The sequence below is a fragment of the Phyllostomus discolor genome, chromosome 2, assembly GCF_004126475.2.
Source record: "Phyllostomus discolor isolate MPI-MPIP mPhyDis1 chromosome 2, mPhyDis1.pri.v3, whole genome shotgun sequence".
In the NCBI taxonomy this organism is placed as follows: Eukaryota; Metazoa; Chordata; class Mammalia; order Chiroptera; family Phyllostomidae; genus Phyllostomus; species Phyllostomus discolor.
Genome location: NC_040904.2, coordinates 121,600,445 through 121,672,533, shown reverse-complemented (window position 1 = coordinate 121,672,533; position 72,089 = coordinate 121,600,445). Strand labels below are relative to the sequence as shown.

Sequence of the window (72,089 nt, the reverse complement as noted above, 5' to 3'; positions counted from 1 at the left end):
TATCTTATAATTTTCTGAGTACAGGTCTTTTTATATCCTTGGTTAGATTTATTTCTAGGTATTTTATTCGTTTTGAAGCAATCAGGAATAGAATTTTTGTCTTTATTTCCCTTTCTGATAGTTTGTTATTGGCACATAAAAATGCAACTGATTTCTGGGTATTAATTTTGTGTCTAGCTACTTTGCTGAATTTGTTTATCATTTCTAGTAGTTTCCTGGTGGAATCTTTAGGGTTCTCCATGTACAGTATCATGTCATCTGCAAATAAAGACAGTTTGCTTCTTCATTTCCAATTTTGATGCCTTTTATTTCTTCTTTTTGTCTGATGGCTATGACTAGGTCTTCCTGTACTATGTTGAATAAGAGAGGTGAAAGCAAACATCCTTGTCTTGTTCCCAATCTTAAGGGGAACGTTTGTACATTTTTCATGTTAAGTATGTCTCTGGCAGTGGATTTGTTACATATGGCCCTTATTATGTTTAGATATGTTCCATCTAGTCCCACTTTGTTCACTGTATTTTTTTAAATCATAAATGGGTGCTGGATTTTATTAAATGCTTTTCTGCATCTATTGATATGATCAAATCTTGATTACATTGTATGGTCTGTTGATGTATTGCTGTATTCAGTTTGCAATATTTTGTTGAGGATTTTAGCAAATATGTGCATCAGGGAGATTAGCCTATGATTTTCTTTCTTTTTAGAGTCTTTGTCTGGTTTTGGAATTAGGATAATGTTGGCCTTATAATATGAGCTTGGGAGTCCTCTCTCCTCTTGTGTTTTCTGAAATACTTTGAGAAGGAGAAGTGTTCATTCTTCTTGGAATGTTTGATGAAATTCACCTGTGAAGCCATCCAGTCCAGGGCTTTTGTTTTTTGGGAGATTTTTAACTACTGCCTCGATTTCACTAGGTGTAATCTGTCTATTCAGATTCTCTGATTCTTCCTGATTTAGTTTTGGAAAATTTAATGTTTCTAGAAATGTATCCATTTCATCCAGGTTGTACAATTGTTGGCATATGGTTGTTTGTAATATTTTCTTACAATCCTTTGTATATCTTTAGTGTTAGTTGTTACTTCTCCTCTTTCATTTCTAATTTTCTTTATTTAGGTTCTCTCTCTTTTTCTCTCTCTCTCAATGAGTCTGGTCAATCTTGTTTATCTTTTCCAAGAACCAGTTCTTAGATTCACTGATCTTTTATGTTGATTTTTTTAGACTCTATTTCATTTATTTCTGCTCTGATCTTTTTTGACTTTCTTCCTTCTACTCACTTTGGGCTTTGTTTGTTGGTCTTTTTCAAGTTCCTTTAAGTGTAAAGTTAGATTGTTTATTTAAGCTTTTTTCTTGTTTCTTGAAATAGGCCTGTAATGCTATGGATTTCCCTCTTAGGATTGCTTTCCCTGTGTCCCATAGATTTTGTGTTGTTGTGTTGTCATTTTCATTTGTTTCAAGTTACCTTTTGATTTCTTCCTTGATTTAATGTTTGACCCATTTATTGTTTAATAACATGTTATTAGTTTCCATCTCTTTGTGTGCTTTCAGTATTCTTCTTGTGATTGTTTTCTACTTTCATAGCAGTGTGGTCAGAGAAAATGATTTATATGATTTCAATCTTCATAAATTTTTTGAGACTTGTTTTGTGTCCTAACATGTGGTCTATCCTAGAAAGTATTTCATATGCACTTGAAAAGTATGTGTATTCTGCTGCTTTTGGGTGAAGTTTTCTGAAGATATCAATTAAATCCATTTGATTTACTGTGTTGTTTAAGGCTACTGTCTACTTGTTGATTTTCTGTCTGGAAGATCTGTCCATTGAAGTCAATGGGTTGTTAAAATTCCCTCTTTTGACTATATTTCTGTTGATCCCTCCCTTTATGTACATCAAGATATGCTTTACATATTTAGATGCTCCTAGGTGGGGTGTATAAATGTTTACTAGGGGCATATACTCTTGTTGAATTGTTCTCTTTACCATTATGTAGTGTCCTTCTTTGTCTCTTACTATAACCTTGGTTTTAAAGTCTATTTTGTTGAATATTAGTGGTGCTACCCCAGATTTTTCTCTTTCATTTTGCATGAAATACTGTTTCTCATCCCTTTACTTTTAGTCTGTGCATATCTTTAGATCTGAAGTGGGTCTCTTGGAGACAGGATATATATGGGTCTTGTTTCTTATCCATTCAGCTACCCTATGTGTTTTGTTTGGAGCATTTAAACCATTACATTTAAGGTGATTATTGATAGGTATATATTTATTGCCGTTTTTATTTTTAAACTATTTTCCTCTGTATTTTTTCCTTTTTCTTTTGCTTCTTTTCTTCTTAAAGCAAGCCATTTAACATTTGTTGCGATACTGGTTTTGTGTTCGCAAACTCCTTTAGCTTTTTCTGTTTTGGAAAGTGCTTTATTTCTCCTTCAGTTTTAAATGATAGCCTTGCTGGGTAAAGTAGCCTAGGTTATAAGTCCTTGCTTTTCATCTCCTTGAATATTTCACGCCAATCCCTCCTGGCCTGAAATATTTCTGTTGAGAAATCAGTTGACAGTCTAATTGGAGGTCCCTTGTAGGTAACTAACTGCTTTTTTCTTGTGGCTTGTAAGATTCTCTCTTTGTCTTTAAGCTTTGTCATTGTAATTATGATGTGTCTTAGGGTAGGTCTCTTTGGATCCTTCTTGTTCGGGACTCTCTGTGCTTCCTGAACTTGTGTGTCTTTTCTCTTCACCAGACTAGGGAAGTTTTGGGTCATTATTTCTTTAAATAGGTTCTCATTTCCTTGCTCACTCTCTTCTGGTAGTCCCATGATGAAGTTATTATTATACTTCATGTTGTTCAAAAGTTTTCTTAAGCTCTCCTCATTTTTCAAATTTTTTTTCTATTTTTACTCCACTTCATGCTGAATATTGTTGAATATTAATTGACTATACAGACATGGGTTTATTTCTGGGCTCTCTATTCTGTTCCTTTGATCTATGTGTGTGTTATTATGCCAGTACCAGCTGTTTTGATTACAGTGGCCTTGTAATATAGTTTGATATCAGGGATTGTGATCCCTCCTAGTTTGTTTTTCTTTCTCAAAATTGCTATGGGTTTTCAGGATCATTTATGGTTCCATATAAATTTTTGAAATGTTTGTTCTATACCTGTGAAATATGTCATTGGTATTTTAATAGGGATTGCATTGAATCTATAAATTGCTTTGGGTAGTATGGACATGTTGATGATGTTAATTCTTCCAATCCATGAACATGGTATATGTTTCCATTTGTTTGTGTCTTCCTTAATTTCTTTCTTCAGTGCTGTGTAGTTGTCTAGTACAGGTCTTTTACCTCCTTGGTTAGGTTTATTGCTAAATACTTCATTTTTCTTGTTTCTTTGGCAAACAGGATTTCCCCCTAATTTCTGTTTCTGATGTTTCATTGTTGGTGTACAAAAATGCCTTTGAATTCTGAATATTGACTTTGTATCCCACTGTTTTGCCAAAGTCACTTACTTATTAGGTTGAGTAGTTTTTTTTTGGAGGAGTCTATAGGGCTTTTCATGTACACTTTCATGTCACCTGCAAACAATGACAGTTTTTTGTCCTCCTTTCCAATTTGGATGCCTTTTATTTCTTTTTCTTGTCTTAGCTATGGCTAGAATTTCCAATATTATGTTGAATTAAGTGGTGAAAGCAGACACCTTTGTCTTGTACTGGCAATTTCCATTGCTGGGATTGTACCCTAAGAATCCTGAAACACCAATTCAAAAGAACCTATGCACCCTAATGTTCATAGCAGCATTATTTACAATAACCAAGTGTTGGAAACAGCTTACATGCCCATCAATAAATGAGTGGATCAAAAAACGGTGGTACGCCCTGGCTGGCGTAGCTCAGTGGATTGAGCCCGGGCTGGGAACCAAAGTGTCCCAGGTTCGATTCCCAGCCAGGGTGCATTCCTGGGTTGCAGGCCAGAACCCCCAGCAACCGCACATTGATGTTTCTCTCTCTCTCTCTCTCTCTCTCTCTCTCTCTATCTCCCTCCCTTCCCTCTCTAAAAATAAATAAATAAAATCTTTAAAACTAAACAAAACAAAACAAAAAAACTGTGGTACATTTACATAATGGACTACTACACAACAGAAAGAAAAAAGGATCTCCTACCTTTTGTGGCAGCATAGATGGAACTGAAGAATACTACACTAAGTGAAATAAGACAGGCAGTGAAAGATAAATACCATATGATCTCACCTATTTGTGGAATCTATTCAACAAAACAAACAAGTAAGCAAAATATGGGCAGAGGCATTGAAATAAAGGACAAACTGACAGTAACCAGAGGGGAAGGGGAAGGAGAATAACAGGGAAAGAAGGGAAAGAGTTGTCAAGGAACATATATAAAGTTACCCACAGACAAAGCCAAAGGGGGTAGGATTGAGGGGGGAAGAGGGGTACATGGGGTAAGGGAGGGTGATTGGGGGAAAGTGAAGACAACTGTGCTTGAATGACAGTAAAAAATAAATTAAATTAAAAAAATAAAATTCTCTTTTCTTTTTGCTACTCTGCTTCAGTATTTTTTCCTTTTCTTCCAAATCACTTATTCTATCCTCTGCTTCATCTAACCTATTATTTATTTCTTCCAGTGTATTATTTATTTCAGACATTGCATTCTTTATTTCTGACTGGTCCTTTTTTTATGGTTTCTCTGTCTTTTTTCATGTTTTGAGTATCCCTATAATAATTACTGTATCTGGTCATAAATATCTGGTATTTATAGATATCTATCTATATTTGATAAATTGCTTGCCTCCATTCCATTTATATCTTCTTCTGGAGAATTTTCCGGTTCTTTCTTTTGGAGTCTGTTTCTTTGTCTTCCCATTTTGGCTGCTTCTTAGTATCTATTTCTATGTATTAGGTAGATCTGTACAGACTCTGGTGCAGACATATGTGAGATTTTCCCTGTGCCTGGCTCTGGTCAACCTGCTTGGAGCTATCAGCGATCCACAGCTTGTGGCTCCCTCTGCTGGGCCTGGGTGTGTGCAGAAAGAACCAGGCTGCACAGCATGATTGGCTTTTATCAGCAATGGGCCTGTGGGAAGGTCAGCTAAAGTCTCAGAGTTCCCAGAGATCTTCCTTTGCCTGAAGGCTTTCTGTTAGGCTTTGTTACCAAAATAGCCGACAGCTGTATTCAGTAGCCTGGCAGAAGCTACACTGGGTGGGGCAAGACTGATACCTGTGGGTGGGGTTATTGCATCCGCTCAGGCTGATGCCACTTGGAGGCCAGTGTCTGCCTAAGAAAGATGGCTCATGCAGTCTGGGGGAAAGACTCAGCACCGGAGTCCTGGCTGCTGACCCTTCAGTTCTCTCCCCAGAGTCACCAACCCCTGACTCTCCTTACATGTCTCTAGTCCTCTCTGCTCTCCCTCTGCTGGATCCCAGGGTAAGTGGCTGCAAACAAGATTTTTGTCCATTGGCCCTTTAAGAGGCTTTCTGAGTCCCTAGCCATATCTCCCTGGTGGACAGAAACCCTGCTGATTTTCACAGCTGGATGTTATTTGTGTTCCTTTAGTGCTCTAGGCTAGGAAGCCCAGCTTTGGTTTTATGCCTCACACTTCTCAGTGGGAATCCTGACCGTCCTTCCCTGGCCACTGAAATATCCCTCCGGAACTTCAGCTGCTGTCCATGGGAGTCCAGCCAGCCATCTCACTCCTCCTCACTTCCTTCCAGTCTCAATGTGGTCATGTGGTTTCTTCCATCTGTTCTTGGTTATATGGCTTTTCTCCAGCTAGTGTTCAGTTGGGTATTCAGCATCATTTTTCTTTACTTTGGTTGTAATTCCAGTTTGGTCCTGAGAGGAGGTTAGTGTAGCTTCTACCTACTCCTCTGCCATCTTGTGTTCTATTAGTTGTAATTTTGATGTCCCATCTTAAACTCTCTTAACTACTGGAGCTTTAAATTAAGTTTTGAAATGGGATATGTGGGTTCTCCAACTTTTTTTTTCAAGATTATTTTGGCTATTCGTTAGTCCCTTGCATTTCTCTATGCATTCTAGGATCATCTTCCTAGTGATCAATTTCTACAAAAAAAAGGCCTCTGGAGTTTTGATAAAGATCATGTCAAATCTGTAGATCAATTTGTATAATATTGCCATCTTGACAATGCTAAGTCACCCGAGCCATTAATATGGAAAGGTTTTTCTTTCACTTAGCTCTCCTTTAAGTTCTTTCAACAATGTTTTGTAGTTTTCAGTGTACAGTCTTACACTATTCTGTAAATTTATTCCTAAAGATATTATTCTTTTTATACTATTGTACATGGAATTGTTTTCTTAATTTCATTTGCATTTGATTGTTAGTATGCAAAAATATACTTTATATTTGTGTACTTATACATCAGCATATACATTTTTTGAAATTAAAACATTAATATGTGGTTTAACAAAAGATAAACAAAACTGGTTATTTGTAGAAAGATATTGTTTTAATCACTGAAAATGCTAAAGGATTATGTAATTTTACTGGTTAACCTAGTCTCCTCTCTGAGAGAAAACACTACGTTGTTCAATAGAACACAACAGAACACAGCTAATGACTCTTGATGGAAAATAACTCCATTCAATATTGGTACGTCAAAGAGTAAAAACGACTCCCCAAATCAGTAACCATGGCAATAGAAGAGAGCACTAACTTTTGTTCCCTTGATATTTACTTAGAGTGATCTCACAAACAAAAAGGTATTTGTTTTCTTACAAAAATACTGTCTCTGTCAGTATTGGATTTGCATCTGTCGTAATCAATTAGCACCCAAGTCCCAGGATCTCTGTGCCCAGCATTTCTCTTTCTATTGTTCATATTTTGAGACACCCTGAGAATGAATAGGGCATCTTTACTCTCTCTTCAACCACATCAAAAATACCACAACTCTGCTTTTTGGGAACTATCAAGAGAATCGTCAGTTATCAGTCAAGCAGACAAGGCTCTTGTGGTGCAGAACTTCTTGTGGACATTATTATCTAGTTTTCTTAACTACTGAGATAGGCAGGTCCATCTCTTGCAGTAAGAACACACATTTCATTTTTTCCAAAGACCTCTCGACATTAGCAAATCTAATGAACACTTGGCACCTATGCAATGCTCCCCTTGACTTTTAGAGCTTACACAGAAAGTACTGAGACTGAAACTGCTGGAGACACTGGTCTTCAAGCTTCTGTACATGGAATTAAAGGAAAGCAGACCAGATGAAATAAAATGGGCTATCTGGGCCACATTCATTTTCCCACTGACAGGATGATTTGTCTTCAAGGGTATTAGGCCTCATCAGACCTCTAAGAAAAACCTGAGTGAAATGAGCCAACATTTATTTAAGACAATCTGTTTTTATTCTTCTAATGTGCATTGTTATCATCTAAATAATCTAGATATTCCTGGGATGATTATAAATAGTCAGCCTTCAAGTACATTTTGTAAAAATGGTATTAATAGCTGTTGAGTGACTGTGCTCCATGCATTGTTTCAGTGCTTTTTATACCTGATCCTCAGTTTAATGAAATTTGACAACAATGAAAAAAATCACTTTACCTCCCAGACTAATTTAATGAATCTGTGTTCATTAAATAGACATTTAAAACAGCATTCATATATACATATTCCAATATTTTTTCTTAACATTGTTTTAGGCTTTTCCAAAATTACCATAGAGTCATCAAAAACAAACATCAGAGTTTTTCCCTGATTTTTTCACTGAAAGACGAGAGAAGAAAACTTTGTATCTGTCATCTAAAATCTATTAGTAACGACTTTGGCTAAGCCTTGAAACTAAGATGACACAGATTTATTACACAAGAATGAGCTGACACTGGCTTCCTGCCAGGAACAGTATGCACAGATAGAGAGAATTGCTTTTCTGAATATAGTTACAGAATACACAATATTTACCTCTATAGCAATCTAAGACTTATGAAGCTGGTAGTGAATGCTGCATATTAAAAGAAAGAACTTAGGTTTTGGGGAGTCAGTGGAAGTGCTGGTTACTTGGTGTGGTGTCTCTTTATCTGGCTTATCTGAATGTACTGAAACAGAGAGAAGGTTCTCTCTTACCTCTGGCAGAGGTGGGCTTAAGTATGGAGCACAGGTAAATCCTTAATCCTCTTGCAATACCTTCAGGAACAGAAATACTGAAATGTTAAAAATGAAAGAGCCCTTAGAAATGATACATCCACAGCCCTGATTTTACAAACGAGAAAACTGAGGCAAAGATGAAACGTGAGCCTGCTTAAAGCTTCTAGACCTTGCGTCATCCCTTTTCTCCTGTGGATCATTTAAACATGATGCCCAGAAGTTTTACTGGTGGGACTAGAACTTGGGTCCTCTGCAGTTGATTTGAAACAAATGCAAAAATAATTTTTCTTAGTTGTATGATGACAAAATAGCAGAGGATTATTGACAGTAAGAATTAGTATATTCCATTCTCAGGACAACTGACCATCTGTATCATGGCCCTCTAAGGAATTTCAGGTACATCCAAATGAACTGTCATTCATCCCAAATGCAATTTCCATCCCTGGACAGTCTACTAAGGCAAGGCACCCTGTGCTTCACAACCAGCTTCAGGGTTTGCCACCTACAAAGGCTAGACATAGACTCATCTGCTTTTAACAATACCACTTAGCTCAAGTACAGACCTCTCAGGTAGGAGGCATCTACACCCAAAAGATAAAATGAAATTAAGGTGAAAAGAACTTTCCTACTATGTAAACTGTGATCTATATCTATATATTGGAGATTTATGGCAGATAATTTATCTCTTAAATATTCTTAGAGTAGAAAACTATGCTAAACTATAATATATTTACATATGTATTATATGTATTATATGTAAATATATTTTGAGCTGGGTGATGGGGAAATTCAGAGGTGTTGGGCAACTATACAAACTTCCAGCTGTAAGATGACTACGTTTCAGTATCTAATGAACAGTACAGTGACAAAGTGATGCCCGTAGTTAACAATACTATATTATATACTTGACTTGTTGTAAGAGAGTAGATCTTAGGTGTACTCACCACCAAAAAAAAAAAAAAGAAAGAAAGAAAGAAAGAAATGGAAATTATGTGAAGAAATGGAGGTGTTAGCTAACTGCTATGGTAGTAATCACTTTGCAGTATGTAAGTATACCAAATCAACACATTGTGCACCTTAAACTTACACAAAGTTTCTGCCAATTATATCTCAATAAAGCTGGAAAAAATTAAAAAGAAAAGTTGCATTTCTTTTTCAATAGTAAACAAGTTTATACTTCAGCCTGTTTATATTAACAAGAAGAGTGGCGATTGCGCTAAATGATGTCTTTCTAGGAACAAAATTAACTTTTGAACTATTACTAGAGCAATTAAGTTCAAGCTTCCTTGTCTAAAAAAAACAACTGATGTCCTTTCTAAGATACCTTAAATATTGAAAACCCCATTTACCAAAAGTCTACGTTAGATAAGAGATTTAAAATATTTTAGTCTTGCAGTTCTTGGAGTAAAAGCAAATTTCCAAGAAATAGATCTTATTTTATTTATTATTTTATTCCTCATTGAAACAATGAATTTCAATAGCATATGCAATGATTATTTTCTGGAAATTGGTATATAAATACATAGCACTTGGATTAGAGGTTGCACGGAAAATGGCGTTTCCAATTTCTCTCATTATATGATTCAATTAAATTGAATGGAAAACTCATTCTGTTATTACTGTTCTACACTTACTGAATATTTTTACTGATAGTGAGTACTAATACAGGCTCCAATAAGAAGAATGTGTTCACTCGAAATGTGAATGTTTGCTCCTCAGGTTTGACTATGAGATGATGTTTTAATGCTGCCACCTTCTGGAGGTTCCAGTCTCCACAGTATGGACTAGCTGATTTTATTTAAAACTCGAGTTATTGGAAAATCCAATGCTGCTACATTTGTTTCTCCAAGTGTGTTTCTGGAGGGGGAGTGGGGAATCTCTGAGTTTCTGGGATGGGAAGGGAAGGGAAGGGAAGGGGGAGGGAAGGGGAGGGAAGGGAAGGGAAGGGGAGGGAAGGGAAGGGGAGGGAAGGAAAATCATAAAGGGTTGATTATACAATAGAAGGCATCATTTCTGTTCTGTTTTATAAATGACTGTAGAAGGTAACGAACAGAACCCATCTTGATGTAAAAACACCATTCTGTCTTTCCCCTTCCCTTCCATTTAAATCAGATATAGGGTCAGAGCCAACAAAATCATTCCCAGGTCCACCTGACCTGTCTCTGCTTCTGTTTCTATGCACAGTAGCTGGAACAAGTTGCCACCACTCATCTGTCACAAAGGGGAACATGCTCTATACCTAAATGCCCTTGGACTCCCAGCATGAGGGCAACCTGATATTCACAGGGTTGGAGAATCGATCTCCTACCCATTTCTCAGGGTGTTAAAATTGCCTGGTAGGGTTCTGTTGTCAAAATTATCATCATTACCATCATCATCATCATGGTCATCATCAGTGGTGCTTCCCCTTTTTCCCTCTGTGCAGGTTTCAGAGCTAATTTTAGGAGCACTCACAGGGTAAAACGCTCTATGGCCCGCCCCAGTGGTCTATTCTGACCAGCTCCCTCTTCTGTTTGGCTTCTTCTAACAAAGGACACATTCTCAGAGGCCCAGCCCATAGTCACCAATCCACCTCATAAAGCCTCGGCAATTACTGAGATCCTCTACCAAGGTAAGTACTGGGTGGAAATCCCATCATAAAAGGTTGCAGAAGATAGAATTTATGCTGGATATAAATAGTGAAATGCTTCTTGATCAATCAAGCCATGGTTCTCAAGGTTCATAACCCCAATGGTCTGTATTTCATGGGAAAAATATGTGGGATGGGCAGTTTATCTCTGTCCTCATTTCATCTCCTCAGGCAATCTAGGAGATTGCCTCGCGCCCTTTCCAGCCACACACACACACACACACACACACACACACACACACACTTTTCTCTTCTGATTTAAATCCAAATGCCTGTGACCTGTCACACAATGGAGGTTTTTAATGGGAAACTGAAAATTTTGAAGAAGGGAGAAACCTGAAGTATAAAATATTTATGAAAGTTTAATAGGCTGCATTAGCAGGAACAGAGGCTGGAAGCAAAGTCCGGTAAATGCCTTTTCCTTCTAACTAGCATTCACTGCACCTGTTTAGAGGGATCGTTCTGTGCTAGTTAGTTTGCTGGACAAAGGGATAATGTGGGCAGTGTCCCTGCCTCCCAGCCACTCATTCTCCAATGAAGGTATGCAAACTCTAGACTCTTCATTGTTTCTCTCAACACACATTTACTGCCTAATATTCTTATTTGCTAAATAAGAACTAATGTAAGGACCTGAATTTTCAAGGCAGGCTTTTTTTTTTCTCTAGAAAAGAAGACAGATGAAAGAGGACATTGAAAGGAAGAATCTGTAGGCCTAAAATGCTAAGTTGAGAAAAGATAAAAGGGTGATAAACCTTGGTGACTAGAAAATAGGGGTGCCTGTAATGAAAACAAAGAAGTTAGCAGAGCTAGTCTGATGAAGAAGATGACACATTCACTTTGAAACACAATGAGTTAATGTGACTGGAAGACATAGTGTAATTGATCAGCAGACATTTAGACATGAAGGGTCAGACTACAGATATTTGATGTGATCCAAAACTGTCCATGAGATGTGCTGGCTCTGGGGCCTCTCAGGAGATGCAGGTCAAGGTCAGTTGCCACCTGTGCCCTGTCCAGGGCCAACCAGTATGACCTGAAAAGCAGTCTTCAGATAGTTGTTACTTGTGCTAGACTTGGAGGTGTCCAGGAGAGGCCAAACTGTGAACCATAGCCAGCTGCCACTGCTGCCATGCCTGGGGCCACTTAATAAGAGGTACAGGGCATACTAAGGCCAGATGCTGCTTCCTTTAGAGATTTTAAAGTCCATAGAATGAGCCAAGACAGGTCATTTTTATGGAAAAACCAATGAAAAGGGCTTCAGTGGGACTGTAAATTTAGTGGGTGGGGTCTCAGGGAATCAGCAGCACAGGTTGAACAGGGTTAGCCAAGTTGATGGAGTCTCAGATGTGACCATCTGTCAGTTCTGTGGGGTGGGGGCAGGAGCTCATCAAAGGAACAATGGCCTCTGCCAGCACTTCTGTCTGGGAGAAAGCTGTTTCACCAGCCTTTGTCCTAATGCCTGATGATTCAGTTTCTCCCTGTATGTCCCTGGAGCCTTTTGAGCTGCAGCCCCAGAACTGGAGCTCAGAGTGAGTGAGTCTGAGTCAGTCTGTGCATAGGCCCTTTGAGAAGAACACCTGGGACTCCAGAAGCCCTCCTCCATCTCACTCAGCCACAATCTCCACTGGTTTTCACCAGAATTTGTGGTCACCTTTTTTCCTGGCACTAGAATGCTGGACTCAGGGGTCTAGTGTGGGGAAGGACCCCTTGCTCCTCAAGGGGAACCTTTATAGCTGAGATATCTTCCTGGTTTTTAACTGCCACACATGGGTAAGGGGCCAGTGAGTTCCTAGTCTCTGCCCCTCCTACTAGTCTCAATGTGGCTTCTTTGGCATACCCATAGTTTTAGGAATTCTTCTATTCAACTAGACTTCAGGCAGTTCTTAATGATGATTGTTTTGATGTGGCTTGGGAGGAGCAAGTACTGCATTTCCCTGCTCCACTATCTTGACCAGAAGCCTAGAATTTATTTTGGAGAAACTTATTCTGGTAGCAATATAAAGGAAGAACCCAAGAGCAGAGGTTCTAGAGCAGTGAGTCAAGTTCAAAGGCTGCTGTCCTGGGAGGTGGTCTGATAATGAAACAGGATAAGAAGTTGGGGTCAATTTTGAGAACAAATTTGAGATACCACAGACATAATAGGAAGAAGTTGTATAAGGAAGGTGAAAAATGAAAGAGATTAGGAGATTTGGGGGGGGGAGAAGAAAATGAGTTCAATTTGTAATATATTAGATTTAAAATGCCTGGAGGTATCCTTAGGGATGAAGAAATACAGAAATGGGACTGTAACTCAAGTTAGAAGTAAAGCTTGAGATACTAATTTTGGCATTGTAGGTATATGGGAGTAATTGTAACCATCTGATGTAGGTCAGATCACTCAGAGGAAGTGAAGAAAACAAGAAGAGAAATACAGACATTTCTAGGTAATAAATTAGGAGAGGGATCAACAAAGAGTTTACCGACCTAGCCTTGAGGAGGCAAATTGAGAAGAAAAGGGGAGAGGTTAAAGCCATAGAACTGTCTCAAACTGATAAAATATAACATAGAGAAAAAGCTAGGCATACCCTAGTTAGAGATGGCGTGACCAGAAGGTGAGCTCTTTAAGGCAATGGGCAGGTGGGCTGCCACCTTGCAGACACATGCACACACGCACAGAATCTAGCCACACAGATTCCTTACTGGACCCCCTGGGGGCATGGGCTTCCATCAGATATTGGCTAGTTTATCACAGCCGTGAATGTGGCCTTCAAGACTCATGACCAAAGATGCACTAGTCACAGTCCTCTAAATTGAGCTCATGCCCAACACGATGCAAGAGTCAGAAGACAGTTTCCAAGTCAGTGTTGAGAATGACGGGGAAGGTGGCAGGGGACTGCCTTCAGCTTTCTACATGCCAACCTTCATTTTACCTATGCCACAAGGCTGGTTCTTAAAATCTTTTTTGAAACACCAGTTGACAGGATCCTTCCCTCCAAATTGCACAGTATTTATTGTTATAATTCTCTATTTACTCCTGTTGCTTGCTGGTGATGCTCTGTTCCCTCTGTTGTTATTAATGCTTTGTGCCTTACTCTAATTCACCAACCAGAATATAAGCCTGTTCCACTCAGTATCTGGCATATGCACATATGTGAACTTAGATATGCGTTGAAATGAATGATTTCCTAGACATTTGGAGGAAGCTTAGACATTTGTAAACCTTAGACAATTCATCCTAGAGTCCCTAACCTCCCAGTGGGGTTTCAGGCTGAGCATGACAGAATCCCAAAGCCAGAAAAGCAATTCAAGAATGTCCTGTGCTTGGAAAATTAGAATATAGTACTTGCCTTAATTCTGGGGACATTATTGACTCAGTCACCTGTCTCATATCACAGCCTAATCAGTACTCAAAAGCTGTAAGTTTATTAGCAAAATTGGGAGACTAAGTCACTTTTTAAGTTGAGACCAAGTAAAAGAAGTCATAGAAAGGAAAGGAAGGAGGAGAGGCTATGAAGAAGAGACCATTCTCAGACCACCACACACACAGCACTGCACATGAATGGTCTAAACTGTGGCTGTCATCTTTGGCCTGGATTCTTGGAGTTATTTCTACCAGGGCTGTTGGTGGGCATTGTATAAACAGGAGGGTGGCTCAAAGCTGCACAGTTCTGCTGCTTTAGTAACAGCATCTAATGTGGGGCAACAAGTCCTGCCCAGCTAAAGCAATCCTTATTCAACTGTTTCACTAAAACAGGTATACATTTGGGGTCCTTTCAAATAACTTAGTGTGGCAAACTTCTGTTTCATCTTAGCTCTAGAAAATGTAGAGTAGAAAGAAACAGACATTTAATTAAATACAGGTAATTCAATTCAAGCAGAGAGAGTAAGGCTGATAGACACTAAAACATTCTCTATATTGCAGACAAAGCTATTACTGGATAATGTGGCTCATCCCAGTGAAAGACTGGGCTTCCTATGACTGACCCCAGAATAAGGGAGCTGTGTCCCCCCTGTCCTAAGCACACCCAGGAAAAACCTGCAGCATGCAGGAGCCCTGCAGAGTGTGCTGTCCTGCCCAGGAGCCAAGCGTCAAGGGGAAGACAAGCAAGGGCTAGGCCACTGCTCCCCACCTCTGCCACCTATTAAAACAAGAGTGGGTGCTGAGAGGCTTTTACTAAGGCAGTTCCTCCACGAGGAATGCAACATCTGCCACATCATGAGGGAGAAGGGCCCTCACCATAACATATAATACACAGGTTTTCTAAGTAAAACATGAGTTATTCTACAAGTGTACAGTATAACATCTATGTTTAACCAGCCTCTCTGATTTTGTGTCACAGAAGATGGAAGGAGGGTCAGGTTCTAAGATGTCAAATGACCAAGCTTTCAGGGGTCGTTCTGAATCAATGGATTTCTTTGAACAGACAGTCATCTTTCACTCATGAGCCCTTCAAAAAACCATCTAAAGAAAAAGGCAGGATTTGAGTTATGATAAGCACCTTAGAAACCTCAGTGTGCAATGGAGAGTGGTGGCACCCCGACTTAGTGACCCCCACTGGGAGGGGGTCAGTTAGGACAGAAGAGCTGAGTGCTGGTCTTGGCTCTGTATGTGTGTGAGTGAGTGTGGTGGGCAGGCTCCTAACCTTGGCAGCCAGTGGGTCTCACATTTGAGTGCACTTATAAGTCACCTGGAGAGTTTATTAAAAATGCCAATTCCTGAACTCCACCCCAGGGATTCTGACAGATCAAGAACCTGATTTTTTTTAAAAGATTTTATTTATTTATTTTTAGAGAGGGAAGGGAGGCAGATAGAGAGAGAGAGAGAGCAACATCAATGTGTGGTTGCTGGGGGTCATGGCCTGCAACCCAGTCATGTACCCTGACTGGGAATCGAACCTGTGACACTTTGATTCACAGCCTGTGCTCAATCCACTGAGCTACGCCAGCCAGGGCAAGAACCTGATTTCTAAATAAGTGCTCCCTGTGTGATTATGATGTGGATGGTGTGGGGGCCATAATTTGAAGGAAAAAACTGCCATTGGTTTCTCGTGGGTTAATTTAAAATGTGTCCCTCCTAGGACCTCAGCGTGGATGAAAGGAGGCAGTCTATGTAAAATCAAGTAGCAAGCTGCGTACTGCACAACTACAAGATCATTCTGGGAGTAAAACTTCTTTACTCCACATAAACCTCCTGTGTCTACTCACATGATCTACATTCTTCACTGGATGTGCAAAGTACATGGATAGTTTTTGTGATTTTTATATCACGCTCTGCATTCTCATTTTTATGAGTTTTGTGTTTCTTCTTCATTTTTCCCCAATGTCAAATGTTTCTTTGAGTTGGGGGTTCTATGTGGTATTTGTCAGTGACATCTTAATCCAGTTGCATTCCTCTTGCAACAGATTCTCTTTGGGGCCCTGCTCTGTCAATCTCTTCATGAAAAGCATCACTCTCAGGCACAAGCTGTCAGTAGCAGAAGTTTGTAACTGGTTTGGGACATCGCAGCCACACAGGATCCCCACTGAAACTTTACTCAGGCTCCAGGACTTGTCCTAGCTTTGGCCTGTGGTACTTGTACTCCTGGCCTCACTGCCTCTGCAGTCACTACCCTGTCACTGCCTCTGACCTTTGGTTGACACCATCATTATCAGTCTTCCCACCTGGGGTAAGAGCCATACCTACAGGCTGGTCTTCTGGAAGGCACTTCCCCTAGGGGCTGGCTGTGGAGCAGGATTTCTATCAGACTTCCCAAACCACAACATTCTGTCTGCTCGCACATGTCAGCTGGGGAACAGGCTAAAATAAATGTTTGTTGAATGGACAGACCACTGAATAAGTAAGTGATATGAATAGAAGGGGAGGATCACTGATGTGATACCTAATTCCCGAGCTATGTGGGCTCAGGGTGGTGATGAAGGCTGCCTAAGAATACCTCCCCAAAAGGTGCCCTTGACCCTAACACAAAGTAGAAATGGCCCTGGTGGCTTCTTACACTGGAACTTGGGAAGACCATGTGATATTACTGTGCTTTAAGTAATTGCTATTTTCCCGTTTTAAAATATAAATGCACAGATTCTTCTTTTAATAGCACTCTTCTCTGCTACTTTGTGGCTGGGATGCCTGTGAGCTGGTTAGTTGGTGCCAACACACAGACAGGCATAATGGTTCCATATCCCTGGAGTTTGGAGGGAGTTTTAGCCAAGATAACTGTGACATCCTCATAAATTAATGGGATATCTGCGGCTTGTGCATCTTGGAACAAAAGTGTTATTGTGGAATGTGTCCAAACTGCTCACGTGTTGTGGGAATTCATTCACATCCTCTTCACACCTTTCTTGAGGACTGACTGTATGCAGGGGTCTAGCCAAGCAGGGGAGCAGGCGACCAAGAGTGAACAAGATGTCCTCACTTTTACAAGATTTTTGTCTCACAAGAAAAGCAGACAAGTCCACAGACAAATGTAATGACCTGTAACATGAGGCTCTGTCTTGGCATGTTCATTCTGACTGGAAGAAAAGGACTCACAGTATCCTGACATTGGAGAATGATTTAGAAACTTCACATACACTGGACACCTACTAGAACACTCCCACAGAAGGAGGTGTACTTCTGATTCATAGTGAACAGGAAAAGGCAGATGGAGCTGCTAACAGGAGCTGGAATACTCCATGGGTGTGGGGTCCATCTCCCATGGCTGCCATGCAGAGAGCTGGGCAATGGGAAGGGAGGATGGTTCAAATGGGCTGGACCTCAGGGGCTAAAGGGACTTAAAACTAAAAAGCAAGGCTTGGTGTAAAACTGTTTGGAAGAGGATGTTGAGACAGCCCATTCTTAAGTTCCTACCTTCAAGAGAGGGGATGTGCGAATGAGCTATGAAGGTGCTTCTATAAAGGACTGCCTGAAGGGTGAGGGCATCTTGCACTGAGGTAACCAACCTCTTCACTGCTTTTTCTGGGGTCCATACAGTCTGGAATCATCTGGTGCTGCAAAGACAAATCCTGACTTCAGAGCAAACTGCTGGGAAATCCCTCTCCTCTTTGATTCAAACTCCATGTAGTATTCCATGGAAACTTACCATGTTCTACCAAGTAGCTGATTTTTTAATAAGTGAATTCATTTTCTACTGTAGCATTCTCTGCCCTTCATTCACCATATGTCCTTTTGAGGATACATTAATAGGTCCCTTCTAAGACATTCACAAGTTTTGAAGTGGGATAAGTGTGTACAAAGTTGCTTCGCTGCCAAGAGGACTATTCTGTTCCCCACCCACACCAGTGCCAATAAAGATATTCTCTGCTTCTCAGAGTATAAGCTTTTATGCTGCTTGGACACAGCACTAAAATCAACTTTTTAAGAACACAATTGTGCTCACTTAAAGGACAATGCCAGTAATAGTGATTTACTGTTGGAAAGTCCAGTCTCCATATTTTCCACCTGCCAGTTGGATTCTGGAATACAGTTATGATAGTAAATGATTTAACATACTGGCTACTAGTAGCTAAGTTAGGAAAAAAAATCTCCATTTAAAGCAAATGATTATTTTAACCCACTTGAGAGAGTTGTGTAAGTATATTAAATATTCTTACAACTCTTTTCTACTGGAAAAATATCCAAAGGGAAAACCACAGTCAGGCTATCATTTATGGAAGAAAGGAAAATTAACTTCCTGTTGTTGCACTAAACTTAGACCTTTGTCAAGCCTTAAATGTGAAATTCCACCATTTCTCTCAGTCTCTTAACCTCCTTCCCTTTCTCCTCCTTTCTTCTTCTTTTATTTCTCAAACACATTTTGCTAACTAAGCTTTAAAACTTGTATTCAGTAATATTTATTCCATTCAGTTTTATCCTCTGCTGTAGCTAGGGTATTGTTCCCTTTTGGAGCATCCTAAACATCATCACTGACTTCATCACCACTACTCCAGCCATCCCAGCTCCCACGCAGGTCACACTTCACTGACAGTTGCTTCTTGTTCTTACTCTGAGTTGTTTAGAAGGATATATAAAGGGATTTATTGCTTGTTTTCTTAGGCTACATATGATGTTAATCTCTCTGAAAAAGATGGGTATTTTTAAAAAATAACAACGACACTGCCAGACCCGATTTTGAATGCGTCTGCCTTATGCTTGTTCCGGAACTATATGTTTTAAGCATACAAGCTAATTGAACAGAATGGTATTTTAAAATAAGTGAGTTCTTAATCACAATTCTGAGAAACTGAAACACCTTAATTATTGCTCATTTTAATATTTAGGGGTATGTATAATACATGGTAGATCATCACTTGCTTTAAATGCAATTTGTCAAACTTAGCTACCAGTAACCAATATATTAAATTGCTTATTATCATAACTATTCCAGAATCCAACTGACAGGTAGAAAGAATAATAATAGTTCACCATTCCAGTAACTACCACCATTATCATCTTCAAACAACCACTTCCATAGCACTTCAGAGCCTCTAAAAAAGTTTTATATGCTTACTCTGGTTTGGATCCCCAAACACCCTGTGAAACAGGTACAATTATTTCCATTTCATGGAGGAGGAAGCTGAGGTGCAGTAAGATAAAGGCATTTCTATGGAACAAATAGTGAGTGGAAGAACTGAGATTTGAAACTGAGCCTTTCTGTGCTTCCTCACATGTACATGTGCTTTCTCACATTTCTGTGTAATGTTGAGATATAGATGTGGATACAGATATAGACACAGATATAGAGATAATATCAAGAACTTTGCCCTGAGACTTCCTGAATGTGAATTCCAGCCCTGCCATTTGCCACCCAGGTAACCTTGGACCTCTTTGTGCCCCCCACCCCAGTCACCTGTCAAGTAGAACTAACTCTACATCACAGGGTCATTATAAGAATAAAATAGTTAGCACATGTGAAGCATATAGAACAGCATAGAAAGCACCACATGGTAGCCCTACTATGACTATGGCCTGCTGCTTCTCAAAACCCTATTTCTGCTAGTGAGTGTTCAGCATAAAAGTCAGGGGCCACACCAGAATCATATGATAGGGTGTCCACATCTAAATTAGCAGGGAAAAAAGAAAACTCAGCAGGTATTCTGGATATCATTTTTCCTTAGCTCTCTCCAAAATGCTACCTAGGCTAGAAGCAGCAGTGGTCTGAGACTCAAATGTTTAAGATGCTGGTGAAGATATGTTGTTACTTGCTCATGGAAATAGTGGATGGAAAGAGCATCCATTGTGGCAGGCACTTATCTCTTGTGAGGTTAAGAAGTTCTCTGTCTCTCCTGGTCTCATCATTAGCCAGTAGAATAAAGAGCCACAGTGGCTTACATTTCCATTTCAGTCTTCCCACAAAGAACAGTTACATCTGATAAGGCCAGATGCTAACATATTTCAAAGCTCCCATTACATAATTCAAAGAGAGTTTAGGAGCTTTTTATTTATTTCTCCTTAAATTACCCATAACATAACTCTTTGAAATATTTAAACTCTTTTCTCCATTTGGCAGGGAGAATGTTGATGGAAAGCTCTCTGCATGCCTGAAAGGGGCATGAAGGATGCTTGGGCCAAAGGAAGGCCTGGTGGGGCGGGGGTGGCCTCCCCATAGAACCTTCAAAGGCTTTCATTCTGCATGCTCTACTTTCTGGAACTTGGAATATTTTCCTTTTGAGATCAAGTTTTTACCAACTGGGATTTCTTTTTTTCTAACATTACTCTCAAGGAATAGCCTTTAACAAAACACAGGCAAACATGTGAGGACATGGAAGTGTCCTCCCATAGCAAATGAAAAGTCACTCATTAGTAAACCCCAGGGTGCTACTGTCTAGGCACTCGTGCAGCTGCCACCAGTTCTGAGAGGAGAATGATTCATTACCATAGTTACTACTGCCAGAAATATTACCTTCTGCAATCAGCACACACAAAGATCCTTTAAAGAGAGTGTAAAAATTAGAGCACTGTAAACAATTAGTGGAAATTGTCAGCAGGCACAGAGGCTGAATATACACAATGCTGCTTTCAGAGCATAAAAACAGAGGGGATGCACCACTGCCACACCAGCAAATCTTACTAATGGCAAGAAAGGGACTTTCATGTCCAGAGAGTGAGTTAAAGGCCCCGCCAACAAACATTTCTGCACAAATTTGTTATCGGTTGCATGGACAATGTTAGTAAAATGACTCTGATTGGTAATATTTGCATGATCAAGTTCTGGTTCATTAAACCCACAGTCAGTTTTTTTTTTCATTAATAAACTTTACTTTTTAGATCAGTTTTAAGTTCAAAGCAAAACTAAGCAGAAAGTACAGAGAGTTCTAATATACCCCTGCCAGCACAGATGCACAGCCTCCCCCACTCTCAACACCCCTCATCGGAGTGATACATTTGTACAACCTATGAACCTACATTGACACATTATAATCGCCAAAGCCATGGTTTACATTAGGGTCACTCTTGGTGGTGTACATTCTATGGGTTGGAGCAAAAGTTTATTGACATCTATGCACCATTATAGTAGTATACAGAGTATTTTCACTGCCCTAAAACTCCTCTGCATTCCACCTATTCATCCCTTCCTACCTTCCCCTTCCCCCCATCACTATCAACATAGTTTTTCCTTTTCCAGCATGTCATATGGTTGGAATCATGCAATCATGTGTCCTTTTCAAATTGGCTTCTTTTACTTGGTAATATGCATTTAAGTTTTCTCCTCATCTTTTCATGGCTTGATAGCTCTTCTCTTCCCATCATTGAATAATATTTTATTGTCTGGCTATACCATTTCATGTATCCATTCACATATCAAAGGATATCTTGGTTGCTTCCAAGTTTTGATGATTTTAAATAAAGCTTCTATAAACATTCATGTGCAGGTCTTTGTGTGGACATAAGTTTTCAACTTCTTTAGGTAAATTCCAAGGAGCTCAATTACTGGAAAGAGTATGTTTAGTTTTATAAGAAACCACCAACCTATCTTCCAAAGCAGCTGTACCATATGGTACATTCCCCCCAGCAATGAATGAAAGTTCCCCAGAGTCAGTTTTTGAAATGTCTTAGAAATGAAGTGCATTAAAGTAATATGTTATTACATCCAGTTCTCTTACTTTCTAGTAACAAAATATGGATAAAGAAGTTCAAAGAAAGGACATTTTGTTATTAAATGACAGCAGTTTCCGTTTCAAATGTAGTAGATTTTTTCTCGTCTTAAAATAGGAAAATAGATTATCTCTCATCAAAAAACTTTGACTGAGAGGACGAGTCATTTCTGTCCATATTTTACTCTATTCAAAGAATGTCAATACCTTGAGGAAATCCGTGATTTCATAAACTCTAGCCCAAACTCAAGAAAATCCCAAAGCACCCTCTGCACTGCTGAAATGACTGTAGTGAAAACTCGATCATTCAAAATCCTTGAACTTCTCTCATGGTCATTTGAACATATAATGGACTTCAGTTTACCTTCTGTAACATAATTTCTTCATAAAAAGCTTGTTAAATCAATTGTCAGTATAAACAAGATAATAGCCTAATTATAGAAAAAAAGTACTTTTACATTTTGCAACATAATTAGCAAAGTCAATTAAAATGTACTATATTTCACTTACCCCAGTTCTAACTTCACATTTATCAGTGATTATTTAATTAATTGGTCTCTACCATTAGGCTGCCAGCTTCATTTGGGGAGGAACCATGTCCTTTTTGATTGGTCACCACTAGTTTCCCAGTACTGTACCTAAAATAGAATCTAGCACATAATATATGCTCAGGGAATAAATGAGTCCCCTTACAAAGTTTTGTGATGCTGGGAACCATCATTAAAATAGTTGTTTTTACCTAAAACCACAACAAATACAGCAATTCTATCTACTAAGTTCTCTGTGTGGTTGGACATGTCTCTATAAAAGAGACTAAATAAGTCTCATACTATTGAATTACCCTGTTAACAATGAGAAATTTGTTGGACAAATAACCTGTAATTCAGTCGTAACTGACCACATCATTATGGGGAATGGCCTTAGGGGCATTAACAAAGGTCTTTAAAGTGACCAGAACCTGATCTTGTCCAAGATGTAAAATCACTAATTAATGGAACCAGCACCAAGACTGTCTCATTGGCCCAGCACAGTGTGATCTGATTTCAGGAAGACACAGCTCATGTTTACTGGTGAGTACAGGGAGCCTTAGATGAAGAGCTTACCAGTGATTGGTAATGGTGATGCCAAACTTTCACTGCTCTTTTAAGAGTAAAGGTGATATCATCTTCAGTATTTGTGGTGCTTCTTTAAACTTTATTTTTTATGGTTTTCGATTTATTTATTAGAAAAGCTATTTATTTGTTTATTTACTTGTTTATTTATTTTAGAGAAAGGGGAAGGGAGAAAGAGAAGGAGAGAAGCAATGACATGAGAGAAACATCAACTGGCTGCCTCTCCACAACACCTGATCAACGATCTTTTGCTTTGTGGAACGACGCTCAACCAACTGAAACATACTGGTCAAGACACTTCTCTACTATTTTTGTAACTTCCTCTGAATCTATAATTACTTCAAAATAAAGTTCTTTAAAAAAAAGAAAAATCAAAATAAAATAAAGTGATCTATATTTTATGTTTATCATCTTTTAAGAAAGAATAACATTTTATTAATACTTTAGTAGTCACTAGTCAGGCCTCAAGTGGATGTGATTTACTAAATACACATGTATATGTATTCTATATATACATACATACATAGAAATATAGAGAGATGTAGATGCAATATAATCTTCACATCAGCAAGGATTTTTTGTTTATATTGTCTGTGATTTGATCCCAAGCCAAGAAAAGTGAGAGCACATAGAAGACTATCTATACAAAGTCTTCAAATATCTACATAGCCTTCAAATACACATATGAATGAATATGAAAGTCCTCTCTCTCATCCTCCAAATTCAAAGAGTTGTTGATCTTCTTTGCAAGTTTTCTTTTTCTGCAGACAGGAGCTCCCTGTCCACGAAGTCTCTAACAGTGTTTCATAGTTCCGTGTATTCACAGGCTTCACTATGCTCAGTGATTGCTTACCAGATTCTTGGGCTTCTCCAATTGATTCTGGTCTAGGGACCTGGCCTGGCTTTGTGGGCTACTCCTGCTTTACCCCAAAATTTGTGTCCCTAAACACAGCTTGGAATGAGCCCTTGCTTTTTCTTTGCTCCACTTTGGTGTACATCTTTTAACCTCCAAACAGTAATTGTAAACTACATAACTGATTCCTGGTCACTTCAATTATTATAGCATCCTTCTGAACTATTCCTTGGTGCCAGTGGTTGATATTCAATTATAGAAACAAAGGCAGTGACTGGGTAATGCCCATTGCACACCAAGGCTGGGTCAACAAAAGCAAGACTGGCCAAAGACTGGACTAGCTAAATTGATGGGTTTGCTAATGTAGTAGCTCCCAAACAGGTTTCATGTGAAGGGACTGATATAGCAGAGAATAAACCCTGTTTTTTTATTCTTTTTTTAAAGAATTATAGCCCTGGCTGGTGTGGCTCAGTGGATTGAGCACCAGCCTGAGAACCAAAGGGTCACCAATTCTATTCCCAGTCAGGGCACATGCCTGGGTTGCAGGCCAGGGTCCCAGTGGGGAGCATCTGAGAGGCAACCACACGTGTTCCCCAATGGAAACCCTCCCTCTCTTTCTCTTCCTCCCTCCTTTCCCCCCTCTCTAAAAATAAATAAATAAAATCTTAAAAAAAAAGAATTACATACATTCCTGAGATTAACAGAGCCTGACTACTATCACGGGTTTGCCTGGATTCTGGAGCAGAGAGGTTGAGAAGTGGTATAGGAATTTCAAGAGGTAACTTTACAGACACAGGCTGATGGAGGTGCTTGTTTTCCAGGAGCTGCCTTGTCTCCCACAAATTGAAGCTGTCAGGGCTTGGCTGGTGTGAACGCCCAATAAGGACACTCATTTTTTTGCCTTGATAGAGAATCCAGAATTCTCTATCTCTGCCCAGGGAAGAAACTGAGAACAAATACGTTTTCCAGTCCTACTCTTTGATGATGGGGTGAGAGTGCTGGCTTGTAGTCCATCACAGATAGGTTAAAATCTCTGCTCTGCTACTTACTACCTGCATCACTTTAGAAAACTTCCATCACTTCTCTGTGTTTCAGCTCCTGTAGCTATAAGATGGCAAAAGTCATCCCCTACTTAATTAGGTTGTGTGACAAGAATGGTTGCCAGTATGTGGAGACTGTGGCAGGCACAGGGCAATCCTGGTGATCCCGCTCCAGCTGTTCTCCCATGACATGTTATAAGGTGTTGTCCTATGACATCTCCTGTAAGATGTTATGATCATCTCAACTGGATGCACCAGCCCTGCCTGGGCTGCTTCTACTCACTGTATGCTCACCTTGAACAGGTCTTAGCACTTTGATCCATCTCCAATGGCTGACCCAACTCTCTAGTAGAAAGTGCCAAGTTATGAAATTATAAACTATATGCAATAATGTGAGATGCATACAAGATTTCATGCAGATTCAGTAGAGAACACCCAGCACCCAAAAACACAGTAGAAACAATCAAATTCCCCATTCTTTTCTTTCACACAAAGACTTTTATTAAAATATTTTATTTATTTATTTTTAGGGAGAAGGGAAAGGAAGGAGAGAGGGAGAGAAACATCAATGTGTGGTTGCTCTCAGGTACCCTCTACTGGGGGCACAACTTGGCTCACAACCCAGGTATGTGCCCTGACTGGGAATCAAGCCAGTGACCCTTTGGTTCCCCAGTCCAGTGCTCAATCCACTGAGCCACACCAGCCAGAGCTCAAATTCTCCATTCTTTCTTCAAAAGTTTCCCTTAACTGTAATCAACCTCATACCTTCTCCTTCTCTTTCTGAAACACAGATTCTGAAGATCTCGGGAAGGAAGGAAGACAATGCAATCCCAATGTGAGAAATGACAAGTTTCACTCATAGTTTTTTAGGGGGTATTCACATTTGTACAGCAAAGGGTTCAGGGCTGCTTACCCAGGCCTATGACTTTAAGTCCTCATTCTTTTCTGTTCTTCACATGTTTCCCCTAGGCTTTAGGCAGACAGCTGTTTTTTCCATCCCCCTCTGCATTGGTGCATTTTAAGGAGAATATTGGAAATGCCCAGATGAACTCCTTCCATCAGTCATCTATAAAGTGAACCAGAGTGTTAGGCCTTTGACTTCCTTTGAGTAATTGAATAAATAGCATGGTCCTCTTGGCTTACCTGCCTGACCATACTCCATAGGCCTGGATCACATAGAACACTTCACTGTGTAGTGGTAGGAGGTGGACCATAAGATTTACTGTCGCAGACCTTGACTTGTGGGGTCTATGGAATTGTAGTTGAAACAAAAGAAATTCACATGGACTACCAAGTCCTGTGGAGAAAAAGGGTGGGAAGCTTCTCTCTCAAGGGGAACAAAAGCCTTGGCCCTTGCTTGAAAGAGCTTTTATTGTCTTTCTGGGCATAGTACTTGAAGGTCCTCATTTTACTATGCACAGGTTTGCTTTAGGTGGTTACCTTTTACAGAAAACAAAGGAGAGGATGCTGCTAATCACATCACAGAAGAGGGATATTTGCAAATGAAAAGGGAAAAGTGGTTGAACTGGTTACACTTGTCCTTGGAAGGTTTAGCATGGATTTTAGGAAGTTACTTTGCAGTAAATGTTTGCTGCCTCAATTCAGGGTAAGGGAGTTTTAGCAAAAGAAAGTCTCATAGCAGTTTAGGTACAGTGCAGGCCTGATTCCCCATGGGAGAACCTATCTGTGGGTGTGGGTTCTGTGCCTCTCCAAGTGGGAGCTGGGCCCATGCCATGTAGAATGGTCTCCTATAGTTTACCATCCTACTACTCAGAGTTTGAATCTTGGGTTCCCCTACTTACTAGTGTGCAAGTTACTTAACCTCTCTGAGCCTCAGCTTCCCCATCTATAAAACATGAATAACATGACATTCCTCAAAGGATTATAGTTAGGATCCAGTGCCTGACATAATATACATTCCTGACAGAGTGAATATTTGTTCCTGATTTGGCTGACCTGGGTTTGGGGCTCCCATACCCTGGGATTGGCTTCATTAGAGAGTTGGCTGAAAAGGTCTATGTGCTTTCCTCAGAGGCCAGTTCTGCCACCACTGCAGCCATTCCTTCCTGCCTGCACCATGGGATTTCATTCTCATTATCATGTCCTCTGCCCCCTCAGGAGACATTTGGCAATGCCTGAAGACATTTTTGTTTATCACAACACAGGGGGAGGGATGTGACCTACATCTGGTGGGTGAGGACAGGGGTGCTGCTAAACATTGTCTAATGAAGAGGACAGCCCTCCCAACAAATAATCATCTAGCCCAAATGTTAATAGTACTGAGGCTCAAAACCCTGAAACAGACCCTGTAACCAGAATGTTTGTGCTCACAGATAAAACGGCATTCTTCATTAAGTGGGACATAAAAAGTATGCTTGTGGACAAGAAAACAAGAATTGTTATCAGAAGATTAACTTATCAGATGATTTTCTTGCATCTTAAATATTCCTATAATATTGGTTGGGAAACAAAGAGAAAGAAATTATTTATTCTAGTGTGGCACAAAATTCAGCTGGCACTTTAAGCAAGATAACCAACACTTGGAGACTCAATGAACTTCAAACGCTCTTCATTCGGCTAATGGCCAATTTTTCCACAGCCAGTGCACTTTGCAAATGCATGAGATAGAATAATACTAAGAGAATCAATATTTGGAGGGGATAAGAAAACCCATCCATATGGAAATACTTCAAGTAGGGTTTGTATATACAATTAATTTTTACTTCGTTGTTCATTAACCTAGAAAATGACAGCAGTTGCCATGGCTGATTAGGTCAGTTGGGGTAAAAAGAACTTCTGGTTTGACTGGTTTTTCCTCTTAAAAAATGTTTTCTACAGAAACTATTTTGACCTGCCAAGTCATTAAAAACTGCCAAAACCATTCTGTATGTAAAACAGAACCAAAGCAGAACAGTAGGTCAGAGGGGAAAAGTAATACTTAGAATATGTTTCCCATTATAGGGCAGACGGTCTCCACACAACAACAAAATGATGACATTTATGATGAAGTAAAGTAGGTGAACATCAGAAGACATTTTTAAATTGAAGTGGAAAAAAGACTCCAACATATAACACAAAGGCTAATCAGGGAAAGATATTTAAAAGTCCTGTTCATTTGAAGCCAAGGAGTAGCTTAGATCCCAAAATCCTATTAAAGAGTGATTTATACCTCACATTTCTTGTTAGCTGACCATGGGAAACACAATAGCCACTTAGTCACTGTGAGCACAGTGGGGATGATTTACTCATGATTTACATACAATATTCTTGCAGGCAAATTATGACATTCACAATTCTCAACATTTTATTATGTTTTTTTCAGAGGGACCCATTGAATAATGGTATGGATTTCTTTCAGATATGGTAGTTATAGCAATTATCATTGTTTCTGCCTCTAACCACTGGATATTAGTAATCTCATCAATTATCCTTTTTAATATTAACATTCCAATCAAGATGAGGAAACATGAAAATCTAACCTTTAATCTTGAAGATAGTTATATAGTATTGTAACAGGGTACAGCCAAGAGGGGGGCCCCAAATAGAGATTTGGACTGGGGTCCAGAACTTAAGGTGTCCAGGAAATATTAGGATGTCCTCACCCCTTCCCCCAACAGGTGTCAGTTGGGGAAAGGGACACATGGAGCAGGAACATGCAGGGCTGTTTTGCATAGCAACAGCTTTGCAGCTAACCTCTGACATGATCATTAAACATATCTATAACTTTTAACTGGTTGCATAGATATGTTAAATAGCTGTGGCCATGCCTTCAGCCAGGGGGATGGAAGTGACTTCCACCCAAGATGTAACTAAGGGGCAGCTCCCCGTGGTTATAGCTTCCCCTGGTTACAGCACCTGCATGAGAGCTTGGAGAAGATTGGCTCCATGACATGGGGCCATACCTGCCCAGACTCACTATGGCAGCCCAGTAAAGCTGGAAAGATATGAGAGTGCTGGCAAGTGTAGCCGATTGTGGGAAGAGTTGGAAATGGGGCTGTGGAGGAAGATTGGTACAGGGGTTTAAACCCAGACGCAGCAGCCACTGGAAGGAGAACCACACGGTTTTGGCAGAGTGAAGGCCCCTTTGCAGCTTTGCAAAGGAGAACCATGGGGCTTGATCCTGGCTGACAATACAACTGATGGTGTCAGGAGCCTGAATCTAGTTCTTCTCCTGGTACCCCAAATTAGGGCAGAGGGAGAAAGAAGGACTGTGTGCATCTCTGGGTATCCTAAAGGACTTTGATATTTTAATGAAAACATTGGGTCACTAATTTAAGTCTGTATAGCTTTAAATATACATTTCCTTTCCTTTTCACAAATCTCTGGCATTGAAAGATGTCTTTCCTCTGGCAGCAGACAATGCAAACCCACCGTGTGTTCTGTAACAATATGAAGCTGGGCTTAGTTCCTTGATAGAAAATGCCAAAGTCATGAAACTATAAACTACATTATTTATGAAAGAGAAATGTGCCTTGGCAAAAAATATATTTAAGACAGAATTTTATATTAGGTGCAGATTATTTGATCTGCCCATTCTACCCTGTCTAGTCTTGTTGTCTTATTGTAATAATGGTTGTTTATTCATTAATGTATTTATGCTGCCTTCCACGGAGGCTTTGGGGAAGCACACATATACATACAACACATACAGAGCAGGTGAGGTGAGAAAGCTGAAGTAAGAAAGTGAGGTGAGAAAAAGAAGCAAGTCAGGGAGAGATTAGGACACAGAATACTCACCATCCAGTGCTATAGAGTTCCCAGTGTGGGCTACAGTTTTGGTGTCAGGCTTCTTAGCAGCCAAAGCAAAAAGTACACCCTAATTATTACAAGGTTCACAGAAAAAAAAGAGTTGTTCCATGTTTCTTGACTGAAATCTGAGAGAAAATTCCCAATTGTGCCTTGTGAGGGCAATTTCTTGAGGAATTTGTTAAATAATAGTAACATTCTTGTTTTCTATTTCATTGCTTTTTGCACTTACTTGTATTGTTTTCAAAATATGTTAATAGAACACAATTTTGAAAAACCACTGCCCTAGAGACATTCATATATGTGCACAAGGAAGCATGCATAAAAGCATCTGTTATAGCATCGCTGTATAGAAACAAAATAAATGTTCATCATTAAGAGGATAAATACATTTTGATATATCCATATATGAAAATATAATGTAGCAGTTGAAATGAATCAATTATATCTACATTATTAACAGCTAAATCACAAAAACATTGAATTTTTTTAATGTTACAGGTCTCATTGTCACCACTGCAATAAAGTTACTGTGATGGGGCCCTGGCTGGCGTAGCCAGTGAATTGAGTGTGGACTTTGAACCAAAGCATCTCAGGTTCAATTCCCAGTCAGGGCACATGCCTGGGTTGCAGGCCATGTCCCCAGTGGGGGTCACATGAGAGGCAACCTCACACTGATGTTTCTCTCTCTCTCTTTCTTGCTCCCTTCCCCTCCCTAAAAATAAATAAATAAAATCTTTAAAAATACAATAAAAAGCCAAAATCTCTTTTAAAAAGTTACTGTGATGGAAGCAAAACCTGTGTCTCAATGTAGCCACATTAACAATTTCTGGACACATGTACAAAAACAGTGCCCATTTTCATCTAGAATGAGGCTAAAAGCATTGAATTTTTTAAAAAGCAAGTGGGAATATGATACATATAGTATGATTTAATTGATATAAGTTTAAATAGCCTTGAATAATACTATGGAATGTCTACATATAGTTAATAATTAACAAAAACCTCTAAACATCGATGGAAAAGACACAGAACAGCTTCAGGATAGCAATTCCCTTCAGGGTGGTAGAGAGGAAGACAGTGGCCATGGCACTGGGTGAACTTCATGAGAGGATGCAGGGTGGCAGGGAGCTTCCTCTCTATCTATAAGACTTTCTTTAAACCAAAATATGAAACAAACATGGCAAGCCAATTAACAATCTAATGTTTGTTGTGGATACCTGGTTATCTATTATATTCTTCTCTGAACTATTCTGTGTATTAAAATCTTTAATATTTAAACATAAAAATTTAAAATAATGACAGAGAAGCTTGAGGATGGAGTTTGAAGGATCTAGAATGCTGTGCCTAGGACTCTGAACCCTTTAGGCATTATAGTGTTTAAGCAGAAGGCAGCCTTTGTCAGAGCTGTGCTCTGGCGGGGTTACTCACCAGATGCATAGAATTGATAGGAAGGAGAAGCTCTAGAGGCAAAGAGATCTGCTTGGAAGTTTTTTGCAAAATGCCTGTTAAAAAAGATATGGTGCAACCTACCATATTAGTTAGGGAACATATGCATTGCTGCTTGAAGTATACATGATTAGCCCTTGGACAACATGGAGGTAAGAGGCACTGACCAGCCCCCCATGAAATTAATTCCCCCAAAACTTAGTTACTAATAGTCTACTGTTGACTGGAAGCCTAACAATAACATAAACAGTTAACACATATTTTGTACACTATATGTATTATATATAGTGTAGCACTTAATTTATTGTATTCTTACAATAAATTAAGCTAGAAAAAAAGAAAATGTTTTTAAGAAAACCATAAGGAAGGGAAAATACATTTTTAGTGTTTATTAAAAAAATAGGTTCATAAGTGGACCTGTGCAATTCAAACCCACGTTCTTTCAGGGTCAACAGTAAATCCCACTCTCTTGTCTTCTTATGACACATTTAACTTCATCTCTATATTCTGAAGTCAGATTCTCAAAGTTGTCCCAGAGGGATTACTGGAAGATGCACTGTTCCACTTCACCACCATGCTCAATGTTTCTTGGCTCAGCTATAGATCTGTGGTAGACAAGATTTTGGTAATTGTAGGGAATGAACAAGAAAAATTGAAACTGAGGGTGGGGAAAGGATCCAGAATCAAGAAACATTGCTACTGTTAAGAAAACCCTATGGGGAGCAACATAAAATTAAAACTGAAAGCAGATTTTGTGTGAATCACATGCCAAGTCACTGGTGGCCCAGCTATTTTAAATACTGGCTTGGTTGCATGTGATTAAGAAGTATATCAAATCCAAGGAGGCATATATCTCACAGTCCCTCACTTGTTCCTCCTTGTTTGAGGATCAATCCAAAGCATGACATTAAATTTCTCCGAAGACTAAATTTGCCTGCACGGGAAGCTGTGGACTGTGTCTACTTCTAGTCTATGGTCTGTGTCTACCCCAAATGTGTGCCTTGAAGAATAAGTCAGAAATTTCCCATGGACCATATAGTGTTGCTGATAGAGAACACTTTACATCCTGGCCATAACTCGGTCTGCAGTGGGTTCACTTCTAATATTTCTGCTTTCTTCCCTTACACTCCAGGGCTGGCTACCAAATCCTGACAGACTCAACCAAGTGTTTGTGCTATCTAACCTCAGGGCCCTCCTCACAACCCTTTTTATTCAAACTTCTCTGTTTCTTCTTAGTCCCTGCAGGGCTGTTTCAGACTGCCAGTCTCCCTCAGTTCCTCCCTCACTCTGGTCCTGGTAGGAGAAGCCTTCCCTTTTTTTCCTTTACTAAGAATGTATGAGCCCTCCTGGTCCTAAAGCCATGCTTTAGTTTGCACTGACTTCCCTTGCCACACCTGCATTAATCTCCTCATCTTCTTCCCCCTCAAGGGACATTTGGTTTGAGTATGGTTCCAGCAGTCTTTAGGACTGGAACAGTGTTCCAGGTCAGGCTCTGTAAAATCCCACCAGCTACAATAGTTGGCTCAAAAGCGATCATATTTCCTGAGGCCGGCCAATTGGAATGATTCAAATCCCTGGCCTGAGTGATTAGTTCACGGAGGAGCTTAAGACCCAAATCCATGTGTTCTTTATAGTAGTTCCTGAACAACAATAAAATAATAATAATAAAAAAGACCCAAACCCATGCTCTAGTTCTGGAGCATGACTTCCAGGAGGAAACCTTCATTTCTGCACTTCATACCTGATAACTGGAGCCAACCTAACTGAGAGAGGAAAAGCAACCAAGTTCTGATGGCATTGTTTGAACTCCTAGTTGAGTCCTGACCCTGGACATTTCACTGCATGAACCAGTGGCTTTCCTTTTTGGTTCAAATCCATTTGAGCAGGCTTTCTGCCACCTGCTGTGGACAAGTCCCAGTGCCCTCTTCCATTCCCTGCAGTTCTTCAGCAGGCTCCCCAGACCCTGTCACACTTCTGCTCATCATCAATACATGGCCTGCTTCCTACTGCACAGGGAAAGAGAGACCCTTAGGCACAAAGTCCACAGCTTCTCTCTTACTTCTCATCCATCTTCACTCCCATCACTGTGGCAATATCCTTAAGTCTGTACTTCTTCATGTCCACAGGGAGCTGGGCTTCCTCTGCCCTAGATCCTGTGTCCTCTGGGCTTCCCTGGGACTGAGCTTAATCAAATACTTCCTCTTCCTTCTTTCTTCAATCTTTCCTGCTCCACTGGCTCCTTATCTTCAGCTGTGAATGTATATATGTACATCTCGCTAAGAAAGTGGAAGAAAGGAAAGAAGGAAGGAAGGAAGGAAGGAAGGAAGGGAGGAAGGGAGGAAGGGAGGAAGGGAGGAAGGGAGGAAGGGAGGAAGGGAGAAAGAGAGAAAGAGAGAAAGAGAGAAAGAGAAAGAAAGAAAGAAAGAAAGAAAGAAAGAAAGAAAGAAAGAAAGAAAGAATTTTCCTTTTTCCTAAAAATTAGCCTGTCATCATTTTTCTTCCTTTACTTCACAGTGTGTTTGCTTCAGAAATATCGTTTCCTCCCTGTACATTCTCATCACTGCTGCATTAGGATTCTGACCCTCTGCTTTCCTGAACCTTCCAAGTGCAATGACCTAATTTCAGCATTTCACTCCTTGTAACAGTTTATTCTGCTGATTTGTTCTCCACAAAATGGCCTTTCAAGCACTTTCCTCAAAGATCTTACTGCTCATTTTTTAGTGATTCCTCTCCCCTTTCTATCCTGTAAGCCAGCAATGTGCTGCCTTTTTATTTTTATTTTTTTGGATTACAAAATTGTTGAAAATTTTACAAAGCTTGTGGTTTGTTTTCCTAGAAACACGTAGTTTGCATGGGACCAGTCAAGGTTGTTAGTAACAAACTGAAGAATATACTCCAGCTAGTTTCATCAGAAAAGGCTCCCCTCAGGGCACAGATACACAATAGTTAGGAGAGCAAAACTCCCAGGAACTTCAAATCACACCAACAGACCAGTCTGCTTCTGCTAGTGACAAAGCTTCCACATTGAAAGGTACCACCAAGATGCTGACACAAAACTATATCAATTCTAGCAGAAACTGTAGCAACAGATTGGGTACCCTGCAATCCATTCTTCTCTTCTCCTGAAACTCCATCCCAGATCAAATCTCAAATGAGGTTCACTGTCTCCAGGTGACCTAGTTTCTAACCAGATCTCTTACAAGCTCATCTTACTGGCAGAACCTAATCTCATCCAGAACTCTAGCTTTCAGCTGGAATGCAAACTGTGGTTTCCACCTCCCCAACTGTGCACTACAGAAAAGGGCTAAACATCTCTCTCAAATCTGCACCTTTCCCTTCTCCTCTGAACTTGCCTTCATTAATAAGGCCCTTTTCAGGAATTGTGGACATCTTATTTGGAATTATAGCAAAAATCTGGAAACTGGTTTCACATCCTCAGCCCTGCCTTTCTCCATGCCAACCATCACTGGATAAGACAACCAGCTAAGGATCTGACTTTAGCTCTGGCTTTAGACCTGTCCCCTCATTCGCCATGTACTCTCAAGAAAATCATTTCTTTGGACTTCAGTTTCCTCATCTGTAAAATAGAAGAGTTGGAGTACATAATTTCCAAGGTCCCTCTAGCTCAAAAGTTCTGAAATTCTCGTTCCAACAACTCTGCCCTGCCCCATTTATCTCACAGGATTACTGCAAAAATTAAGAGATCATATATGTGAATGCACTCGGAAACTCTGACGTTTTATGTTTTACATCCCTAGGAATGTTATTAATTGCTATTAATTCATCAGTGTCACCTCCGACTGGCACTGAAAGCACAACAGATTATAATAGTTAATATTTATTAAGCACTTACTGTGTGCCAGATATGGTGCTAAGCCATTTGCATTCATAATCTCTTTTAATTAAGTAATGTAAAGGGGGAAGTCTACCATCACTTACTGTGACTTATGGTCAGCCTGTTGGAGATAAGGCACTCTTGCTGCATCGGATCTCCAGCTGAGTGGAGAAAGGAAGACAGAGCAGAGAAAACAAAAACTGAGAAGAATATGTCCATGCAGACACAGAACTGCAGACAGTCATAGACACCTGAGGCAGAAAGTGCTGTCTGTGTGCAGCTGTCAGTAATGGTGTCCTCAGGAAGCAAAGGCCAAGGACATGACCGCAACATTTCCAGGTCCCTCAGGGATGGTTCCTACGATGTCCGTGGACAGGGGAAACCACCACCCATGGTCTTTCTCAGCAGTTTTATTCTGTCCCCTGAGGCAGAATGTGCACATCTCTTCTTTTTCTGTTACTTTCAAATTAGACAGCCCCCCCCCTACACACACATTCACCTTTACTCACCTTCCCTCATTATCCCTCTCCTCCTCCTCCTCCACCAAATCTTGCCCAGGAAATCTCAACCTCAAGAAAAGTCTGTCTTCTCCCTGTGTCTCAGGTTGGTCCTCTAGAAGTAGGGTGAGGAGGGAACTTCTAAGCAAGTGTGTTAATTATGGAAGGGCTCTTGGGAGCATCCCAAAAGGGAGTGAAGGATGAAAGAAAGGCAAGAGGGAAGCAAAGCCAGGATATGGTTTTGGGGAGTTCCCTCCCGCCACCTCAGCCTGATCAGGGGAGCTCTGCAGCCTATATTTTACTGCAAACTCTGTCCTTCCATCAGCCTGGGGAGAAGGGCTTTTGGATCCTTCTCCAGTCCCTGGGGTGGGTGGGGTAGGGGCCACCTCCAGGCAGACCTGGAGAGCTAGTGCTGGTCGAGCTCAGGCAGAACCTCAGAGAAAGTGGTGGGTCTGAGTCATTACCAGCCACACCTGAGCATTCAGTCGCTAATGGGCTCCTGGGGAACCTGGGCAGGGCTCCATTAGTATCTGCAACAGCCTTCTCTCTGTTGTCCCTTCATTCTTTCCTCTTATTTCATTCCTTAGGTAGCAAGGGTGGAAAATTACTTAATGGCTGGCACTAGAGAAACACCAGTTTAGGAAAGCCCCTGGAGCTGGCCTGTGTGGGGACAGTATAAGAGCGTGGTCATTTAGGAGATAGGGAAACACAAGGGAAAATGTTGACAGGCAGTGTAAAGAGAAACCTGAACAGCCAATAAATATAGGAAAGATGCCTGGCCTTCTGGTCAGAGGCTATCTGGTGAGGAGTACACAAGCACCCCTGCCTGGTCTCAAGGAGGGACTATGGTAGAATACTTGCTCCATAGTACCCTGAGCATCAGGCTGAGGATGCTTCCCCAAACCACATCCTGCTTAAGTGGGTTTCCCACCACTTGAAGGATGGCATTTAAACTCAGAGGACCAGATGAGCCCAACTGTCACTTGTGTTGTGTTAGTAATACCACCAGTTGCTTTCTGATTTTTTGAAATTAAAAATGTGTTAAACCTGTGTACTTGCCTGTGTTCACAATTTCATATTATACTAAGATCCACTGAGATTTATCATGTTGTTGCTATTGCTATTATTATCTAACAGCTCTTGGGGGAGGGAAAAATTTAAATTGATTTTTCTGGTATAAAATAAGGAGGGTAATGGAAATTCCTGGCTGTGATCCTGAATTTCCCTAAAGTATGAGTGAATCTCACATGAGTCAGGGGACCTCATGATTCTGAGAAGAGCAGCAATCCCAGGCTTTCCCTGTTGCAGCCCTCACAGAAAAGAAAATTACAACATTTATACAGCACTGGGGGTGGAGCAAAGAAGAGGGAATCTGTAGACAACCATATGGGACTTGATTAAAAAATTATGTTTTCTTCATATTATATCATGTAATTATGTCAAGAAAAATAAGATAGGAATTATCAGGGAAAATATTTAATATTGACTTTTCATGACATTTTCCAATAAAATCTCTTCAAGAACTTGAGTGAGAAATTGGAGTTGTTCTCTTGGGAATGGCTGTTCCATGGCCCCACACTCCTTTTCTAGCTCTTGGTAGTCGCCATCAAGGAGAAAACGTGTTCACCTAAATGGGTGATAAAAAATTGAAAACCATTTTGCAAACCTATCAAACATTTATAATAGTTGGGATTAGGTTTAAATAGTCTAATGGCTCTTCCTTTTCTTCCTGATGGAAGTTCTCATAATGAGGACAAATAAATTTTGGACCCAATTGGCCTTTGACACTAGCAATTCTGTGAGGTAGAAACTTTCCTTCACTTATCTTGACTGTCTAAGAGCAGTCACTTTGAGGGCAGTGGCTCTGCTAAAAGTTTCCCTCAGTCAGAGCAGGCAGTAGCAGGCTAAATGGAAATACAGAGCTTGGGCCTGGCCTACTTGGCCATCCACAGCCCAGCCAAGCCTTCCTCCACCGCAAACCAGGCTGTACTGTGGGCTGTGGCATTCTGCTCCTGGCACCTTTCCAACACAAACTACCTTTTTTTTCCAGCAAATGGGCAGCTGGTGGATGAGATAGATTTTCAGGTGCTGGATCACCTTGCTTTCCTTTTCTAGCACTGCAGGTAGTCCCAGGTTTTCTCATTTATTCTCTGTCCTACGGCTACCAGGGAATGATGTCAGGCCCTCTACCCCTGCCCACACCAACCTCTAAAGATCCACAAACCAGGTGTGGCCAGGCACTCCAGGCCCTGCCATGCTGCCCAAAGGGCTGAGGAGGTCGTTCCTCCAAGCACACCTCTGAGGAATATCTAGTTAAAGCTGTAAGCAAGGAGTAGGTAAGCAACTCTTCAAAGGTTCAGAGACATTGTCTCATAAAATAACTAAAGACAGGTAGGTGTAGCTGGTAGATCAAATGGACACATAAGCTATGAGGCTATAATATCAATTTTATTTCTTTATTATTTACTACATGAAAATAATTTTTTAAAAGTTTTATCTGGGCCTAAAAAATTTAAGCCTTTCTTTTCACGCATCTCTGCAATACTGCCATCCAATTCTGATGCTAGCCACCCAGAGTCAGCATAGATTCCACAGATTAAATGCACACAGTCTAAATGTCCTCATTTTAGATACCAGCCACAAGTTCTGGAGTCCCCAGGTCACCTGCACTTCTGACTAACTGGCTATAGATTTGGGAGTTCCTGAGACCCCCTCAGGTTTGATAGTTCACTATGATGACTCAGAGAATTCAGGAAAGTGCTACACTTACAATGACAATTATTAAAAGGATGCAGATTGGGACTAGCCAAATTAAGACACACACAGGGCAAGGTCTGTGAGGGTCCAAAACGCAGAGCTTCTGTGTACCCTCTCTCATGGAATCAGAGTGTGTCCCCTTCCCAGCTCAATGTGTTCACCAACCAGGAAGCTAACCATGAGAAGCCTCAGGGTCCAGAGATTTTACTGGGGTTTTATTACATAGGTACAGTTGATTAAATCATGGCTGAACCCTATCTCCAGCCCCCTTTTCCTCCTTGGAAGTTGGGAGGTCAAGCTGATACCATGTGGCTCAGAGCCCTAGCTCTACAATCACACGGTTGCACTTTCTGGCATGACTGGTTGCCATCCTAAGTCAATTCATTAGCATAAATTCAGGTGTGGTTGAGGGACCAACCATGAATTTCCATCATGCAGTTTCACTCAGGAAATTCCAAGGATTTAAAGGTTATCTCCCAGGAAGTAGAAACAAAGACCAGGAAAATTCTATAATATACAGTAATCTCTAGTAATACTAGTTTATGAGTACAAAACTCCCAGGAAAAGCCTCCAGAAAAAGTAGGTATTATATGGATTTTTTTCCTAAAGGAGAACAAATGAATTGTTTGGAAGGTAATTCTGGGCTAAAGGTCAATATGAGAGAAGGTTATTAAAAGAACAAAGAACAAAGGTGATAGGGAGAAGGAAAGGTTATAAGTAAAATACAGTCTAGAAAGGAGTAATCGATATAAAAAGTGCAAGTCCTTGGGGTGAGGGTGCTATAGACCATCAGAAAGAATGGAGCCAAGCAGAGTTTCACCTTTTATTACTAAAGACCAACAGGTTGAGGGATATCACTATCAGAAGACCAATATTGAAAACAATGCTAGGCTTGGACTTGCCAGTTGATGGGGTTCTCCACTTTGGAGAAATCTGCCTGACGCCCACCAGCAGCCATGTAACAATGAGTAAGGTCCTGCATCAGGCCTGGTGCCTATCTGCAAGACTGAGAAAACAAGGTGTAACAAATCTTTTGAAATGCAGTCTCATGGGCAAAAGAAAGATTCAGAAACTTGATAAGAAACATTACCATCTGGAATTAAGTATGAGACATAGATCTATGAGAAATCAGTGTCTTCTGCCCTGGCTGGTGTAGCTCAGTGGATTGAGCATGGGCTTGGAACCAAAGGGTCACAGGTTCGATTCCCAGTCAGGACACATGCCTGGGTTGTAGGCCAGGTCCCCAGTGGGGGCCACGTGAGATGCAACCACACATTGATGCCTCTCTCTCTCTTTCTCCCTCCTTTCCCCTCTCTAAAAATAAATAAAAAATAAGATCTTTAAAACAAAAAGAAATCAGTGTCTCCTAAGAGACATTGAGGTGCTAGCAGAGAAAGATCTTCTTAGGTTAATCACTGTATTCTTGGAGGATCTGGTAGATGAAGAAAGACAAGAGGCAAAGATGGTAAATGTCTAAGCCTTCATTTCCTTCAATTGGTAAGCTTGAAATATAACCCTGTATACATGTGAATTCTTCTTATGTTCATTTTATGAAGAGTATGTAATTCTGTACCAAAAGGAATATGCAATTTTCCTAAAGTTTGAGACCATGATTGTATCTGTTTGATGTGTTCTTCACTAAATATTAATTACTTCCAAATGTCAAGACATTTGTTACCTGTAGACCCAAAATATCGATAACTGTCTTTTTTCACCTAAATCTTCACTTTGCTTATATCATAAGAATATTCTTTCTTTTAATAAGAATATTATTAAAACTTTAAACAAGTATTGAATACATCAAATTTTTACCCATTCTGATAAGCATTTTCACAATTTTATGTCTCTAAATTTGGGTGTATATTTCAGTCAGTGTTTTCTTACAGTTATAATTGCCAGTATCTGTAACATCTTAGACTGGATGAAATATGGGCAATTTCTTAAAATATTGTCACTAAACAAAATGTTTGAAGTTTAAAGTCTTAGTTAAAAAAACTCATTGTCTTAAAGAGCTTGAATGCTTCATGAACATGACAGAAATTAGGTGTCCAAATTCTAGAACTATTAAGAAATCTTAAAACTGCCTTCAGGAATGTGACTCTACAGCTTTGAGATATGATATGCTTCTTCTTTAATTTGTTAATATGGTGGATTATATTAAGATTTTTTTGTTAAAACATATTTTCATTCCTGGAATAAACCCAATTTGATATGATGAATGTTGGTTTTACAGATTATTAGGTTCCATTTTCCAATAGCCTGTATGGAAGTGTTAAATTCCATGATGAAGATATGTCTGTAATTTTCCTCAGCCATGTGCACTGAGAAATGGTTCTTCTTTCTCTTAAAGAGATCATGTTAGACTGGACTTATCTGATCATTAGATGCTTGGCAGAACTTTGGTTCTGCCATCTGGCTTTTACTTTTTTTTTTTTTTTTTTGGTTTGGAATGGAAGGGAGTGTTTTATCTACCAATTTGTGTCTCTAATAGTTTTAGGACTCTTCAGGTTATGTATGTCTTTTCAACTCACTTTCAGAAATTCATAGAGCCTTTGGAATTTGTATATTTTGTCTAAATTTTAAAATTAATTGGCAAAACTTTGTAGCATTGTTTATCATTTTATGTCTGCTGCAACTGTAGTTATACCCATCTTGTCATTCTAAACATAACTTTTATCTTCTCTATTTTTTCTTAATAAATACTATTAGATTTTTTCAAAAGAATCAACTTTTGCCTTTGTTCATCTACTGTAGAGTATCTTTGTTTTCTACCTCATTATTTTCTGCTCTAATCTATATTATTTCTCACACTTTCTTTGGGTCTATTTTGTTATTCTTTTTCTAATTTCTTAATTCGATTAAGATGAATTCTTAACTCATTACTCCTCATTCTTATATCTTTATTAATCTAAGTGTTTTAGGCTTTAAAATCCCTTTGAAGTAGCCTTTAGCTACATTTTATATTTTAATACATAGTTTTCATAATTATGCACTTTTGTTTTCTGATGTCAATACTCATTCTTTGATCCACAAGTTATTAAAAGATACATTAAACATTTTTTCCAAATGTATGGATTGGTTTATTTATCTTTTTACTACTAAGTTCTAGCATCATTGTATTATAGTGTTAAAAAGAAACAGACCCAAAATGGTCCCACCAAGACTTGATACCTAAACTAATTGCCATTCTGGGGCCCCCTGGTAAGCACTAGTAAGGTATTCTGCTTGCTAAGATTCCTGATTTTGCTTAAGGCAACGATTTTCAAACTTTTTCATCTCATGGCACACATAAATTAATTACTAAAATTCTACAGCACACCAAAAATATATTTTTGCTGATCTGTCAAAAAAGTAGGTATAATTTTTATTCATATGGATGGATGGCAATTATTGTGTTGTCTGATGTCATTTTTTATTTGGCAGTCTAAGGAAAAAGAGATCAGTGCCTCTGACTAAATAGGCATTGCATGTTTTAAAAATTTTTCTGGCACACCAGTTGAAAATTGCTGCTTCAGGAAAAGTCTTCTTACCTGAAACAATCCAGTCTTTAACTTTTTTGTATCTCCCAGTTTCCACCTATAAAAAAGCCTTTCATCTCATAGGGCTCCTCAGAGTTCCTTTATATTTACTAGCTGGGATGCTGCTGGATTCATGAATTGTTTAAGAAAACCAATTAGATCTTTAAATTTACTTGGCTGCATTTTGTTCTATAACAGTAGTAAGAGGACATATTCTGCATGAACTTTTTTGAAATGTGTTAAGATTTACTTCATAGCTTTGCATGTAGTCAATTTTCATAAATGTTTTAATTGTACTTGAAAAGAATGTGTATTCTCTAAATGTTTGGTCCCGGGTAATATATGGGTCTAGATGTGTTGCTCAAATCTTTACTCTTACTGATATTGTGCCTGCTTTATTTTTCTAAAGGTCTGCAAAACAATCCTTCCAGTCTGATTGTGGGTCTAACTATCTCCAGCATGGTCCCCAGCCCATTACTGGATCATGGAATCCAAAGTTCTAGGCCTCCAGACATCAACAGTTAAATCCAGGTAAATTCTGACCTCCTTCCCTCATGGCTCAGTAATACAGTCACAGAAATAAAAATTAGTTTGGCACTTTTAAGGGATCTATATTTTAAAAAAGTTTTTTAATGCTATCTAATCTTATGTATTGCCAAAAACATGTAAGATCCCTATGCCTCACTTTTTCATTGAAAAAATGGAAAGAATAGTACCTAAGGTTGGGGTTTCTCAAGAAATGACACCAAGACAGAGATTTGTATGCAGCAAGTTTATTGGGAAGTTTCAGTGGCTTTAAAGAGGTCAGTGTTATATCTCACTCACTCATACCCACCATGCTTAGAAAGTGAGCCTGATATATTAAGTGCTCAATATTTGTTGAGCTAAACAAAGTGACATGTATCTATTTACTGTCACATATAATTTTTGCCACATGGAAAGATGCAACAAGAATATGACATCAGATCTGGGACCACTTGAGCACCTGGCAACAATTGTCCTTGAGCTGCCCAAGAGAACCAGAATCCTTTAAAAAGTGCCTGTGTCCACTGAATACCACCACCAACACTGGCAGCTGGCACTGAGAGCAACCATCAAGGACTCTTAATTACTTCTAAAAAGATCACTTTTACCCAAGGCTCAGGGAGTCTAAAAATCTTAAGAGCTGAGAAGGAAATCAGCCTCTGGAAGCCAGACCTAGAAGCCAGAAAAACATATAAGAGCTGATCTTAGATGAAACACAAACTGTGCTGCTTCCACCTGGGAATAACAAGGAGAAAGGGGTGTGTCTGCAGCCTTGGATCTGGGTCTTTGCCAATGCCTCTGTTCCTTCTCGGGGAATATCCCTATCCCCACCCATCACTTGTCACCCGGCACATCTGCAGGTTCATAAGCCCCCAGCATGTCCTAGAGTCTGTGAGTGCACAGCATAGTTGGATGGGAAAAATTCAAGGACAGTGTTCCATTGCTTTGTACCCTCAGTTTAGATTTATGATGTTAAACTGTTCCAACAGAGACGTATGTTTTCACTCCCCTTTGAATCACAGTTGCTTCCTCAGGATTCTAAACCTTTAGCTTGAAGTTGTCCACAGAGTGAAAACACCATAAGAGGTAAAAATTGTGTATATCCTTAAAACTTCCCTGTGACGTCTCACATTGCAGACTGACATCCATCCATCAGTGTGTCCGATGTGGCCAACAACTCCTCAGTTGTTGAGGAGTAGAGAGAGTTTCTCTGACTGAGCACTGGATGAGATTACTTTGAGTTTGGGTGCCCACTCACATGAAAACAATGCTCTCATTAAGTTCCAGAATCCCCATCCCACTCAGGGCTGACTCAGAGCATAGGCCTGTCTCATTCCTTGCTTGCAATGGCAGAAGGAATTGTTCTCTTAAATTGTTTTCTATCTCTCAAACCCATATAGCTTCTCCCTGACTAGTAATCCAATCTGCAAGCTAGGTAGGTATGTGCCCTGACCAGGGATCAAACCTGCAACCTTTTGATGCACAAAATGACATTCCAATGAACTGTGCCACCTGGCCAGGGCATAGTTACATTTTTTTTTCCAAGTTACATGCACCAACGACTCCTCTCCACTGTTCTAAACCACCCAGCCATCTACCTTTAATTATGGTTTCACTATCTCTTGTAGCCCGTTGTTTGGAGTCTGAGGGAGTATAAGCTCCATTCTTATTTGACCACCACTGTATCTGGTCACCATTGTTCTTTTAGCTGCCAAAGAACTACCCAACCAACTCAGCTACTATCCTTGACTTCCTCCACTAAGGCCAGGCTTTCCCCCCTAGGCTCTCCTAATTGTATAAAGGCTTTTAATTTCAGAATGACCAGTCTCCAAATAACACACTTAAGACTTCCTGTACTCTCATTTGTTTCCTTGTATTTACCTAAGCACACTTCATCACTCTACAACTCCCCCTAACCTAAGAAGTCCATATTTATCTCTACCCTACATCAAGTTCTTTGTTCAAGAATATTTCAACTCCAACCTATAAAGTTTTAATTTTTATAAGTGCCTTTAAAATGTATTTTATTTATTATGCTATTACAATTGTTTCATTTTTTCTCCCCGTCTTCCTTTCCACCTTCCACCCCCTCTCCCACCAGCTGTTCCCCACCTTAGTTATGTTCATGGGTCATACATATAAGTTCTTTGGATTCTCCATTTCCTATACTATTCTTAACTTCCCCTTGTGTATTTTGTACAAGTGCCTTTTTAAAAACAAAAGCAGCTAAATAAACATATAAGAAAAACACACTGAAAGTTAATAATGATACAATTACCCTATGAATTAAATCTCATCTTCATTTTATAGAGCAGGGAAACTGTGGCTCACAGAACTCGGAGATTGCCTGGATTCACAGAGCCATAAGTGTCCAAACTAACATTCGAACTCAGATTCAGTGTGGCTCTCAAACTTTGTCTGTTTTCTCCATACCTTACTACTTCAAAGACTTTAGGGTAAGTTTCCCAGCATATCTAAGCTTCAGTTTCCTCATCCCTTCATTAAAGGGAAATTGGGTTCAGTTATTTTGAGGTGTCTCCCATGTTAGTTCTAGGAAGAGAAGGAAGACAAAGGGGTTGGGGAAAGGGAGAAGGGGTAGGAGAAAGGCAGGAGAGGTTTTGTGGATTTCCTACCTCACAATGGTTCTACTGATGCACATTTACTGTAATTATTTACTGTGCCGATCAGATCTTCCTTTGGACGTTTATCCTGATCATGTTCTACAGATAAATATGAATTTTCTTGGTATTTAAGAGCCATGTAAGCAACTGCAGTGTGAACAAGCCTATTTTAAGGGAGGTATACTTCAAAAGAATTTATGTGGTCTTCAATTCTGATTTTTCAAACATAAAATGGCACGACCTCATTATTCTTTACACTGAGCTTCAAAACTATAGATTGTGAAGTATTAATACATATGAAATAAAAGCATTACCCCCCCAAACAAAACCAAATGAGAAACAGAAAACAACCTTTAGAAAGACTCCAACTGTTAGGCTGCTTCCTAACAGTCATGGGAAGATCAGGAGGCCTCATGTAAGATGATCATAAATGGAGATTTTTCTGAGTAAAGGCTCAGAACTCAGATCAGAGTCAGAATAATGAATAAACTTTTCAAAAGGCAACTGACTAAACCAAACAATAATTCTTCACTTGCTTACAAGTGTGGAAAGAAATATGAGCCTCTCATCAGTCTTTCCACCAATCTCACTCACACACACACACACAAACACACACACACAACATTGCTGTCACCACCATCATTGATATAAATTCTAAAAATTGAAAAGGCTATAAATAAAATTCATTCTGGAAAAATAACAATCTAGATTCACTTTAAATGTAAAGAAGCAACAAAATTTATTGCCTGAATTAACCACAATGGGTAAAATGGCACTGTCATATTTTCATTTTAAGATGTTTGAATGAGACAAGAAAAGTGCTATTAGTCCAAGCTTCTTACATTCATTAAAAGGGTGACTATCAAAACCAGAAACATGCACAATGATACATATGCACAAAATGTAATTCTATCAACAAATATACAAAATACTGAAAATAAAATACAGGTTTAAAAATATAGACATTGGTTCATCTATCCCATTAAATCATTGGACTGGAGAAAGGAGCAAAGACCCTATTGCTATTTAGAATCTTTTTAAAAACAAGTTTTAAAAACATAGAATAGTTCTAGGAGACAATTTTTGATGTTTGGGGGGAATTTAACATTCTATTATAAAAATAATATCTATAATCCTACTAACAATTTTTCCTCCTGTGCACAAAAATAATATAGCCAAAGGCTTGTCCTCAAAGACACGCCTGACTTTTAGGAAAACTAATTATAAAAATGGAGTTTCTCATTTGCATTTTCTTTGTCAATATTTCCAAATAACCTGCAATTCCCCATATTACACTGAGTCATTTCATATAAACAACTTGGACAAAACCTGAAGTTAGCAATGAGACTGGTAGATACCTGGGATCAAGTAAAAATGAAAGGAATTTACTTTGCCCATGACATTAAAACCATTTCCCCTGATATTCTTTATAAAACTACCACTATCAACCAAATCACCCATGTTTAGTTAAATTTACCCTGGGAGCAACAAAAATGTTATATATTTGTTAAAGTTTCTCCTCCCTTATTTAGAAATAACTGTGTAATGGGGGGATAAGTGGTTATAATGTAGGTATTTGAGAAGACTCATTAATTCCTTTAGGCTACCTAGGCCCATTTCATGACATGTTAAGAAGTATTTACTGTATATCTATTGTGCCCCTTTGCAATTTGACCAGATATTTTTATAATTTCTTAGTTTATTAAATGACCCAGGAATGTATCTGAGAAAGTTTAATATGTCTCCAATAACCAGTAATCCAAGTTCTATTTTGTTAATGTTATCTTCTCCCATAGAGCAGAAAGTCTACCCAATTATTGAAAATTTCCAAAATTGCCCCAATTTACAACTCAATTGGATGACCACCTGTTGAAATCTTCCACTACATCTAATTAAAATGAGGTCTGATATTTTTAATCAAGTGTAGCTAACCTATATATTAGGAAAATAACCTCATTAACTGTCATTGCAATGCAATTTCAAACAAATTTTTCCTAAATACTGAGAGTGGCATCTTAATAGAATCACAGTGGAAGGAAACTCAGGTTGCAACCTGCTGGATTCACTACTGAAATTGCTTTTGGTTTTATTATTGACAAAGTAGCCATAAGGTTATAAAATCTGTATGTATTAATAGATCTGCTAGTATGTAACTCTAATTGGTGAATATGATCCATGGTGTGGACTGGCCCAGGTGAGAATAAACCTTCTAGAGACTCTGAGATCTCCCTTTTAGACTTGCACATATAAAGCCATCAAGTAATTTTTTTAACAAGTTCAATTTTAGCTAAAATAGTCATCATTTTAATGGTATCAACATGGTAAATATCTGGCTTGGCTCTTGCAGTTCAGAACTCTGCTCAGTTTTTTACTTAAAATAAATTATACAAAAATTGAATCACATGGCTAAAAAAGACATAATTAAAGCATGAGCTATAGAGTTAGATTTCTGGTTCATGTTCTGCCCACTATTTATTAAATGGGTGACTTGAACAAGATATTTCACCTTTGTGAGCATGATTTTCTTCACCAGTAGAATGGAGCCAATACTCACCTTGCCTGTTTCTTGTGAGCAGTGGCAATCACAATGGGAAGAAAAGTATAGAGCACCATCCCAGCACAAGGTGAACACACAGTATGTGCTAGTCATTTTAATGTAATATAAAATGCTCAAATTCACAGTGACAGACAATAAATATTCAATGTATACTAGGTGAATGAATCAATGAATAAAAAAAATATAGGCTAGGATTCAATGGCCATAGACAGAAGGTAGGATGCACTACTTTAGAAAGAGCCAGGAGCTTATCTCTGAAGTCCAGAATTGTATCAAGGAGTTCCTTAACTAGCTATTATCTAAACACACAACAGAGAACATTCAGAACAAGTGAAACATGCTTGCAATGACTTACATCCTGTCAGGGAAGAAGTGTTACCATGACAACAGAAGAGATTTCTGTCCATACTTTTGATAGTACTTCCCAGAAGGAGAGGATGCATTAAAGGAAGGCAGATTATCTGTCTATTAACTGTACAACAGGGTCAGGTTTCCCTGTCAGTGGTGTGAGCACCATCGTCTCAGACACAAAAACAATTTCCAGCTTCATGACATGGGCTAGCTTTTTTCCTATGGAAAATGAGTTGGTAGTCACATTAAGCAGTTATTAGCTCTTATTAGCAGTTATGATAGTATTATTGTAAGTTGCTAAAAAATTTATATCCCTGTTCTAAAGACTAGAGGAAATTGGTGGAGGGGAGATAGAATGGGATAGAAACAAACAATTAAAGATGTCATAGTTAAGGAGATAATATTACCTAACCTATATGCCCCTTAAGAGGCCTAAATAGTGGTTTGTAAAGCTCCTAGTGGTTACTGCACTCCATGAGTACTCCACAGCTCTTGATCATTGTTACAGCTACACTTCTTATTTTTAGAGGTATTTGTTCTAGCTCACCCATTCTGTTCTGCCTCACAAATTATATAAGCAACAAATTTTAAAAAAGGGTAGGTAAAATAAAGGTTTTATTTAATGAATATTAAGTCCAATTACAGTATAGCTAACTGTGAGCTCCAAATTGAATGGATTTTTATTAAGTATTAGCTTCAGTATTTTACAGTATATGCCCTGTGAATATGAGTTGCATTGAATTAAAGTAAAAATCCAACATAAAATGTGCTCAATTTTGGTTCTGGAGGCTTTGTGATTATTTTAGTCTTTCTTTTTCAGCTTGAGAAGGAACTCATTTCCCTAATCATAAAACTATCATTCTAAATCACTCCTTAAAAACATGATCTACAATGAGGTAATATTCCATACAAGTGGTTATTGTTGCAACAGTCTCCTTTAAACCATTATCACAGTGAAAAGGCTTTGGGAAGCATCCCTGGCAGCCATCAGAAAATCTTCAGAGTGGGAAGGGGTAGCAGAACCAGTGACTGCCCTGTGGAGGGACCACACTTGCACATCACCTGACAATGTTACCATAGCTTTTTCTTAAATGAAGGACATGCTTGCTTCTTGCTTTGCCCAAACAGGCTATAATTAGATACCAGTCTGCCATACTAGCCCTTGATTTCAAACTGTTTTCTAAATTTTTCATGTAGTGAGTTGAACATTTCTAAGAACTGTGTTGCCAATGCCTTGATCTGCCTGGAGAGGGGAAGGGAAACAGGGTTAGGCCAAGAGGCATTTGCATGTCTCCTCTCATTCCATCCAGGAACTTTTAAATAGCCAGCCTCAGTGGTGATAGGAGGTGACTGTGATCCTTTTTATCCCTTATTTTTAAGAGTATAAAATTTCTAAATTAATTTCTAAATTAAAATAATAAGGGGAGCAAAGTATATGTGAATGTACTAGAACATGTCTCAGTAGCAGCCAAGCACAGGAAGCAAAGTCCAGATAATCATTCAGGAGAGAAATCTAGAATGACTAAGAGCAGGAAATGAGTTCCACTATGCAAATGTCAAAAGAGCTAACTCATGAGAAGAGTCCCTTTACTGCTATCTGAGGGCAAGAGGCAAACACGATGCAAACAGAGAGAGAGGACAGAGAACTCCATCACTCAACCCCTCCCTGCAAAGTTAAAGGTAAAAAGTCTCTGAAAATTAATCTAAGCTATTAATAATGAAAACTCTTTGAAAATTCAGAGAACTCTTGATATCCAATATAGCCTTTTACCTTGATCACTGTGTAGGGAAAGGGCTTACTTGAATTTTTGTTTAAATGCAAATACTTGAAAAATTATTTGCAATACTCTCAAAATTAATGACTAAACCCTTTAAACACGGCAAGTCATCACCTTCATAGATGTTAAACACTTTGCATTTAAGTAAGCAGATAATTTGTGGGAAATGCATCTAAAAACTCCTTAGTGTCCTACATTCCATTGTTGTTATCAGGTGAAGTAATAAAGATCTGTTTCCTCTTCTGAGTATTCAAAATGCTGTAGTAAAATTTCCCTCTATTGGTGCTGATGGGGGAATAAAAGCTTTGGCCACTATTAGCATCAAGCAGAGTGGTTCAAGTAACACTGTCTGCATAATGTAGATATTAACATCAGGCTGTCTTTGTGCAGAGCTATTAAACTGATAAATTTAGGGCCAACAACTGATTTGATTTTTCTTTTCTAATTTGGTCAGCTCTTTGACTAAAGGGACTTAACCAACCAAGTATCTCAGGCTCACACACAGGAAAGATGTCATCAGCCCATATCCAATCCTTTCCTTTAAAAAAATCAGGAAACATGGCCAAATTAGACAATGCATTAATAATAATTGGAATGGAAATTTATTAAAATTCTAAAAAAATACTTTCCATGAACACGAATGAGAGAAAGTAGCCCTTGGCACATAGAGAACCAGCTATGATCCCTTGTCTATGGTTGGAAAAGGTTAAGACCCCCTCTTCCTGCATTGGTCCTGATTTCCCATTAAGTGATGGAAGGCATTTAATTCACTGCCTGAATCCTTTATCTGACTGGTGTAGGTGGAATTCTTAAAGATATATAATAAAAAACATGGAAAATGTATGAAAAAAAGAGGAAAAAACCATTTTAAATGTTGTATAAACAGATAACAAGCAAGCAAGAGGAAATTAAAGTAAACTTTGCTGGCATCTTCCTTTACTTATATAAAGGAGACATGGAATAGCTGTGTAAAAAGAAATAAGTCTCAAATCTGTGAAAGCAAAAATTGTTTGTTTCAGTGCTTACAAAATAAATAGAATGCCTTTACTATTACAATATTCTCATCAGTACTTCAGGCATTCTTAACTTTCCTGAACAACTGAGCAAATGAGCAATCATGACTTTGTCATGGATTCATGCTGAGGAAAATATAACCCTTGCAAGGGAAAGCACAAGAAGAAAATAATGGTGCTTCGTTTTACAGCTAGGGACACACTTTATATTCTTTTCACTCATTAGGGGAAAATGAACTTATTTTTGAGTCTAAATAGTACTATTCATGTTAAATCAAATTTAAACAAATATCTGACCCTTTCTCAAGACAGAAATAATTTCAAAGATTTCCAAGTTCACAGTAGATGCCTTTGTCTGCTAGTTGTGCACAGCTAAGTGCATGTGCCGGTGTTAGTGTAAGTTGCTTTATGAATTCCTAGTGGTATACTCAGAGTTCTTAAGGCTATGTCTGAGTACAGGACCTCAATTATAGACACAAGAAATTTAAATATTAAAACATTACTTTGAAATAACATTAAGGACCTGACAATGCAATAAGCTGGTAATCTGAGCAATAAAGGAATTCGGCAAAACTCCACCACCTTTTCTAATTGAATGGTTGCAGATTTAAAATGAGGAACAACCTGCTTTGTGTTATGGGCTCAGATTTGTTTTCCTTTGATATCTGTTTATTTTGTTACTTCCTTCATATTATTCAAATAGTTTATCATATACATAACTTACCTTATTCTTTCCTTTATAAAATAGGAAACAAACTTAAAAACATGTAATATCAGTTCATTACTTAGGCAATCTCTCTAGAAAATGAGTTATGTAGAAGTGTTGATGTCATTTCTTCCTGATACCATGAATCACCTCCTAGTGGAAACTGGTCTTTTGATGAAATGCACTGGAGTGCATTTCAGACAGTATTATAGAATTATTAGACCCTAATAGCATTCTAGGAACTGCTTTAGTTTATCATCCAAACTACCTAGATGTATAGGAACACTTTCTGAAATAAATATTTCCTCTCAAATAATAGATAATGTACACAAAGTAAGCCACTTTTCAAAAAATCTTGGCATAAAGTGTTTATGATACATAAACTTGCCAGTATTGTATTCTGAACATACCCATCTCAATCATAAGTCATAGAGCAGACATCAAATGACATTTAAAACTATATTTTTCTATTATTATTTGTTATGTATTCCTCATTTTGAAGTCCCCATGTTGAAGGATGGTTGAATCCAAAGTTTTTTACAACAAAGGTAAAATCTCTGAAAAACCAAGGTTTGGGGTAAGAAACACATAGACTCTTACCCAGGACAGACAAAACCATTGCTCTGGAACACCAACACAATAGTTGTTGTGGGTTTGTTTTCCTGCATTGAGAGCCAGAGAACCCATATAAGACAAAAACAGAATTGCTCCAGGTGACAGCACATAAAAGAATAGCAATGGTTTGGGGACAGTTACCATATCTAGCTATAAAACCAGATTTTAAACTTGAGGTTATGGACAGATTATAAAATGTTAACAGCTGGATAAACTGTAAAATATGCATTATCTGCACATGAAAAGGTAAAGATCTATAAACACTAAAATACTGGGTCTATTGGCATTTAATGAAATCTTTCCCCAATCTTGATTTCTGCATAGGGTGGGAAATTAAAAAAATTAAAAAAAAGGAAAAACCTGCTCTGCTGAGCTTTTTTTCTCCCCAAACAAATTACCTAAACCAACCAAACCAAAATTCTCCTTTCTACTACCCAGTGGTAGATATTTACCTATTTGCACACCTAGCAACTGAAAACAGGAAAATTTTCTGCCAACCAATGATGCCCTTTGCCCATCAGGTAAATACCTGGGTTTTTCAGCTTTCTAGGTGTTTTCCTCACACTGCTATGGCAAAGGGTCTTTTTTTCCTGGAAATGAAAGGAAATAGGAAAGGAAAGGAAAGGAAAGGAAAGGAAAGGAAAGGAAAGGAAAGGAAAGGAAAGGAAAGGAAAGGAAAGGGGGAAGGGAAGGGGGAAGGGAAGGGGGAGGGGAAGGGGGAAGGGAGGGAAGAGGGGAAGGGAAGGGAAGAAAAGGAAGGGAGGGTGGGTCATGGAAGAGGAGGACTCCTCTGGGTCTTGCAGTGGCTGGTCCAGGCCCTCTGGACCCATCGCACCATGGCCAGACACCATGGTGTGATGCTTACTTCGGTTTGGTTAAGCCCTGTTTTCTGCAAAGGCAAGTAAAGGTGACTTCCAAATATTCAGTACATTAAAGAAAAAAGAGGAAAAATAGTTTTTAAAAGGTTTAAAAAAGAAAAAGGTGCTCGCAAATAATTCCCAGGGACTTATCTTGGGAAGAGAAGCCCATGTGCAGTGTGGCATCCCCTCTCTAGCATCTCCTGCCCACCCCCCAACCCCCACCTCCCCCAGGAGGAGACAAAGACCTCCTCGGTCCAGGGTCTGCAGTAGAGACAGTCCTAAAAGCCTTTCCTTAGAGAAAGCAAAACTTATTTTAGTGGTTCCAGGGAAAGTTGTATTCCTTGACGTGTGGTCCATCCACACTGGCCTTGGGAACCTCATAACTTTTTGGCACTGTGGTGGCACGCAGCTGCCCGGATGGTGGTCCCAGCCAAGCCTCGGTTGCTGACCCTGCGGACCAGCACTTTGGACACTGGGATTTTTGTTCTCGGCACCTCACTCTTGGCTGGTTGCTGATGAACCACATGATGGCTGGATGGAAGATTCGCGAGGTGCTTGACGCTGATAGGGATTTTAGAGTCCTTCGGCAAACTGCCTGGTGTTCGCAGTGGGCAGGTGATGGTGACCGGAGACACTGGCTTTAACCGGGACATGCAGGATGTCTCCTCGTTGGCAGGAGGGACTGCTGGGCTTCCATCGGGATCCGCGTAGAGATCATAGAGCGCATCACCGCTGTAGCTATCCCTGGGGATGCCGGCCTTTTTCCCACTGCTTGTGTTGTCATCCTCTGGGCCCGGAGTGGTGGAATCCCAGTAGCCCTCATCACTGTTTGGGACACCTTCATGCTGTTCCTTCTGCAGGTGCTTAGGCTCCTCCTTGGGATGGGACTCAATGGGAATCCGGTTGAGCCTCCTGCACTTGACCAAAGACGCATCCTTGGCCACTTCTGCACACCTGGTGTCCTTGGAGGTCTCCGGTACCACCTTGGTGTCCACTGCGGCTGCTGCCTTAACTGGTCCCTCTTGGGGTCCTTGTCCTCTGTCCTCAGTCTGGGAGAGCATGTCCCAGAATTCCTGGAGATAGGTGTCGTCCACATCATCGGGACTTGCCATCTCCTCCCCTCCTCCTTGGTAGGCCACTGCGCTGGCGTTCTTTTTAGAGGCAACTGGCTTCCCTGGCCCCGGGGCATGCTTGTCACAGCTGGGACCTGCCTCTTCCTCTTGGTCTGCAATAATATCTCCACAGCCTGTAAGAGAGTCAAAGCTTTTCAGTGAAGTCACGTCAGAAAACATCAAACAAATACGATCGGCCGATGGGTCTGAGGGTGGATCAACAGAGGAAGGGTCAGGGATGGCAGACGCCTGGCCGCTGCCACAGTCGGAGTCGACAAGGGGGACAGTCTTTATCAGAACGTCACCTGTCCTGGAAGCATCCTCGGCTGTCCGGACCAACCCAACGCCCAGCTCAGGGGGTGCCCGGGGATCCTCGGCGCGCTGATGCCCCGCGGCGTCCTCTCCCTGGGTGGTAGTGGCGTCAGGGACCCCGGGGCTCTCGGCCTTTCGGCAGTGGGGCACTTCGGCAGGATCGGTGGAGGCCAGCCCGGGCTCTCCCCCTCCGCGCTCACCTGCTGGATCTGGTGTTGTGTCCTTGCTGAGGTTCTCCGGAGCGCACACGGGTCCGGGCGCTTCCTCCCTGACGCACTCCAGGCTGGCCGTGAGCGACCCCGGCAGGGCGAGGCTGCCCGGGCCCCCAGCGCGCGCCTCACGCTCCCCCTCCTTGCCGCGCTTGTCCTTCCTGTGCCAGCGCACACTGCTGAAGAGCCCTCTCAGCCCCCTCTTTTGTTTGCCGCCAGCCTTTCCTGCATCTACCGGGTCCCCTTTGCTATTTTCGGACCTCCCATTCTTTTTCAAAACGGAGAAGAAGCTGTGTGATTTAGCTACCGAGCTGCTGGCCGGCAAGCCCACGCCGGACCCCGCAGCTCTGGGCGGACCAGGGTTTGGCCGACCTCCGCCGCGGTCACCGCTGGCACCGCCACCATCGCCTCCACCGCGTGGCTCCTCCTTTCTGCCGCTCTCCAGCACCACCACCTCGGCTAGTCCGTCGTGGGTCCTGCTCCTCACCATGCCCGGCGGACCCGAGCCTTTCCCGTCCCCTTTGTTTTTGACCCCAAATATGCTGGGTATGTTACTACCCGATTTCCTCTTCTTGAATAATTTGAAAGCAGCTTTGTTAATCTTCCCCGACGGCTGCTCGGAGGCCGGAGTTCCGGCAGCACAATCGCAAGGCAAGTCCATGTCTGCCGCAAGGGTCCGAGCACCCGCCTCCTCCTGCCTCCTGCAGACCCCCGCGGTCGTGCCACCGCTGCCGCTGCGCGCGCTGACAGCCCCTCCGCCGCAGCTGCGGCGCGCGCTCGTCTCCATGGAAACCAAGCGGGCTAATCTGCTTTCGTCAGCTGTGGGCTCGCGCCAGGCCACTGTCATCCAGAGTCTAAATCAACCTGAGCCACTCTGCTGCTGCTGCTGTAACACACAGAAGAAAAAAGAAAAGAAAAAAAATCTCCCCACCCGCCAACAGCTTATATAACACCCTAACCCACTTCGGATCCATCCGATTTGGCTTTGCGCTCTGTGGTGTTTTATTGTGGCAAGAGCAGGCAACAGAGCTTCGAGCTCATTGCAGAATTTAGAGTCGTAATTATGGAATTCAAATTCCATCCAATCTTACCCACCTTCAGTTCCTGCCTCTAGATTTGCTCTTTTACAAAATGCCCCCACAATAGACAAAAATAAAAAAAATCAACCAAGACAAAATACTTAGTCTTCTTATCACCTATCTTGGACTTCGTGAATCTTTGTGCTTTTTCCAAGCCCTTCATTTGTGTCCTTAACATTTAGTTACCGACCCCAGCAGACATGGAATATCAACACCAAATAAGGATTTGGTGTTGCTACCAAAACACCAGCCATCGCATACCCATTAGCAACTCTCAGCAAGGAAAGTGGTTCCGTGGATGGAAGTTGACTGGTCCTATGGGACAACCATGGCTTTATCCTAGACTCCAGCTCATGAGGCTGATGTCACAGAAGTCACTGCCCAGTCTGCATTTGGTCACAATGGAGTGAGCTGAAGATAGACTCTCAGGTCCACTCCAGAGGAGCTCCTTGGAATCCAGAGTCCATCTTCCCCTTTTCCATCTTTGCCACTGTCACCCCCTCTTCAATAGCCCCCAGGTTTGTTCCACTGCCCCCTTCCCCTGTGGAGCAGGGGAAACCTGGCAGGGTCCCTAGTGCCTAAGTCTGCAGCTGCTTGATCTAGGAAAGGAAAACCTTACCCTAGGGAACAGCCCAATCTAAGTATGTATCTCTTCTGTGCTTTGGCTTAGAAGGTAACTGCTAAATTTTAACCTTGACATCTGATTCATAAACCTGGCTGATGGTTTATTAGCAAAAACAGAAATATGGAGAAGCATGTACATATATATAATCTATATGCTGAATATTATGTTTAAATGTGTAATAATGTATCTTGCTATTTATTAGATACTATTTAGTACTGTGTGATATTATGCATATACAGATATCAATCTTTTCCTGAATCATCTTGAGCTTCTTCATCTTTTGTGTGTGACTTGCATTGTACCAAGAAACCCTAATTGTGGTCCTTGCAGTCCTTGCATGGCACATAGTCGATCTGGATTTCAGCCTGGGGTTATCACCTATATATTACGCTTTCTCATTGGTTTTTATAAAGAACACTGTTTTGTGAAATGAAGAGATCAGTGATTTTAGATTCAGGAGAGGTTTTCATTCCCAGCATTGTAATTTCATCAGCTCTCTCCCACTCTTAGCCTATACCTCTCCCAGATGGGGTGCAAGGCTGACACGAGAGAGGCTGTTCCCAGTTCCAGCTGACCACTTGCCACCATGCATCAGGGACATCCCTGCCTTGGGGAGAGAACAGGTGTTAATAACTATAAGGAGAAACTCATTTGTCCTCTCTCCACAACCTTTTGAGGACAGTTGAAAATCTTTCTCAATTTTTTTACAAACACCATACATTTGCTTAGCTACTGGGTTACTACATAACTGTGTCAGTCTGGACGAAATTATGACTGGGATCAGGGAAAAATGCAGGAGTCTATAAATATCTCTGCTTCTCCAGCGCAGAGCAAAGAATGAGAGGTGAATCTGCCTGTCTGCTGGGAGCTCTGACCTAGCAGGACAGGCCATTTACATGAGAATCCTTAAGCCCCCTGGGAGAAATTTGGCAAGGACTTTGGGATGGATATCATTCCTCTGGGACATAGACATTCAAACAAAGAGATCCGGACAAAGCAGTCCTCAGTCTGGGGAAGAGGTTCCAGTGGCAGTAGCAAGTCACTGGCCCTGAGGTGGAAGAATGTTAGGATCCTCGGAACCATCAAGACTTGAAGGCACAGGGCAAGGTGAGTTTTAGAAGCTATGGTGTCTGCGAGGGCTCTCCCATGTCCTCCAACCCAAGGTCCTCTTTATAGAGACTATGAGAGAAAGGCCAGTAAAGCCAGCTTACGAAGACCTTACCAGAAGAACCAGTCAAACTGTTGGGTGGCGGATTGACGTCAAAGGCCATTATTAGGAATGAATGCAAAGGTTTACCTGCCCTTAAGTGTCTCTTCACTGTCAAGCATGGGGAAGCAGATTACATTTACACAAAATAGTTTTTTCCCTGAAAGACAGATCATGACAGTGAAGAAAAATTTTACCAGAAGCACCCCCTGTTTTGGGTTACAGTTTCATTTTTCATTCTTTTCCCCTCCCTTGCCACTGCCCCACCCTGCCCCAATTTAGACAGTGAACAGAAAATACCAGTAGAAAGGGCTAGAGAGAGGGGCTGAGGGGAAATGATTAAGGAAAAAGCTATTCCAAAGTGACAGGATTCTTCATGAATGTAAACAGCAAGTGGGTTCTACTGAAGACAGGTGTGTGCTTTTCTTTTTTGGCACAAGGAAGAGTTCGTTGTTTAGTTGGGGTTTTTCTCTCTGGGTAGCTAGTGTCTCTGGAGAGGATAATCAAAGCAAGAAAAAAGAGACACAGGAGGAATCATTTGAGAGCCTATCATCATCATTAATTCCTTTTTCAGGGTGTCTTCTGGCCCCTACCTGGCCCCTGCCTTTGTCCTAAGCTTACTGAGTGAAATTTTCTACCTGCAGGAAACCATCCAGAACATAATGTGGAAAAGGCTGGGTGAGGAATTGCTGTTGGAGCTGTGGGAAGGCTGCTGCTGTGGGGCTGCCTATGTCACAGCTTCACCATGAAGGACACTGCTGGCCTTTCCTTAAATTTGCCTGAGGTCTTTAAAGGGCTAATGCTTAATTAATGAAGTTGGGAAAAGATACTTGAATTTGGACAAACACCTCCTATTTCCAACCTGTTAGCCTGCTCTGGACCCCAGACCGAATGAAAATACAAGCTTGAGAAGGCTCTGTGATGCCACTGAGGACACTCAAATGTCCTCCAACCCAGAGTCCCTGTTATAACTATCAGAAAGAGCCCCAGCTTTGTTAACCTTGACCTTCACCCCCTGATCCACTCTGTCCACATACCCCAGGCCTAGCCTTGCCCTCCAAGGAATGCCATGGACTTCATACAAACTGAGACCACAAGGTGAAGTGCTCAGATGCCAGGATAGAAACATGTAGCTGTCTTTTGCAGGGAGCCTGGCCCAGAGGTCAGTACTACGGTGCTTTTGTGCATCCTCCTTATTGGAGAAGACTCTAGTCCAGGGTGGACAGGGTGAGAACAAGCAAGGTCTAAGCACAACTGTAAGTGCTGAGCTAAACAGGTTTTTGTTTTCTTTTGCAGATTTTGATTCCTGATTTTTCCTGAATAGCAGCTTCACTGTAGGTTAATAGCTGTTCTGGGTTTATGTTTATTCAGAGGAGAAATTAATTTCTAATTAGCAATATGCGTGTGTGAAAAGCCCAGCATGACTTGTACTTTTACACATTAACCCTGGTGTACAGCTGAGGCTGTTGAAGGGAGAATGCTCATGTCGAGGAGAGAGGGTCCCACATTGGCTCTGTGGTGATGGGGAAGTTCAGGGCATGAGGTGTTCTGGTTCAGCTGGTATCACCACTCAAGACATCATTTTGGCCTGGCCTCCATGAGATGAACCAGCATCCTAGGGCAAGGGGTTGTACAAAGGAAGACCAAGTAAAAGCAAAATGAGCATTTGTCTATGATGTTGGTGGGTTCCAGGGGGCACAGGCCCTGCTACAGCTGACAGGGCTGGCACAGAGCAGTTCCCTTGCCTCTCCACCAGCTGGTTACTGCCAGCAATGCTCACTTTCTAAATATATCATTCTAAACTCTACCACTGTCTGCCCACAGTGCTCACCTCCACGTGTCTGTCTACCTGTGTTTCTCTTCTTTTTCTAAGGACAATAGTCACATGGGATTGAGGGTCCGCCCTATTCCCACACCACATTAATTTACATTTTAGCCACATCTGCAAAAAGACCTTGTTTTCAAATAAGTTCACATTCACAGGTACCAGGGATTAGGACTTGAAGATGTCTTTTGGGGGATTCAACCCACAACAAGCATCATTGCCAGCAATGGAGATGGCACTTCCCCTTTATTCCCTCCATGCAGTCACCAGGGCCCTTGGCACAGACGTTAATGTTGGTGGGTTCATACTTACTCCAGCAAGTTAGGGCCCTCAGTAGATTTCAATATCATCTGGGGGGGGGCACTTGTGGGGTTGCCAGCAATGAGAATGCATTATCACTGCCAGCCAGAGTAAACAAGAAATAAAATGGTGGTGGCCGAGAGGATTAGACCTTGGCATACGTATCTCTCAGGATTGTCCAGGAGGAATGTAAAGGGGGTGTTAGAATTCCCATGTAGTGAATAGGATAGAGCAAAACAACCACTGTGGCTATTACTGCATGTAATTTATTTCCTGCATGTAAGTCAAAGTGGAATGAGAATCATGTTCTTCATAACCACTAGTCTACTTCTCCCCATAGTTCTCTTTTCTCCTGGTCTGCTATTTGGCTAGAGCTACTCTTAGAATATATTGTCTCAGATTGCAGAGTGGGTTGGGGTCTCTCCAATGTGTCAGGACCAGGGTGGGCAGAGGGAAGCCAAAAGCAAAGCAGAATGAGGTCAGATAGGAGAGGGCATGTGGACAGGATGCCAGCATGGGCATGGTGAATGCACAGTAGGGAGCAGCCACACTCAATAGTCAGAATCAGCTAATCCTAGCACAGGTGCAAACTAGAACTGAGTCCAAGATGAGGGCTCACAGGTGTTAATGAGTAGGCAAGCCACAGGAATTCAAGAGTGTGAGCCTGGAGAGGACTGTTAAAAATGACCCAAAGCCCAAGTACCTGCTCCCTTGGTGGACTTCTGCTGTCTTCTCTATCTGATTCTTGACATGAAGGAGCAAGTATGAACAACAATCTCAGTAGACAGTATGCACAAATCACCCTTTGTAGCTAAGGCAGGGCCTCTGCCCAGGTTCCTTATTCCTATCTGGTCTCCAGCCACATGAGCAAGCGGCTGTCTGTCTTGCATCCTCTCCTCAAACCATGAGACCTTCTGGCCACTGGTTCCCTTCCTCAGCTACTTTAACTTCAGCCTCAGAGACACAACAAAGTCCCCTTGCTCTCCCACACCACTCTGGTTCTGCCCCTGCCCCATGTTGAAACATCTGCTCTCCTGCCCCTGACATGATGTCACAGGGGGCACACACAAGGGCTCCAGACAGACAGTAGCATGGTCCTTTCTGCTCTAAGCTACCCAAACTCCTGGAGCAGAGAGGATCTCATCCTCACCCCTGGTAGAGGAGCAAGGAGCAGAGCCCCTTCTAAAAGACCCTCTGTACCCTTTCTTCCTCTCTAACTTGTCCCCAATTCACCAGAGTCTTAGGGTCTTAAGTAGTCTGGGACAACAGACAAAATCACATACATAGTCTTTTAAATTTATTGCTTAGTTTGGGATCTTGTCTCTGGAAGTATAAATGACCCCATCTTAAGCAAATAAAAAAAATTAAAACCTTGTAGGTTAGAGCAGACAGCTAGCAGACTCTGCTCCAGATCAACCCATTCTACAGCTATGCTGGGGAAAAAGCATTTCATGTCCTCCAGTGGGTTCCCTGTCCTTCATGTTTCCTCTCACAAAGATGGCACATTCAATTGTAAGACCTCTGTGTTCCAGTCTCTATTGCCCACTCTGGTTCTCTTCACACCCTTTAGCCTTCTTTGGAGGGAACTTTTTTTTTTTGTTTAAAATAAACACATCTAGCGAATGTTTGAAATAGGCTATATTCGGTACCTAACTCTGGTTATTGCTACCTCCAGGATATCTGAGGAATGGCCTCCTTGATTCCTTAGCATTTACTGCATGTCTATTGTGTGCTGGGTGCTGCCATGAATAAATCATGCTGCTGGCCTGGGATGGCAACCAGGAGACTCGTCAACATGAGATTTGGTTCAACATGAAACTCTCCATCTGAAGGCTGACACAACCTTTGTTCCATCCAGCCCAGGTTCTAGGCCAGTGTGATCAGCCTTGGCAGCTTGGGTGTGAGTTTTTTCTCCTTTGAAAAATAAATCTGCATTTTCCTCTGTGATGGGTTAATCCCCAAATAGCCAGGCTTACTTCTGTTGCAAATCCTAACCATGTACAGGGGGCTTTCTTCATGTGCTTTAGGTTCAGTCCTGATCTGGCTTCACACAGCTTTCATTTATATTTCATTTGCCATCCTTTACCACAGGTGTCTTTTTCAAAAGATAGAAATCTCAGCAAATGTGTAAATTCTGGGATATTTCCTGGACACACACCAGTGAGCTCATTAGCCATAGCTAAATGTGAAGACTTTTTTTTTTTGTTTGTTTGTTTGTTTTGTTTTTTTTTTAGTTTGCAGCAAAGAGCAGAATCATGGTTTTCCCCATTCCTGTGTGTTCAGGGAGCAGCAGCTGGCATTACCCTCAAGAAGGAGGGCTGTGCTTGTTAAACATCCATGCTTCTTAGGAGTGTCTGTTTTTGTTTAATGGAAGACTGAAGCTCAAACAGGACATTTCTAGGTCAGCCATACTTTGCTCTAATAAAAGAAAAGTCTAGCCAAAAGAACAGCAAAACTATGGCTTGGGCTTTGTGGAGTGTCTTGTCTGATTACCCAATTATTACAGCTCAAATTAGGAAGGGATTAACCCTGAGGCTGGACAGATGGAGAACACTATTAAAACACCCCATGTGGGGTTTCAGAGTGAGTAGCAAAATAACCACCTGTCCTTGTTTCTTGGGTCAGTCTGTCCTCATTCAAAGCCCCCAAATCACTGTCTTTGATGCCCATGTGGAAGAAACTATAGAGCACAAGAAGCAAGCTGGGGCTCAGTCCTGCTTGCCAGAACCTCTGCCTCCTGCTTCTCTTTCCCTAAATTATGCCTTCCCCTAGAATGACCTGGCAAGAAATTTTCAATGGAATTGCAAGTGATTTGGGGATTATTATCTCTCAGGACCCTTGGGAACAGGTCCAGGACATTTTAATAGATCCTAACAGATAGATTTCAATTCTTGCCCTCCTATCCTCTGTTTGAAAGGGTAACTCTTTCTTTCTTGAACCTCTGTAATTCAGGGCCTACCTTAAGCTGTTTATTTGTCCCAAAAGCTGAAGAAAAGTTCAGTAAGATCTGTTGTGTGCCTTTGTACCTTTTCACCCCTGCATTTGGGGAGGTTCGGGCCGTCTTTGTACCACACCTCTGGGCAAGGAAGCCAAGTGGCTCAGACTTTGTGTTCCAGCCTTGAATTCACAGGAAGAAAGGTGCTGTAAGCAGCTCATTCAATAATTCATAAGCCATTTAGCTTCTCTGCTTCTAGTTCTTTACCTTACAGAAGTAGTAATGCTGACCTCATAAAGGTGTGTCCAGGGACACTAATGGTTGAAAGAAAACATTATGACAAATAAAATATGTTGAATAATCTCAAAATTGTGATGCTGTTGTGAATTGTGTTAGCTATACGAGTACTTTTTTCTTATATATGTAGTTCAAATTAATTCAAAAGAAGACATTGAGTACAGTAAGCAACCTCTTCATCACAGACATGGGCCCTGCACCAGGGAGCATGGAGTCTCAAGGTTAGCAGGTCATTGATCCCAAACTCTACAGGCAGCCACCCATTCATGTTGGAGTGTACCCAGGGAAGGGGCTCTTACTGTATCCAGAGGCAATTTACTCTATGTCTAGACAATTCCATTAGAGATTTTTTTTAATAGAGTCAAATCATTTTGTATCTTTACAGCTTCTACCCCTCATTTCTTGTTCTTTACCCCTGTGTTGAGTGGTTTTTATGGGCCAACTATTGTTCCAAGTAATTCTCATGCATTAAAACATTTAACCCACATAGTAATCACATGAGGTGGGTCCTCCCTGTTTCTCACAAGAGGAAGCTGGGACAAAGAAGTTGAATGATTTGCTCAAGATCAAATAACTAGTAGGTGACCAAGTGATCTGGCTCCACAGTCTACCTTCTCAATCACTGTTTTGATTACCTACTACTGAGTAACATGCCACTCCAAAACTTAGTGGCTTAAAATAATGACCATTTTATTTGCTCAAAATTCTGTGAATCAGGTATTTCAGCAGGGCTCAGTTGGATGTATCTTCTGCTCCATTTGGCATAAAATGAGGTCTCTCATGGGTGCCACTGTGATGGAAGCTAGAACTGGGATGCACAGGGTGACTTCACACACACATCTGGAAGCATAGCAAGGACAGTTGAGAGGTTCCACATGGCTCTTGCTAAATGACTAGGTTGTGCTTCTCTTCATGACAGCTGAACCCCCCAAAATGCATTTCAATCAGCAAAGGTAAAAGCTGAACACCTGTAAATGCCCAGCTTCATAAGTTATAGCAAAGCATATCTACCAAATTTCTATTGGCCAAAGTAAGTCCTGGGGGCACCACCATTCAAGGGGGAGAACACCTAAACTACACCTCTTTATAGAAAATGGCAAGATCATAATACAAAAGGACATGCAAGACAATGAGACTGTCATGGCCTTCTGGAGAAACATGATCTATCAAAACCACAACACCATATTGCCTCTCTGGAAAATAAATTTATACATACTTCCAAATGATACCTCTCAGATTTTTGTAACTACTTTTCAAGTATCTCTGGGTCTTCTGTCTTTAAGTTTAGCCTTCCTCTTCTTTCGGTTGTTCCTTATGAAGTCTGGAATTATCCTGTCCCCATCTGCTGGGCCCCAGAAATAAATGTTATATTCCAGGGTGGCCAGGGCTGGCACAGAGAAGAAAGACCATCATCGCCTATCTTGTAGATTATGGATATTCAATTAAATGGGAATTTTTAACTGCCACACAGCATCCCATATAAATCCTGTCACCTGAATTCAATATCCCCCACTCTGTGTATGTAATTGCTTCGAGAGACCCAAAATTAAATTATATTTTATAAAATTTGGCCTGGCACTCTGATTCACTGAGTCTGTCTGGGTCCTGATTCTGTCTTCCACTGTATTCACACCCTTTCCAGTCTTCAGTCAAACCTTCATTTGATCACGGACTTACCTCCCCTCTTTCTACACCTTCTTCCAATTGACTAATAGAAGTATTGGCTTTTTCAGAAACAAAAAAGAAAAAACCTCTGAGGAACACCACTAAAAAGCATCTCTCCACATTGAAATCTAGCCATTGAGCAGCAACTTTGCAAACTGATCCAGCAAGGGTGTTCAGGCAACTATGGACTGGCCAACAGCCCTTTGCATCCAACCCCTTTTTGCCCCTCATCTCAGGAGTGTCATAAGAAGCACTGCCAACACTTTGCTCAGGTTCCAGAAATTTTCTGCTCTTTACATTTCCCTAAGTGCCACAACCAGGAAAGAAATTAGGTCAGTCTGATTTTTCTTGTGGATCCCCTGTTGACTCCTTGTGGTCACAACTTCCCCTTCTCAATTTCCTTTACCCTCCTCCCCAACCTCTGCCATGAGAGAATCTTGCCCCACCTCATCCACCATCTGCCTACTTCTGAGCATCACACCACTGCTCACCCATTTTCAGCCTTCCAGCACTTTTTCTGCCCCTAGAGTTCTCCAGGGATAACCTCAGTGTTCACTGAATTAATCACCACACCTCTTAGAACCTGAGCTTCTTAGAATCTGGGTCAGGAGACATAAAGTTTGAGTGGCAGGTGCTGTCCACTGTTTTCAGGAAATGTGCACTTCTGACCTCATTCAATATTTGTTTTTTGCACAGCAATCAAAGAAGACACAGGTTTTACCTTTAAGTTGCTTATGGTCTAGTTCAAGGGGAGGTATGTATACTAGTAACATTGATATAAAACAGAATATGGCCATTGCCTTTACAAGGGTGAAAGTGAGACATTATAGGTTTTATAAGACAAATAAGAAAAAAGATTCTTGGAGGCAGTGGCATGTGGAGTTAATCCTAAGTAGCAGGCATATGCTGGCAAGGATACAGAGCCACAGCTCTCGCACCATGGCCTCTAGGCCTATAAATTCACCACATTCTTGAGACAACCAGGTGATAATGTAACTGATTCCTTTAAAATGTTTGCAACATTTGACCAAGGGCTTTCAAGTACAAGGAAATAACCCAAACACAAAATTGTTCAAAGTCTCATTTAAGGGATACTGTGTGACAGATACTGACCAGCAGTATCCGTGGCCGCTGCAGATGCTCGAGATACGAGAAAAATACACATGGACTACCGAGTTCTGTGGAGGAATAGGAACGGAATGGCCACTCCCTCAAGGGGGGATTGCCCCACCTTCCCGCTGGAGCAGGCTTTTATTAAGAATACAGATACAGTTTGTCAATTACAGTCTGGCAGGGAAGATCAAACATGTAGGTAACTTTCAAAGAGCTAAAAGGGCCCATGCTGAGTTTGGGGTTTTATCACCTAAAAACTACAGAACCTAAGGGGCTAGTTTCATTTCCTGCCTGTGCCTTCATATTCTAATTTAAAGTATCCTCCAGCAAAGTAAGTTTCACAGGATCTTGCATATTCTATGCTTCAGGCCAAATTATCCCAGGAGGTCCGCTGACTCTGGTATGGACTGCACTGCCCCTTGCTATTTCCACAGGCCTGAGTCAGGCAGAGGAGACAAAGGCAGCTGGAAGATTTGGATTTCTCACAGGTAGAATAAGGACTCAGGCTTTGTCAAAGCTGAGGGGGCAGGGGTCGATCACCCCCTCATTTCCACAACCCTCTGGGTCTTTCCCTGAGGGCCTTCCCACATGATCATACCTGTCTTAAGTCCATCCTCCTCTGAGGAATGTTACCCATCATTGGCTAACCGACAAGCAATGGGGGCCAGACATGGAGCAGTCAGCGCTCATGCCAGGGAGACGGGCTTGTTCCCTTAGTGTCTCTCACTCAGCCTTAGCTACAGAGGGGGTTGCAGCTCCTGAAACCAGGCAGGGCAGACCCCAACACTACTGCTGTTTAATGGAACACTAGGCCACCATCAAAAGACTTGTGCATGTAAACCTGATACCAGCTTAGAGACCTTCAGGGGCCTTTCTCTTGGTCTCTTGGGAGTCTGACTCACATGCCCTGATTCTCCAGTCCACCATTATGAAAATGGAATTCCGTGCCATTAATTGTGTAGATGACCAAGAGCTCCCTTCCTTACAAATGTGTTTTTGGTTTCTGCCCCATCTGTGGCTGCCTGAACCCAGCTCCAACTTCTACCAAGTATTTAATTATTTGGGTGCTTTACCATCCCAGTGAGACTCTGCAAAGGGGTTGACAGTCTGCAGCTCTGCTCCATCTCACTTTCACGTTCTTGCTCCTTCAACTCCCTGAAGCAACTGACAAAGTATTCCCCATGTTTTCCTCCAGAGCTTTCTTTCTCAAAAAGGCAAGCTTTTCCCTAAAAGGAATTCTTGCATAAGTGGCTAAAATATACATTTCCCCCTCACATTATTGTATGAAGAATTTTTCATGATATGGGAAAATGCTTATGATAACATAAGTGAAGCAGGAAAAAATCAAGATACAATCTCAAAATTATGTCCAGTATAGTCTCAACTGTGTAAAACAAACAGGAAATTTAGTGAAGCAGTAGCACTGGCCTCTCTTATAACAGTACTCTGGGTGACTCTTGTTCTCCTTTATGTGCATTGCTAGGTTTTCCAAGTTTTCAGAGATAATTAAAATGCTTGGAGTCCAGGTGTCTGAGAGATATTACCATTTGGAAAAATAAAAGTCAAGAAGTCAGGAAAAGTCAGTGTGGGACGTGTAAATGTGAGTTTCCATCCCTCCTCAGGTGCAGACAACCAACTCCTAACTGATGTTCTGTCCTCTTTGTCTCCCAGTGAAAGCTTGACAGTTCAGTTACTTTTAAAAGGCAGACCTAGTTTTCCAACTTTTCTTCATCCTGTTGCTAGGTTGCCACCATGACAACTGAGGCCTCAAGAGGGTATCTGAAAAGGCACAAAATCTTCCTGGCCATTGGCTGGAGACCTGTCATTGCAAAGATCCACATGTACCTGCTAGCTTCCAAGTGTGGCACACAGGCTGCTACTGACCTCCCTGTGGTTTAGAATGTGGATGGGTTCCCTTTTTTCTCACCCCATCCCAGCTTTGATCTTATTACCTCTGCTAAACATTTAGCTTCTGACATACCCAAAACAATTTCCCTGATGCAAACAACCAACCTCTGTGAAGCTGACAAACCTGGTTCCAGAAGAAACACAAGGATTCACTCAGACAGGGAAGGACAGCTAATATTTCAGTCTGAAGCAAGTTCCCTGAATTTTCACAGAAATACCTTGAAGCCACACACAAATTTTATTGTCTTGGATGGTTCAGCAGCATAGCAGCTCTTTCTAGATCATCTTAGGACGGACACAGAGGCCAGAGGTGGGTAGCACTTGAATGAACTTCTCTCATCTCTTCCTCCAACATGAAGCACAAGAAGCAAATGTTTCTCCTGGTAACAATGTGTATGAAATTCTTGTAGGCGGTATGCATATACACTGTTCTTTCCTTTCTTTAAATCATTACCAGGGTTTGGTTCTCTGTGTAAATTGAGAAGAATTTCTTCTTATTCCTGTGAAAATGATACTGTTCTGTCACTGGCCTGAGTGGAATTGTCCTCATTCAGCTGTGAAGCATTGTACTTACAAAGTATGGCTCCTCCTAGCCTCTCATTTATATGTAGAAACCCTGGGCTTGTTTCCATTTCTCCCCTCAGGCAGGACAAGGCTGTAGGAAGCCAGCCAAGAAATTCTTGTCCTTATAAAGAGGCTGGGAAAGTATTCAGAAAGTTTTGCAGCCCCCAGAAAGGGAGAGGGAGGAAGACCAGAGCAGAAGGATCTAAGGGTTGGGAGGGAAACAAATACAAAAGAAGAAAGAGGAGGGAGCAAGGGACAACCCTCTCTGGTAGATTCCAAACCAAGGCAGGACCCAGATATGAAGGGCCCTCCATCTCCTCTCTGATGCTTTCCACTTGAACACACTCCAGCTCAGAATCAGGCACTGGCAGCCATGCGGTTTGGGGAATACTTTAGCAATCTCAAAGAACCCTAGGCCATTACATTCTGATGCTGGTGTATAAATATAGCACTGACAATTCTCCTAATCTTCATTTCCAAACAGATTATCACTCTAACCCCTTCCCCCATAGAAAGTTAGGAAGGTTCTAAACAAGGGGGTAATGAAAACTGACTTATATTTTAAAAACATCACCTGGCTGTCCTGTGGAGGCTGGAGACTGGGGACAAGGTAGACATGGGGAGGCCAGTTGAAAGGCTATTTTGATAATCCACTAATCCTTAGTTTGGACTAAGGTGATGGCAACATGGGTAGGAAGAGGTAGTGACATGTACTAACAATGAGGTTCTTGGGCCTCATTGTTAGTGATGGTCCCTCCTAAGTCAAACATTAAACATCATAAAGCTGGACATGACAGCTATGATAGCTATTTCAACATTTAATCATTAATATTTAAGCACTACTTTAGTGGGGTCAATAAAAGAAAACAAGACACAGGCTTATCCTTAAGTAGCTTGAAAAATCTAGAGCACAGAAGTCTGAATATGGCCAATGTGACATGCGCCATTTGTGAAGTAAAACACAGTAGAGTTTAGACCCTCCAAAGTGAGAAATGATTGCTGACTAGGGTGACTTAGGAGTGTTTCCATGTCACAGGTCCAGCTGTGCTGGACCACAAAGGATAAATAGGGTCTTGGTGAGTACATGTGGGGATCAGGCCTTTCTAGGCCCAGGAAGGCATATAGGATAGGAATAGGACAGGGAAGAGAAAGTGCCCAAAAGTTGTGAGTTATAGTTTGGGCTGGATGGTCAGATTCACACAAAGGAGTAGTTACTGGGGGAGAAAGCTTGAAGATAAATTAATATTAGTTTAAGGAAACTATAAGTGCAAGTGAACAAATTTATATGGGCTTAGGAAGATACTGAAGGTTTTTGAGCAAGAGAGCATTGGAGCTTAAGAGATATCATTATTGTCTGTTGCAGATGGGTCGAAGAGAGAAAGCTGGGACAAGGAGATCAGTACAGGTCTTGCACCAGAGAGGAAAAGAAACTAGATTCAAGAAACATTGCGGGTGTAGAGCCACACTGTCATTGCCTGGTTGAACATGAAGAGCAAGAGGGAGAGAGAAAAGGGAAATGAAGGGCGCTGATATTTAATGACTGGGAGAGTTGGGAGATGCTGTTTGTTTCTAGTTGAATTTCAGGTGCATCTGGCACGGGAGAGTCTAGGTACCCTGCAGGCACATGAAGATGCACAGAGAACACTCAGGAAGACCAGCGTCAGGGGAACCTTTCTGAGCCTTCATCTTGGAGGTCAGAGTCAAAGCAATGGAAGTGCAGGAATGGCTTAGAGAAGATAATGTAGCTGTAAAGACAAGGGAAGAAGAAAGCCCACAATTAAGGAGTTGGAAGAAGAGAGGCTAAGCATAGAAGTTATCAAGAGAGTTAGCTCATATCTTTGCTCCATCATCCCTTAACTTGTTTGGGACTTGATGCCACTCTGACATACAGCTGCCTGATAATTTTCAGGTTTGCCTGTCTAGGTATTCTGTCTCTACTTCTCTGGACACTATGGTGCCCAACTAATAGAATTCACTGTTACTGAGAAAGATCTTTGATAAAATTTGTCATACAATTTGGTCTATAAGCTGGTTAATATTCAAGGTTTTTTTTTTTTTTTTTAATTATCTGATGATAGCTCTGTACTGTTAGGTTTCCAGAACTCTATGAATAGTGTTTGTGTCTTCCTAGCTATCTCGATGTCACTTGATGATATTAGAATCCTAGGATACTGTGCCTTTTGGTATTTCTGGTTGGTGATAGTGCATTTTTTTTCATGAATACTACCTCTAGGGATCACATCATGCTGTATATATGCAGGTCAAGATAAATTAAAAGGTGCTCATCTGGTAAATAATCTGATCATGTTCATTATGTGGGACACACACTTACTATAGACCTCAGCCATGGCTTCCTCAGTAGAGGGTATGGTGGAACACGAGACAGAAATAGCCACAGTTTAGATGGGGAGTATGGGAATATTTCTGAATGCAAAGCATGGCCAGCTCTGTGGCAGGTCTAGTGAAACAGATCCCGTCCTAGGCTAATGCTCTGCTGTTGTATCTTGAAATTGTTAATACTTTTAGAACAAGGACCCCTGAGTTTATATTTTGCATGGGGCCCTGCAAATTATGTGTGTGGTCCCAGTTATAACAGAAAAGGCCAGTAGGGTCTCTCTTGGAAACCATGTTTGAAGTGACTCTTTAAGTCAAAGCAAGCCAGGGCTGCAGGATGTGGCCCATGGGCTTCCTGACAGTGGCTCCTTGAGGTCAGCTTTGGGAGGGCCAGGGCTTGCCAGACGGTGGTGGGAACTCTACTTTTGAGGCTGGCGCCTGGCAACAGCTGCTTACCCTGCTTGACTGAAGAATTTAGCCACAAAAATCTAATTTGGAACTCCCTAATTAAGCTAATGAAGTCAGATCATTTTAATTCATTCTTGGTCCAGTCTTAGGTCTAATCCCAAAATAAATAGATAATTGACTTTGTGGCATATGTGTCCTTTTCTGTGACATATGAGCCAGGCAACATCTTTATATCATTTTTTAAAAACTTTGAAAAAGGAACTGATTTTCCTTAGCTACACCAAATGTTTGAAAGAAGCAAAATTATAGTAAAATAATTCAAATTTAAAATAAATGAATCATGCTCCTATTTTAAAACCTTTTTCTGAGTACTCCAAATAAGTTGCGCCCAAGTAGTCCTGCAGTCCTGAGAGATCCTAGTTAATACTCAAAATTTCCTTGTTTTAAAGAACACTTATGAATAATGAATGCTACCATTCACAGACATCTTCTGAAATGGACTGAGATTGGTGAGACAGAGAACAAGCCGTTTCCCTTCTTTGGCCTTGAATTTTATAAACTCAGAAAATTCACTAATTAACCTTTAAAATATATCAAATTATTTCTCTGAGACACATACATCTTCATAATGGTGGGAAAGCTTATAAAACCCAGAGATTAAAGGAACTGTTCTGTTTAATCTCTCCACCTTCCTGCCAATCAAGATTGTTCTTTATATTTCCACCTTGTCATATAACTGAGATGAAGTGATTCTTTCCCCTTTGAAATTTGTTGATTCATTTACTGAATCTTGTAAAAATTAATCCAAATATTAGGCTATTTTCAAGTGTTACCTTTCTCTTTGGAGGGCTTTGTTTTCCACCCATGTAATTCAATTTCTAAACATTAGAAAATGCATTAATCATTTAAAAATAGCCCAGCCTTTACCAAGGTGGCTCAGTTTGTTGGGAAGCATCTTGCAAAACAAAATGCTGCTGTTTCAATTCCTGGTCAGGGCACATGCCTCAGTTGTAAGTTCAGTCCCAGGTAGGGAATGTATGAGAGGCAGTCGATCAATGTTTCTTACATTGATGTTTCTCTCCCTCTCTTTCTTCTTACCTTCCTCTCTCTCTAAAAATAAATAAAAAAATTTAAAAACCAATTTGGTAATACCAATTATAGTGACAATGATAATAGGAAATGTTGATTGAATGCTTACTATGTACGTCAGGCACTATGCTGAGCCATTTGTATGCATTATCACTTCATTCTCCCAGTCAAGAGGTAGTGACTCCTACTATTAGAAGGGCAGAAATCACAGCTCTAACTGGCTTCCCCTTGCCTGGGATGCCAGCTGGCAGATGGAGGGAGAATTGGAGCCTAGGTTGTTCTGCTCCAGAGCTTCAGATTGAGTTTAGATTCGTTTATATAAAAAAGATCTCTGTCCTGTAGCCTTAGACTTACCTCTAGCTCAGCAAAGTACTGCATGAAGCTTCTCCATTTCAGAGCCACTGCTGAGACTGTGGATGGTCCACACACCTGTGCTGTCAGAGTGAAAAACCTCTGAAATCATTATTAAACACCTATTTGCTGTCTGTGAGGCTGGCTGCTCCA

General features: G+C 40.8%; 1 protein-coding gene, 1 long non-coding RNA gene and 1 other non-coding gene across 5 annotated transcripts; all 3 read right to left on the bottom strand.

Moving 5' to 3' along the window:
- Positions 1–30,266: 30,266 nt before the first annotated feature.
- Positions 30,267–30,398, bottom strand: LOC114514262. The gene has a single exon (XR_003685987.1). It is a non-coding gene; the product is annotated as a small nucleolar RNA SNORA1 (small nucleolar RNA).
- Positions 30,399–45,437: 15,039 nt separating this feature from the next.
- On the bottom strand, positions 45,438–52,382 carry LOC118498958. The gene is made up of 2 exons (XR_004901449.1): positions 52,273–52,382; positions 45,438–50,400 (listed from the first exon to the last, which is right to left on the bottom strand). It is a non-coding gene; the product is annotated as an uncharacterized LOC118498958 (long non-coding RNA).
- Positions 52,383–52,474: 92 nt separating this feature from the next.
- On the bottom strand, positions 52,475–55,514 carry AMER2 (APC membrane recruitment protein 2). Of its 3 annotated transcripts, none has more exons than XM_036018441.1 (2): positions 54,021–55,513; positions 52,475–53,849 (listed from the first exon to the last, which is right to left on the bottom strand). In XM_036018441.1, exons 1-2 carry the CDS (start codon positions 55,081–55,083, stop codon positions 52,981–52,983), a joined length of 1,932 nt encoding a protein of 643 aa, XP_035874334.1. In that variant the 5' UTR covers positions 55,084–55,513; the 3' UTR covers positions 52,475–52,980. The 3 variants fall into 3 exon arrangements, with proteins under 3 accessions (XP_035874334.1, XP_028388647.2, XP_028388646.2); XM_028532846.2 differs by having other exon boundaries at positions 54,228–55,511; XM_028532845.2 differs by having other exon boundaries at positions 52,475–55,514.
- Positions 55,515–72,089: the final 16,575 nt, after the last annotated feature.

Bases quoted from the DNA above. Each gene is read 5' to 3' on its own strand.
- AMER2 (XM_028532845.2), bottom strand. From the start codon at position 55,083: ATGACAGTGGCCTGGCGCGAGCCCACAGCTGACGAAAGCAGATTAGCC.